The sequence below is a fragment of the Dama dama genome, chromosome 13 (assembly GCF_033118175.1).
Source record: "Dama dama isolate Ldn47 chromosome 13, ASM3311817v1, whole genome shotgun sequence".
NCBI lineage: Eukaryota > Metazoa > Chordata > Mammalia > Artiodactyla > Cervidae > Dama > Dama dama.
This window is the reverse complement of record NC_083693.1, coordinates 42,968,974-43,039,486: the sequence shown is the minus strand read 5'-3', so window position 1 is coordinate 43,039,486 and position 70,513 is coordinate 42,968,974. Positions and strand designations below refer to the sequence as shown.

The 70,513-nt window shown below is 47.5% G+C and overlaps 3 protein-coding genes, 1 long non-coding RNA gene and 2 pseudogenes across 4 annotated transcripts; 5 read left to right on the top strand and 1 right to left on the bottom strand.

Moving 5' to 3' along the window:
- The first annotated feature begins 19,113 nt into the window (after window positions 1-19,113).
- On the top strand, window positions 19,114-20,165 carry LOC133068419 (mast cell protease 2-like). The gene is given in 3 exon segments (XM_061159652.1): window positions 19,114-19,125; window positions 19,404-19,658; window positions 20,022-20,165. Coding segments are annotated over 3 exon segments (411 nt in total).
- An 8,798-nt stretch (window positions 20,166-28,963) lies between these two features.
- On the top strand, window positions 28,964-31,088 carry LOC133067949 (mast cell protease 3-like). The gene is made up of 5 exons (XM_061159033.1): window positions 28,964-29,066; window positions 29,261-29,408; window positions 29,899-30,034; window positions 30,225-30,482; window positions 30,817-31,088. The coding sequence occupies exons 1-5, from the start codon at window positions 29,012-29,014 to the stop codon at window positions 30,976-30,978; spliced, it is 759 nt and encodes a 252-aa protein (XP_061015016.1). The 5' UTR covers window positions 28,964-29,011; the 3' UTR covers window positions 30,979-31,088.
- A 2,248-nt stretch (window positions 31,089-33,336) lies between these two features.
- Window positions 33,337-37,803, top strand: LOC133068024 (adenylyltransferase and sulfurtransferase MOCS3-like; annotated as a pseudogene).
- Window positions 37,804-42,769: 4,966 nt separating this feature from the next.
- On the top strand, window positions 42,770-45,086 carry LOC133068416 (uncharacterized). Its single transcript, XR_009695509.1, has 3 exons — window positions 42,770-42,956; window positions 43,171-43,845; window positions 44,067-45,086. It is a non-coding gene; the product is annotated as an uncharacterized LOC133068416 (long non-coding RNA).
- A 9,485-nt stretch (window positions 45,087-54,571) lies between these two features.
- Window positions 54,572-57,145, top strand: LOC133068415 (cathepsin G-like). Its single transcript, XM_061159649.1, has 5 exons — window positions 54,572-54,631; window positions 55,354-55,496; window positions 55,945-56,080; window positions 56,657-56,670; window positions 56,997-57,145. The coding sequence occupies exons 1-5, from the start codon at window positions 54,572-54,574 to the stop codon at window positions 57,142-57,144; spliced, it is 501 nt and encodes a 166-aa protein (XP_061015632.1). The 3' UTR covers window position 57,145.
- An 8,121-nt stretch (window positions 57,146-65,266) lies between these two features.
- LOC133068023 (cathepsin G-like) lies at window positions 65,267-67,784 on the bottom strand (annotated as a pseudogene).
- Between the last annotated feature and the right edge of the window lie 2,729 nt (window positions 67,785-70,513).

The following is a 70,513-nucleotide window of genomic DNA, read 5'->3' as shown; positions in this document are numbered from 1 at the left end:
GGTGTAGGGCCAGATTCCCCTTCACCCTGGGCCATGCAGCTGGGGTCTCACCTCTGCTGGAGGAGGCGAAGAGGTCTGAGTGTTGACTGCGGAAACGAGACTGTTCCAACAGACAAACACGGCCGGGGAGCAGGGCGGTGCAGCCAAGATGCCATTCAGAGCGCTGCCACCCAGTGGACATGGGCTTTCAGCAGGACACAGCTGGCTGTGTGTCGGGGGTTGGTTATTAGAAGACCATTTCATGTTTATACTCCAACAGATTGAGACTCTGCAATGAATGTGCTACACATGAAAAACCCTTTCTTAAAAGCAAAAGGGGGATAAAACAGCTTTGGAACATTTTTGGAGTAGGGAATGTAGAAGTAGGGCATGGGAGCTTCTGTGAGTGCAGATGAAGAGGGAGGGCCATCAGCAGGGGACCGAGGGCGTCAAGGAGCAGGTCTTTGTCCTTTTGCTTTCAGGGGACAGAAGTCCAACTCATGCTCACTTCTGCAGAAGTGGGGTTTTATAGGGGGGGATCCTGGAGCATCTCATGGAGTCCAATAGTTGAGCTGGGGGAGGGGAGGTGACACAGGTGGGCATGAGTGATGGCAAAAATCAGCCCCCTCCCAGTCCTCATGTTTTGCTTGCTGCTGTAGGTCAGCCCCAATCTTTCCTCTCACTGTACACAGGTTTGGTCCAAAAGGCAGAAAATATGGGCACTCACAGCTTCTAAACATTGTAACATGGAGATTCTATCCCGAGAATTGACTCTCAATGGCCCCAAGTCTAAAATCCAGAGGATGACCTCACCAGCCAGGTCAGGACAGTGGACAGTCAGGCTGGCTGGGAGGGCAGCTCCACAGAGGAGCAGGGAAGGCCCCTCCCAGGGAAAGAGGATCGGTGCCGTCAGGCAGTCACAACTGGTGTTCCTGGTGGAAATCAGACTGATACCATGACCTCTGTAAGGAGGGGGTTCTGACGACCCCACCATCCCACCACGAGCTCGGGTGCCTTGCAAGCTGCAGAGGTTCTGATGGTGCTGTGGCCTTCAGCTCTCATGAAACCCATGGCAAGGGAAGCAACCTCAGAAATCATAATAGCTGGCATTTATGGCTTCCCTGGTGGCTCAGAGGTTAAAGCGTCTGCCTCCAAAGCGGGAAACTCGGGTTTGATCCCTGGGCCGGAAATATCCCCTGGAGAAGGAAATGGCAACCAACTCCAGTATTCTTGCCTGGAGAATCCTATGGACGGAGGAGCTTGGTAGGCTACAGTCCATGGGGTTGCAAAGAGTATAGGACACGACTGAGCGACTTCACTTCACTTACTATGTGCCAGGCCCTGGGCTGTGCTTTGTATGGATTTTCATTGAATCCTCAGGGCAGCTGTATTATTTCCATCCATATCAAGGTCGAGGAGGCAGAGGTTAAGTTGGAAAGATTAGGAACCCAAGGCCCTGTGGCTAGTGGAAGCCAGGCCTGGCCCTCCGCCCAGGTCTGTCTGGCTTCCAAGTCCACAAGTTTTTACCATTCAGCTCTCCTGCCTCTGAGACGAAAGGTCTGGGACGTAGCATTTCCAGAGAAAGTAGAAAAATCTTCCAGGCCTGGGATATAGTTCTGTCTGTAGACCTTCAGGCGGCACAAGCAGAGCGTGAGAAGCTTCCTGGGGACTGGCTGTGTCCCCACGAGGTCTCCAGGAGGTCGTGACGAGCATCGGAAGAGGTGACGGCTGTGAGTAGCATCTGTGACAGATAAAGGGGCTACAGAACCGGATCCTCCAGCCTGATGGTTTGGAGGACAGAACGGGTCCAGGCTCCCCTCCTCCCTTCTTATTTTGTCCCTCATCTCCTTTCTCTTCCCTTCCATTTTTCCCTGTTCCTACACTAGAGGGAGGGGAGTTTCCCCAGGCACCCAGGGCTTATTAGTCAGGCTCTAGTCACTGACTCACTGGAAAATACCCTCTTGCTGGGAAAGATTGAAGGCGGGAGTGAAGGGGGTGACAGAGGATGAGACGGTTGGATGGCATCACCTACTCGATGGACATGAATTTGAGTAAGCTCCCGGAATTGGTGATGGACAGGGAAGCCTGGCGTGCTGCAGTCCATGGGGTCGCAGAGTCTGAAATGACTGAGTGACTGACCTGAACTGAGGTAGACGTAGGCTGCAGGCATCGCTGATGTCAGCAGAGGGCGCCAAAGCCTCTTCCCACACCCAAGGCCCAGGCCTGGCCCAGGAGGGGAGAGCAGAGAGGCAGGTTGGCAGGGGGTGGTTATGGCATGCTCCCCACCTGTTCCTCTTGCCTCAGTCAGCCTGTCCTCTGTATGCCTCTACGCAGAGCTGATGAATGTGCACACACCTTCCTCTGTGTGTGTGTGTGTGTGTGTGTGTGTATGTGTGTGTGCGCGTGCACACCTGGTCTCCCTGTGTCCAAGAGGAAGTCCAAGGTCACGGCATGGGACAGATACTCTGTGCATAGCAAGCCACTGATTTTACAGACTTCAGTAACATCATTTTCTGGGCAGTCGTTATAATTCCTGTTTCTGTCCTATCATGGGACAGGCCAAGAATGACTGCATGCAGGGAGGGGAAAGAACAGTTATCCAGCTCTCCGTCTGTACCAGGTCTTGGCGAGAAGCTTTGCACCTATTATCCTGGTTGGCCAGTCCCAACAGTCATGTAAGCCAGGTAACATTAGTCTCATGAGACAGATGAGGATGTGGCGGCTCGGGGAGGTTAAGTAACTTGCCTGAGGTCACACAGCTAGGAAGTGGAGAAGGTAAGATTTGAACCCTTGTCTCTCTGATTCCAAAGTCCATGTCAGTTTCACACCTAAAGCTGCTCTCTCAAACCTGTGGTTTCTTTACATGCAGACAACCCCCTGGCCTCCACATCCCCCTTTTCCCAGCAAAAAAAATGCTCTTGAGAGCAGTCAGTGCAATTCCAGGAGCAGCAGCCGGCTTGCGGCTGGAATGACTGAGAAATGAATGTTGATAGATAGAGTGGTGGCTTCTGGGATTCAAGGAATAAGGGGCTATATTTAGCTGTTAACTGTGGGCTAGTTAGCTGTTGGGGAGTTTGAAACAAGTCGACTTGGAGGAGAGAGAGAAAGAGAGAAAGAATGAATGGGAATGAGGTGCCAGCTCCCTGGCCTGGCTCCTCACCCTCAGAGTTGGGTCTCTCTGGCCAGCTTTGTATGGAACCATAGCTGGCTGGGATCTCTTCATGAAGGGAAGTCCCAACTTTATCAGGGCTGGTGGGGCAGAGAATAGGGCTTGCCGAGGAGGATCTGCCAGGCCTTTCAGATTGTCTTCTCCACGTATGTGATATTGGTCCATGAGCCTTTCTGGCTAGGGGGTGTGGGGGCCCACAGACTAACATCGGCGCAGCTCAGCTCCAAAGCACTGCAACAACGCCCTGGATGGGCTGGGGTTCGGTCTGTCCCTTAGAGTCGTGTGACCTCAGGTGCCCCTCACGGGCCAGGACATCCCTCTCCTTTCTCACGAGGGGACATCAAGGCACTTGCTCTGGTGTGCCTTGGGTTTGGGTTCCCCAAACACTCTGCTTCCCAGAGGAACAGAGAGAGAAGTTCCTGCCTTCTCCTCACATGTCTGTGGTTCTGTCCCCCTCTGCCCTCCTCCTCAACCCACTTTGTCCCCTCCTGGTGTAACTGGTGGGGCTGGGCCCCACGCGTCTCCTCAAAGCGCTCCGTCCCCGACTCCGCCCTCAGATTTCACTCAAAGAGCAAGGCCGAGTGTACTAATGATTTGAGTGGTAGACCTTGAAGAGGGTCTCATACCCCCACTTGAGATGCACTTCTTTCCACCCTTCTCCCCACTTAGGTCCCCGTTTGCCTACCCAGATCCTTCAAGGTGGGCAGCACAGAGGGCCACCAGGCACTGGGGCGCAGCTTCCCGAGAAGGCCATGCAGAGTTATAAATAACAATGACGCTGTTCTATGTAGAAGAAGCACCAGGGCTGGGGAGGGGAAGGCGGGACAAATGGGGAAAGTAGGTTTGACGTAGATGCATGACCCCCTGTGAATCAGGGAGCAGGGGGAGCTGCTGAGCGCAGGGAGCCCGGATCTGTGATGACAGGGGCGGGGGGGAGGCTTAAGAGGGAGAGGACTTGCATGTGCTCACAGCTGATTCCCAGGTGGCGCTCGTGGTAAGGAACTCACCTGCCAATGCAGGAGACATAAGAGACGGGATTCGATCCCTTGGCCAGGATGATCCCCTGGAGGAGGAAACGGCCAGTGTTCTTGCCTAGATAATCCCATGAACAGAGAAGCCTGGCAGGCTACGGTCCATAGGGTCACAGAGAGTTGGACATGACGGAAGCAACTTAGCACGCATGCCTGCATAGCTGACTCACGCTGTTGTAAAACTGAAACTATCACAACACTGTAAAGCAATTATACTCCAATTAAAAACAAATAAAAAGAAGTAGGGCCACAAACCTTCTGGGACTCTGAGTCTGAGCAGCTGAACAAGAGAGGCCCCAAAGCCAGAACGCAGGACAGCTGCCTGAGCCTGACCCCCACCCTGGCCACATTGCAGGTGACCCATGGCCAGTTACTTCCCTCGTGGGCCTGGATTCCCTTGCCTGAGTTCTCTTCCCTGCAGACCACGCTGCCTTGAGGAGAGGCCCAGGGACCCCCGGGCCAGGCCCCAGCAAGTCCACACAGACCCCGTGCTGCCCGCTTGACCGCCCCCATGGATTCTACTCTGGGTTTCCCCTGGGGCGCTCATAGCCAGGACCTGGAGCACGTGCTATAAATCCAACGAGTGCTCCGATTTCAGCTCACCAGGGAGCCGTAGTTCGCTGGGGGCAGAGCCAGTAAGTGAAGGCACTGGTGGCTTTCTGAGAAAGAAAAGAAGCTCTGGTCTGTAGCACTTGCCAACTTCCATGTAATAAATACTGCCCCCACCCCCCATGACCAATGTCAGGCTCCCGACATGAAGTGCAGAGTGCAGAATTGGGAAGAGATGTGGAAATATGCGTTTTCGAGCCAGCACCAGCCCATTTCCGTACTCCATCCGGCCAGGGGAAGGGCATGAATTCAGGGACCCTAACCTCAAGGATGTGCTGGCTTCCACCAGGGAGGAGCCAGCGAATAGACCCCTAAATCATTGAGTTCCCCCCCACAGGTGATTTAACAAGGGAGAATAAAAGCTCAAGAGTGCGTTTGAGAGTGAATCTCTTTCCAAAACAATCGGACCACTAGGCAATTTAATCGCCTAAATATTTTTTACCTAATTTAACAATTGCTCATCCTAGAAGTAATTGGACCACATGTTATTGAATTAGAGGGATTTAGTCCCTAAATTGGGGGCTTTCCTGGTGGCTCAGTGGTAATGAACCTGCCTGCAATGCAGGAGAACTGGGTTCCATCCCTGGGTCATGAAGATCCCCTGCAGAAGGGCACAGTAACCCACTCTAGTATTCTTGCCGAATTCTCAGACACGACTGAGTGCATGACTAAGCAGCAGCAGCAATGCCTGAACTGAAGAAGCAATGAAACATTTGCATCTTTGAATTGAGTCTCTGATTCACACTTGGCTGGGGTAGGGGCAGGGGGACCTGGTTCTCTACTGAGCTGCCTTCACTCCCCTGGAGCCCAATGCCTGGAGCAGGTTTCATGGTCAGCTAGGGCTGAGCCTGCGATTTCCGCAGCCCTCTGGTGCTGCTGTCTGTGCTCATCATTCCCCAGTTTTCACCTCTGTCCCTAGATTCTCCCATTTCTGCCCCTGACTTTCTCCATTCTGGGCTGTCCTCTCCTCATATCTGCCTCTGTCTCCACTCACCTTACCCCCCTCTGTCTTCCTCACTTCTTTTTGCTTTCTATTTGTGTTTGCTTTATACATCAATGTCTCTTCCCTTCTGGTCTCTGCTGTCTGTTTTCCTTGGCCTCTCTCTCTTACACACACACACACGCATACACACACACACACACACACACAGACACACACACACACACACCTGGCCCTGTCTTCGAGCCCCAGTTCCTCCTCCTTTTGGTTCTCCAGCTGCATACTGGTCCTCTCCACATCCACCCTGGCACTCTGAGGCCTGATTGACCTCCCTCCTCCTGGCTGATCTGCCTGCCTCTTGAGGGAAGATCAGAGCCAGAACCTGTGCTACAAACCCCTCCACACACTCAAGATTTCATTACACCTGGGAGCCGCAGATGGCTGGGGTGGGGATGGGGCACATGCAGTGGAGGCTCTCTGAAGAAGATGAAATCCTTGCCTGGTAGCATTTCCGATTTCCTTGGTGTAAATACTCTCATCGTGGCTGGTTCCAAGCTACCGATGCAATGATGATGCATTGGAAGAGATGCACACGTTGGTTCCTCTGAGCCAGTGTGAGCTGATTTCAGCATACCAGCAGGCGATGGGGTGGAAGGAGATTCGACAGGACCTGGCGGGGGGCTGCTCACAGGGCTGACCGCAGAGCAGCCCCCCGCAACCTTCCCAGGGCGAGGGCTCACGGGGCCTGACGGGCTCTGCTCTGGGCTGACAGCCGACTCCACCCAGGCCACTCCTTCCTTGAAGCTGGCTTCACAGTCTGCTCACCTTAGGATGGGGCAGGGCGCCCGAGGACTGACCTTCACAGTCACCAAGGAAAGCTTCCAGGTGAAATGCCTGCACTGAGCTTCAGGCAGAGGGACAAGGGCGTACGGAATGGCATTACAGCCAGAGGGCGTGAGCCAGACTGTGTGTGTGTGTGTGTCTGTGTGTGTCTGTGTGTGTTTATGTGTGTGTGTGTGTTTATGTATGTGTGTCTGTGTGTGTGTCTGTGTGTGTGTCTGTGTGTGTGTGTCTGTGTGTGTGTCTGTGTATGTTTATGTGTGTGTGCGTATGTGTGTGTGTCTGTGTGTGTGTGTGTTTATGTGTGTGTGTAGGTGTGTGTGTGTCTGTGTGTGTATGTTTATGTGTGTGTGTGCGGGTGGGTGTATGTGTATGTGTGTATGTCTGTGTGTGTATGTGTGTGTGTTCTGTCTGTCTGTCTCTGTGCGTCTGTGTGTGTGTGTGTGTATGTTAGTGTATGTATGTGTTCTGTCTGTCTGTGTGTGTGTGTCTGTGTGTGTGTCTGTCTGTGTGTGTATGTTAGTGTATGTGTGTGTAGGGGGCAGGGACATGGCTGCTCTGGGTGGTATTGGTGATCACGAGCAGTTCAGTGTGGCCAGAGCATGAAGTTTGAGGCTGGAGGGGAGAAGTGGTGCAGGAGAGGCAGACGTGGGTGAGGGTCCTGAGGACTCTGAAGACTGAGGGAAAGAACCGGGCTTTCCCGGAAGGCAGTGAGGAGAGTCAGGTGATCTGTTGTCTTAGTTTGGTTTCCAGACCTTTACACAAGGATTTGGGTGAAGTCATTTGTTTTTCAGGTGATCCCAGGAAGCAGGTGAGGGGTAGGGAAGTAGACAGGATGGAGATAAGTGGAGAAAGCGTGCGTTAATGAGCAGGATACTGCTGTGAGCAATCGGGACCCCAGCCGAGTGGGGTCCCTGTGAACATGCCCAGAATTGTCTAATGGAGTGTGAAAAGCAGGGGTATTAATCTGCTGTGACTCGTCCCTTGTTGGTGGAAGATTTCTCTTGGGGTGTCAACGCCCCAGCCTTCCAGTCTGACCCACGTGGGGGCCGAGTTCACCCCAGGGCCAGACAATGCCCTTATGAAGAGACAAGATGCTGCGGGTCTGGGTCCCAGGCCAGGAGCAGCAGAGAAGCCTGTTCTGGCCAGAGCCTTTGGACGGCTGCCTCTGCGTCGGGAGGCAGCATGGTTGTTAGTGACCCTGGGGAGGGTATTTCAGAGGGATAAAGGGGCAGCAGCCAGAGAGGGCTGACATACGGGGAGAATGAGAGTTGGTACAGAGGACACAGGCTACTCCAAAAAGCACAGATAATGGGGGAACTGTTCCAAGGCCTGTGGGGCTGGGGCAAAGGTGAGCTGCACGTGGACAATGGAGCTGCTCAGAGCCCGGGGGGAGCAAGCAAGTGGCCTGGCCACTCTACCTGCTGCCAGACCTGGGCTGATGGAAGTCTGCATGGGGCCTCCACCGAGTCCTGCAGACTCAGATTGAGTCCTCCAGACTTGGCCCGGGAACTAGCTGGCAACTTTCACTTCCATATTTCTCCCTGGGTGTCACGGATTGGCTCAGCATGACTGGTTCTGCGAGCATTTATTAGATTGATGGGAAGCAGACAGGCCTGTCCTCTCCAGGGGGAGCAGACCCCACATTAGGCATCAAGGGGGAGAGGAAAGGAGAAGGACCTTCCTGTCCGCTAGTCTGGGAAAGTCACATCTGTGCAATGACAGATATAAGCAGTGGACTGGGGCAGGTACTAACGGAGGTGTCAGGGAGCATGTAAGTCAGAGAGGAGACGGCTGCTCTGCCTGGGCTGGGGCAGCCACGCCTTGAGTGATGAGGGATAATTAGAGGTAGAGAAAAGAGGGGTCAGGCATTCCTGGACCTCAAAGACTTCTAGCCTGTTTCCCCTTCCTGGTAACTGAGTATCACATACCTTCAGATTAGGGACCCACTGCCTACAGAGGCCATCCTTTCGTAGCCAGACCCCAGTCACCATCGTTCAATGGATCAGACTGCCTTTGCTGGGGATTGACACAGGATGTTGGGAGAAGTTAAAGCGTGTCGCACTGGGCCCCCAGCTTAAAGGAAGAGGCTGCTTTCTTAGGTTCAGTTTCCTGGTGTGTAGGCTGAATAGCAGCTCCCACCCGAAGATGGGTGTGCTGTGTGCTCACTCGCTTCAGTTATATCCTACTCTTTGCAACTGACTTCCCTGATGGCGCAGATGGTAAAGCATCTGCCCACAATGCAGGAGACCCGGGTTCAATCCCTGGGTTGGGAAGATCTCTTGGAAAAGGAAATGGCAACCCCCTCCAATAGTCTTGCCTGGAAAATCCCATGGACGGAGGAGCCTGGTAGGTTATAGTCAGTCCGTGGGGTTGCAAAGAGTCAGACACGAGTGAGCGAGCCCACCAGACTCCTCTATTCATGGATTCTCCAGGCAAGAATTATGTTGTGGGTTGCCATGCCTTCTCCAGGGGATCTTTCCAACCCAGGGATTGAACATGCATCTCCTGCATTGCAGGCAGATTCATTACCCTCTGAGCCACTTGGGAAGCCCCCACCTAAAGATATCAACATCCCAATCCCCATAACCGGGATGTTGCCTTACATGGCAAAAGGGACTTTGCAGATGTGATTAAATTAGGGTTCTTGAGAGGGAGAGATTATGCTGGATTATCAAATGGACTTCAATTGTCATCCCAAGGGTCTTTATGAAAGGGAGGTAAGAAAGTCCAAGGAGGAAGTAGGAAGCAGAGATTGGAGTGATGAGAGAAAGGGGCCACCAGCCAAGGAATTCTGGCGGCCTCCAGGAGCAAGAGAAGACAGGAATCAAACTGTCCCCTGGAGCCTCCAGGAGAGACCAGCCTGCCTGCACCTTCACTGTAGCTCAGAGAGGCTGAATCTGGACTTCTGGCCTCCCAAGCTGTAAGAGAATAAATGGGTGTTTGAAGCCAGTCTGTGGTGATCTGTTTCAGCAGCTAGAGGAAATGAATATGCCTGGGAAGCAGACGTGGCAATAAAGTTTTGCATGTAGGGGTTTGAGTGAGGATTGCCCCTCACCTGTAGGGTGAAGGAAGCAGAGATGGGCAGAGCAGGCTGCCGAAATGCTGTGGAGTCACAGTCACTGGCTTCAGAGCATCCTTAAAATTCTCCCACAGGTGGTCCTCCCAACACAGCCTGTGGACAACACTGAGGATGCCCACCTTCCCCATCTTCTTTACTGGGTATCCTGGTACTGTGTCCTGCGGTTCCTCTGCTCTATGGGGACTGTGCTGCTCATAGGAATAACAGGGATAAGATCACATGCTGAGCATTTAAGCAGTTTCAGAAAGTACTTTTGTTTCTCTGCATTTTTCACTTTTTGGGTCAGTTGCAAAGCTATAGAAATCATTGTAAAGAGAACAGGTAAATCTTTTGTTTAATTACAATTCTAACAATTATCTCCATTTCAGAAGAATTCTGTCTAGTTTCCTCCCCAAATGGATAGTTCTCCACACTATTTGCAATCACAGTGAATGTTCATTTTTTAATATCCTGCTTTCTTCAAGTCACATTGTGTTGTGTTTTTGACTGGATTTGAAGTTAGGACTCTGAAGCTCTGAAGCAGAAGGAGCAGGATTGTTGGCAGTCCCTCTGTGACTGCGGAGTCAGGAGAGTTCCTTCAGCTGGGGAGCCAGGCAGGAAGGCCTGTCTTCCTCGTCTCCTATAGAGTCTGTTTGATGAACTGTGGCCCGCTGTTCACCTGTGGCACTTGCCAGGGTTCCTGGTCCTCGTTGCAGTGGAAGGCGGTGATGAACATCAAGTATGTGGCGAAGAACTTCAACAAAAGCATTTGTTGGGAGGCCTGGCTTAATTTCAAAAATTCTGGCTAGCATTCTATAGAAACCTGGGGTCACTGATCTTAGTGAGGTTGGGTTTCAGGTGCACTCAGAGGTGGCTCTAGGGCCAGGTTTGGCTGAGGCCCACGGGTGCCTTTCCTGGGCTGGAGAGGCGCTGTCCTATACTGGCCTCTCAGTCAGGGCCTGAGACCTTTCATTTAGCGCGGATGACTTAATTAGACCTGAGGCTCCAGAGAGCTGCAGGCTCCACTTTGTCCTAAGACATTGGGCATAGGAGACATCAGTAATTTTTTTAGTCACACACATGATTTTGTTGTCGGTCAGAAGCTGGAAGGGACAGAGGCTGCCAGAAGCCATGGGACTGGGAATCACCTTTAGGGACACCTCTGATGAACTGATACTGGTTTATCTGTGATATGGCCTCCTTTGAATAGGTGTGGGAATGGTGGAAGGGGTAGAAATAAAGAGGAAGGTGGATGAAAAGTTAGAATAGGAGGAGAAAAGGAGAGTGCACTCTCTGTCCCTCCTCTGTCCCCGTGCATGACCAGATCTCCAGGTTCCTATTTCTACCATCTCCACATCCCATGTTGCTCAGAGATCAGCCAGGTTACAAGGCCAGAAGGTGAAGGGAACACAGCCCTTTCAGCACAGTGTCACACATTCTGTACAGAGAAGACCACCCCATGGGCCCCCTGCTCTGGGCTTCCCCCAGTCAACGTGGACTCCTTGTTATTGGGAGCGACCCTGGGCTGCAGAGAGTGGGTGTGCACTGCCCAAGTGGAGACTTCACTCTGGGGTGTTGGGGAGAAATCCTGGGGTTCTGTTTCAGGGTCAGCAATCTTCCAAGTAAATCTTGTTTTAGGGGTTGATCCTGCAGTTCACAGAAGGAGTGGCCGGGGACTCACCAGCCTGGGCTCTGCACCAGAGGAGGAGGAGGGGCAGCGGGAGGGAGGACGGTGCATCTTCCCAGAGAGGCTGCCCAAGGCACGTGCTGCTTCTCTTTCCAGTCTTGGGTTTTTAATTCCCAACCAGCGAGGGCACGGCCAGGCTGGTCACCACAGGGACAGACTGGTCACCTTCTCTTCCTTTATACTGTGCCTGCCGTCTTTCTAATCAGAAGGTCCCCTAGAGATGCCCTCTGTTTTGTGTGAGGTGAAGCTGAGGCCTGAACTTCCAAGTCTTGGCCTCAGGGATGAGCTCTCCACTGTGGTTCCTCATTGGTGTGGAGGCGGAGGGCTCATGTCACAGGCAGGGCAGCTGGTTAAGGCCCATCAGAGACATGGGTTGGGAGAGACTTTACACTGAGATCTCAGAAGCATATGCACTTTGAAGGCCATGATGCACAGTAGGAATACATTTTGCAAAAAGCCCCTGTGCATTCACTACATGTATGTGAGTACTGAGCACAAACTTTTACCCATGCAGATGAATCAGAAGCTTCAGGAAATAGGGTTTATCCTTACCATGTGCAATGCTCTCCATCAGTTTCTACTTCTTGTCATTCCCTTTTATTCCAATCTGCAGTGTAATGTAAGCGGCATGCCACTTAAAGATGATTACCTGACACTTGAAAAACATGATATGGCTCTCTCTCTTCCTCGAATCTGATAGTTCACTGGCTTAGAAGAAGGATCCAGAAGATCAAGCTGGAGTCAGTGTTTGTCAGCCCCTTGCGGTCCGATTCACTCTGTGGGCTCTGCCCAGCTCCCCACAGTGTCCCCTGACCCCACCACTTCCTGAGGGCCAGGCTGGCAGGGTAGGCTGACCGCTCTCCCCCCGTCTCCAGTGTCCAGATCCTTGCAAAGCCAGTCTGCCCTGTGCATGTGTGATGTACTATCCTTGGGGTCTGGGGGTCAACAGTGGATGTGGCCTGAGCTACAACTCAGTCTCCCAAGCAAAACATCACACATAGAGCCTCTGCTCCTTGTATTTCATGTTTTAAAACTCTAATTATACAAATATAAAAGGAGAGTTAGAGCAAAAATCATAAAAATGGTTTATTATCATTCCATATAACTTCTTTTATTTTTGAGAACCAGCCACATTTCTTCTTTTTCTAAAGAAAAATTGGAAAGTGCTTCTCTGGTGGCTCAGTGGTAAAGAATCCGCCTGCGGAAGACATGGGTTCGATCCCCGATTGAAGAAGATCTCCTGCTGCAGAGCAACTGAACCCATGCGCCATAACTACTGAGCCAGTGAGCCAGCCCAGGAGCCTCAGCAACTGAGCCCACGTGCCCCAACTCCTGGAGCCCGTGTTCTGCAAGGAGAGGAGCGTCACAGTGAGAAGCCTGTGCATCGTGACGACACGACACGACACGACACGACACGACAAAGGGGCCCCCTTTGTTGCAACTGGAGAAAACCCCTGCAGCCACAGAGACCCAGTACAGCAAAAACAAACGAGTAGGTGGTGTGCATGTCTCTGCTCTTCATATAGAGTTAGTTTATAATCAGATATGTTCATCAGGACTGATCTTATGTCTACATTGATCAGTGGCAGAACTGGAAGCCCAGACTGAGGGCTGACAGGCAATGGGAAAATGAGGTTTCTTGGTCCCTGGTCTGGGGCAGCAGTAGCGGCTCTTTCTTGCGTGGAGCCAGATCTGTCTTCTAGGCCTCTTAGGGAACGTGGTGAAACCTGTATGAGGGCCCTTTAATGGCAGGCTCCTGAGACCTAGCTAGAGTTCACTTTCCATTTCCCTTGTTCAGAAGTGTATGGCTGTGAGTCCAGGCATCCAACTCAGATGCTGGTGGGTATGGGATTCAGACCACTGAGGGTCACTTGCAGGAGGAAGTTCTGGAGAACTTGACCTAACTCAGATTTCTCTTTTGGAAGACCTGGAGACACAGTGTCATTTCTGAAGGAAGATGACAACTGAATTGGGTGACTGATGTAGTTCAGGGGCCAGACTCACCCTGACATTCTAGGGGAACTTTCTTTTGGACTCGCATGGCCCTGCTTCATTGTGACAGTTGTGGTTGACAAAGCCATCCTGAGGACTTCCAGGGCTCAGAGCTCCCCGGCATCCTGAGTTCTCCTACTTGGGAAATTTTCCTCCTTCTCTCTTGGCAGATACTTCTCTGGTCCCAGGCCCATTATTGAGGGGGATGGGGCAGAAGTGGGTGTAAGCATGCAAGGTATCAACAGCCCAAGCCTGGGACCATCTCCAGAAAGAGTCATGGGGAGGTTGCTATGGTGCATCTATGCCCTGAATTGTAGTGGCTGAGGCACAAGGTCTGTGGGAAGAGAAGTGAGAGGAGGAGGAGGAGGGAGGAGCAGGAGAAGGAGAAGGAGGAAGAGGTAGGCTGAATAACGGCACCCAGAAAAATCCAGGGCCTAGTCCTTTGAACCTATGAATGTTACCTTATATGGTAACAGGAACTTTGCAGATGTGGTTAAGGTAAAAACCTTGAGATGGGGAGATTACCCATGTCATCCTGGTGGGACCTAAATGTAACTACATGCATCCTTACAAGACACAGGCAGAGGGAAATCCTACTATGAGAGAAGGCCATGTGACAACCTCAGCAGAGAGAGAGAGAAAGAGAGAGAGAGATGCAAAGTCACTCCTCTGTGGGCTTTGAAGATAGAGGAAAGGACCATGAGCCAAGGAATGGGAGCTATGCCACTATAGGAGCTGGAATAGTTATCAGCCTCTGGAGGGAGTGCAGCCTTGCCAACACCTCGGTTTGGGGCTAGTGAAAGTGATTTCAGACTTCTGACCTCCAGAAATGTAAGAGAAAAAATGAGTACTGTTTTAACCCACTGTGCATGCGTGCTAAGTCGCTTCAGTCGTGTTCAACTCTTTGTGACCCCTGGAGCCTGGTAGGCTCCTCTGTCCTTGGGATTCTCCAGGCAAGAATACTGGAGTGGGTTGCCATGCCCTTCTCCAGGAGATCTTTCCAACCCAGGGATTGAACCCACATCTCTTATGTCTCCTGTATCGGCAGGTGAGTTCTTTACCATTAGCGCCACGTGGGAAGCCTCTTTAACCCACTGAGTTGGTAGTATTTTGATAAAGTGACTATATTAAAATAATACAGTGATCAAAGGATTTCATGGGTCTGACATGACACAGTCTGAACAACACTATAAACATTTGGAAGAAGTCGGTGCCATACTTGACACCCACCTATAACTGGTGGGAGCCATCACATCTTCCAGAAGCAGAGAGAATTCCTTTTCCCTTTATTTCAGAAATGCAGCACTAATTTCCATTCTTAGAGGAATAAACCATAAGTTAAAAAAAATAAAAGTAGAAACAGAAAAGGCAGAGAAGAGTTAGAGACAGGCTAGAAACAAAAAACAAAGGCAACAAATAGAAAATGGTAACAAGTATGGTAGACAAAATACCAATACTCATTTTGAATACTACGGGTCTCAGTTCAGTTCAGTTCAGCCGCTCAGTCGTGTCCGACTCTTTGCGACCCCATGAACCACAGCACGCCAGGCCTCCCTGTCCATCACCAACTCCCCGAGTCCACCCAAACCCATGTCCATTGAATTGGTGATGCCATCCAACCATCTCATCCTCCGTCTTCCCTTTCTCCTCCTGCCCTCGATCTTTCCCAGCATCAGGGTCTTTTCAAATGAGTCAGCTCTTCGCATCAGGTGGCCAAATTTTTGGAGTTTCAGCTTCAACATCACTCCTTCCAATGAGCGCCCAGGACTGATCTCCTTTACGATGGACTGGTTGGATCTCCTTGCAGTCCAAGGGACTCTCAAGAGTCTTCTCCAACAGCACAGTTCAAACGAATCAATTCTTCAGCGCTCAGCTTTCTTTATAGTCCAACTCTCACATCCATACTTGACCCCTGTTAAAACCATAGCCTTGACTAAATGGACTTTTGTTGGCAAAGTAATGTCTCTGCTTTTTAACATACTGTCTAGGTTGGTCATAACTTTCTTTCCAAAGAGTAAGCGTCTTTTAATTTCATGCCTGCAATCACCATCCGCAGTGATTTTGGAACCCAGAAAATTAAGTCAGCCACTGTTTCCACTGTTTCCCCATCTATTTGCCATGAAGTGATGGGACCGGATGCCATGATCTAGTTTTCTGAATGTTGAGTTTTAAGCCAAATTTTTCACTCTCCTCTTTCAGTTTCATTAAGAGGCTCTTTATTTCTTCTTCGCTTTCTGCCATAAGGCTGGTGTCATCTGCATATCTGAGGTTATTGATATTTCTCCCGGCAATCTTGCTTCCACCTTCTGCTTCTTCCAGCCCAGCGTTTCTCATGATGTACTCTGCATAGAAGTTAAATAAGCAGGGTGACAATATACAGCCTTGACATACTCCTTTTCCTATTTGAAACTAGTGTTGTTCCATGTCCAGTTCTAACTGTTGCTTCCTGACCTGCATACAGGTTTCTCAAGAGGCAGGTCAGGTGGTCTTGTATTCCTATCTCTTTCAGAATTTTCCACAGTTTATTGTGATCCACACAGTCAAAGGCTTTGGCATAGTCAATAAAGCAGAAATAGATGTTTTTCTGGAACTCTCTTGCTTTTTCGATGATGCAGTGGATGTTGGCAATTTGATCTCTGTTTCCTCTGCCTTTTCTAAAACCAGCTTGAACATCTGGAAGTTCACGGTTCACTTATTGCTGAAGCCTGGCTTGGAGAAGTTTAAGCATCACTTTACTAGTGTGTGAGATGAGTGCAATTCTGTTGTAGTTTGAGCCTTTTTTGTTATTGCCTTTCTTTGGGATTGGAATGAAAACTGACCTTTTCTAGTCCTGTGGCCACTGCTGAGTTTTCCAAATTTGCTGGCATTTTGAGTGCATTATGCTCACAGCATCATCTTTTAGGATTTGAAATACTGGTCTAAATGCACCAATTAAAATGCAGAGGTGCACAAACTGCTGGGTGGGGTTCTTAATCTTGGGGGCTAATGATGCTAATACAGTAATAAGTATCTGTAATACTTACTATAGCTGATGCCTTAACCCCTCATCTCTTATTTAATCCTCATCATTCTTATGCCCATTTTACAGATGAATGGGAACGGGGAGCCTAAGAAAGATGAAGAAATTTGCCCAAAATACAAAGCTGGTCAGGTATCCCACCAGGATTCCAATGCAGTCTGATTCCAAGATCTTAATGTAACCCATCTTGTTCCCAAGATGCTATAAATAAGGGTTCTGTAAGAAAAAGGTAATTCTTTGCCAAGCCTTGACAATGTGATTTTGCATTTAACTCTGATATACTTGTCTTGGGCTTCGCCAGTGGCTCAGATGGTAAAGAATCCACCTGCAATGCAGGAGACTTGGGTCGATTGCTGGGTTGGGAAGATCCCCTGGAGGAGAGCGTGCAACCCACTCTAGTATTCTTGCCTGGAGAATTGCATGGGCAGAGGAGCCTAGTGGGCTACAGTCCATGGGGTTGCAAAGAGTTGGACATGACTGAGTGACTAAGCACACATACTTGTCTTAGGAGATTCACTCCTCTCATCCTTTTATAACATTCTTATAAGCACTGAAAAAATCAACCCTTCCCAAGAGATCTTGGCGCTTACACCCCTCCATCATGGCAGTATCAACAGACCAGCCAAACGTTCAAAATTACATCAGACATATATGGCATGTAGGAGAAAGAGAAGGTTCTCTCTGCTTGGTTGTGTTAAGAGATAAGGAAATGCAGGAATACGGAGCAACTAGAGAGAAGAATCATTATTTGATAAAACGTTGATTCACATCCTGGAGGGCTAAGGGAAGAGTCCTGAGTAGCATCCCCTCAATTAATTGAAGCAACACATTGGAGAGCATAAAAGAAACCCTTGAAGTCAGGCCCTCAGACTCTGGCCATGCTGACTCAGAGCAACGTCCTGATTCCATTCTGGCAGCAACCGTTATCCACCAAGCTTCATGGGAGCATGTGGGGGGGCGGTGGGGAAACAGTTGATGCCATGCAGCCTTCCTCCGACAGGTAAGAGAAGATCCCCATGGACAGATCTGATTCTAAGGTACACAGGACTCTTTTGTTGCCCTGGCTGATGCTGGTTGCTGATAGACTGACAGCATTGCAAGGATTACTAGAGAAGCATGCCAGACTTAAAGGACTTTACCCAAACCCACAGGAAAGGGATGGTTTGAGACAGCTTCACATGACTACTGGATAAACAGAGAGGCTGGTGAGAGGAGATGAGACAGGGCAGGGACTGACACCAAGCCAAGTGTTTCCAGGTGTGCAGGGAGCCTACAAGTGAAGTGAGACAGTGAAACAAGAAACTCTCTGCCATCTTTCATCCCAGAGGGAGTTCTCCCATGGAGACACTGGGTTCCACCTCCTCTCTACCTTTTGCTTTGCTAGTTACTTAGTTCACCCATGCCTTCAAGCACCAACACAGTAATACATACATAAATACATACATGTGTACATAACTATAGAAAGAAAGGTGAGAAAGAAAGAAAGCAAACATCCTTAGGCATAAGGGAGAGAGCCTAGGAGTCCTATAACTAAGGACTATAACACAGTGGGGCTTCCCAGCTGGCGCTAGTGGAAAAGAACTTGCCTGCCAATGCAGGTTAGATGTAAGAGACGTGGGTTCAATCCCTGGGTCAGGAAGATCATGGCCACACACTGGAGGAGAGCATGGCAACCCGCTCCAGTATTCTTGCCTGGAGAATCCCATGGACAGAGGATCCTGGCAAGCTGCAGCCCATAAAGTTGCAAAGAAAAGGTCACGACTGGAGTACTTAGCATGCATGCGTAACACAATAAATGTCAGAAGCAAAGGGAAACTTTCAAGTGAATTAAACATTAGAAAACCACAGATGGGTTCCAGCTGAAGTATGGAAGGAACAAATAATCTATTCCTTATTCTCTTTTCACTCATTGGACTTGAAACAGGCATAGGTGTCTGGTATTCCTCTAAGTGGCAAAATGAATTATATAGACAAGACCAGTGATTTCAGGAAATGAAGTGTTCATTGCATCCTGTGACTGCTAAGAAAGATTTACCATCATGGAAAACTCCAACATGAATGGAGCCTTCAAGATCAAGCCTCATTGACCTTCTCCATATTTCTATGCATTAGTCACCACTGAAGAACCTGGAGTTCACTCAGACTCTTCTTAAACATGATCACTGTTGACTAATTTATTCTTCTCTCAAGCAACCTATCAACAACCTGCTGAGTAACTCCCTCAGGGAATCCATCACAGATCCTTCAGGCAAGAAAAGACTAACCTCTGAGACAGGAGGGGATGGACTGCTGTTACTGCAAAGGAGCATTGGGAGGATTTTCAAGTCAAGATTCCTGACTCATCAGATTCTGCCCAGATACACTCCTCTCCCGATTTTCAGAATCCAAAATATGCCTTACTTTATGTAAGAGACCTACCAGGCTGGGAATTCAAATGTATTGCAAGCCATCACAGAAGTAGACATAAGTTTGGTTTTTAGAACTCTGAAGTCTGGGGACCATAGCAAATGTGCTTGAAAACTCAGTTACCATAGTTATCAGTTCTGTTATTTGAATCATGTTAATATGTTTGAGTTTACATTCTACATTAGTAAAGCAATGGTAATGGTAATTCCCAAGGTTGTGATGGTAAAACAGAGGTAAACCTCAGATCCTGACATCTGTGTATATTCTATTTCAATCCAACAAGCTTGATTCCTAATGTGAGATTAGGAACCCCAGCGCCCTTTGAACAAACCATTTTATATCTACAATCCCATTAGCAGGACTCGACTTCTCTGTTCATCATGTTACTGAAGGTGCACATTCTTCTTCCCCTACGCATGCCCTGTTCTCCAGGGCTTCCTTCCCCGCTCCCTGCTCCCTGTTCTCCAGGCTTCCACCCCCACTCCCTGTTCTCCAGGGCTTCTCCCTCAGGTCCCGTTACCCTCACACTTTCCCCACCTGCCCCTCACCAGCAGCCCTCAGCTCAGCCTCTGCAAGTGGCTCTCATGGAGCAGCTGCCCTGTCCCTCCCTGGTTGCCCCCACCCGGCCCCAAGCCCGTTTCCCTCACGACAGCCCCCATTTCCTACACAGCTGAAGGAGAAGGCCAGCCTGACCCTGGCCATGGGGACACTCTGCCTCCCAACCCAGTTCACCTTCATCCGTCCCTGGAGAATGTGCTGGGTGGCTGGCTGGGGAAAAACAGATGTGAAGGAACCAGCCTCCAGCACTCTGCAAGAGGTGGAGCTGAGAATCATGGAGCCCCAGGCCTGCAGCCTCTTCCCTGCTTTTGACCACAGTCTCCAGCTGTGTGTGGGCCATCCTCAGAGCACAAAATCTGCATTTAAGGTGATTCTCAGACTACGGTCTTCCCCACGAATCACTGTCCAGGGTGCAGACACCTTTGGAAGGAAATGAGTTTGGAGTGTCAGCCAGTGACCAAGTGTGAGACCTCAGGTCTGAGGAGCTGGGACTGTCCCTCTGCAGATCCTCCTCCCTCGGCCCCATGGGGTCTCTGACCAGGGTCTGCTCATGGTCAGGGGGTGCCAGGAAGGAAAGGAAACAGCATCAGAGACATATCACCTCATGAGGAGCCAGTGTTCCTGAGCCTGATGGCAGGTCTGACAAACTCAGAGTTGGGACCACCGGGAGGAGGGGGTGGTTTCCCTGGCTCAACTTCTCTCTCTCTCCCTTTACTTCCCTGTCCCCCAGGGAGACTCGGGGGGCCCTCTTTTGTGTGCCGGTGTGGCCCAGGGCATTGTCTCCTAGCAACAGTCCAATGCAAAGCCCCCCGCTGTCTTCACCCAGATCTCCCATTACCGGCCCTGGATCGATGAGGTCCTGAACGAGAATTAAGCTGGGACCTGGGCCAGCCTCAGGGGAAACCAGAGCAGGACTCAGGCAGGTCTTCTGTGCCACTCACCCTGCATCTGCCTCTGGTTTTCCTCTTAAAGCTCCGTCATGCCCCCAATCCTCAGGAAGGCCCCTCCAGGTCACAGAATTCCCAATAAATCTCAGTGAACACCTGGCTTCCAGACCTGAGCGTGTGTCTCCTCTCTCTTCTCCCAGCATCAGGCATTCCAGCAGCCTTGAAAGGGGTGAGTGTGTGGTGTATGTGTGAGAGACAGAGAGGATATAGTGAAGAACAGTAGGGAGAGAAAGAAGAGAAAGGGGTCCCCTGGAGTGGCAGGACTCCTATGTCCACTTCACAGAATAAAGTATAGCAGATCCTTCCCTGCCTTCATCATCAACACTGAGTTATATTTAGGGCTCTTCAGAATCACTACAAACATGCTGAATCGCAGGGTGTTTAGAGCATCCCTGACCTCTCCCCATTAGGTGCCAGTATCAACATCCCCCTCTCCTCTAAGTTCTGAACCAAAGGTGTCTCCAGGCTTTGCTAAATGTCCCCCAGGGGAGATGTCATGTTGGCGGGGATGTGGTGGGTGTGGGGGTGGTAGGCAGGGCATTGTGAAGGAGCTGGGCGTGAATCAGCTTCAGTTGAGAACCTCAGGTTTAGATGCATTTGGTTCACACTGGGCCCCCCTCACATTCCACATCGATAAGAGAAGATCTACCATCTGTGCAGCTTTGATGTGAGATGCAGAGAAGATCTTGTGTCACTCACTTCTGCAAAAGGAATACATGGAGCTGATAAGAGGAGGGACAACATCACAAGTCCTGCACAAACCGCAGCCACAAACGGTTGCTCCCAACCACACTAGCCTGTGTGACCTCCACATCATCCACTGTGGGCAACACGGAGGGAGAGGGTCAGTCCTGTGAGGACAGGGGGACACTAAATCTATCTCCTCGGCCCAGGAGTAGAACCGCCTTGATGTGTAGGATGGAGGCTGCACCCTGGGTTCTGTGTAATTACCTGCTGCCGTGAGAGCACACCTGAATTGGGTAATAGGCTCGTCCTTCACGCTGAGTGTCAGCCTGAGCCCTGCTTCTGTGTCCTTAGAGACCAGCCCGGAGTCAACAGTCCCCCAGTGTCTTCATGTGGAGCAGATCAGGGATCTGGGGAGGAGATGGAGCTGCCTCCCGGGTGCAGTGAAGCACTGACAATGTCCAGGCTCCCGGCTTGAGAGCTGAGCAGCCCCCAGGGGCCTGCCCTGGGCTCTGATGGAGGCCCTGTAAGGCCACCATCGCCTAGAGGGTCTTAAGATGGGGGGGCAGGACCAGGAGGAGAGCTGGCTCAGTCCTTCCTCTTTCGTGTCCTCAAGGGGACTCTGGGGTGTGACAGTGTAGCCCCCGGGCATTGTCCCCTGTGGACAAAATAATGTGTCACCTCCAGGGTCCTGCACCAAAGTCTCAAGATTCCTGCCCTGGGTAAAGAAAACCATGAAAGTCCTCTGACTGCGGGAACCAGACTATCTTCCCTGAGGCTGATCCAGAATCACACTGCGGGATTGGGGGTGCCCGCAGGTCAGTAACTCAGCTGGGCTCGAAGGGCTGGTTGCTTATTTATTCACTGACTCCTATTCACAAATACTCACTGTGTGTTTAGAAAGGCAATGACAGGATTCTGCTGTTTTCTGCTTCCTCCTCTCCCCCCTCCCACCATCTCTTCCCCTAAACCCCATGCAAAGCTGTCACCCAGGTCTCCTTACACACACCTGTCTTCCAGGGCTGGCCCTCCTGCAAGGGCTGAAGCTGAGCACAGTCAGGGGAAAACATGAACCTCTCTGGTCCTGGGGCTCAGGGTGAACTCCTTACTCCTTGCTCTGGGTACATGGCAGAAGGGAGTGGGTCACACCGTGGGGCCCCGACACCAAGAGCACAGCCTGGGCTGCAAGTCCAGGACAGAGGCCTGCCTACTGGGGACGGGGGCTACCTGAGCTGACCTTTAATCCCCACATCCAGGGGAGCTGGCCCAGAGCAGGGCTGGGCCTCCTGAGAAGCCCCTCGTTCTCATCCAGAGAAGAGTGTTATTACATGTAACTCTAGAACATCAGTCATTTTGTTTCTAGACATGAAGATAGTGCTCTGCTCACTGGAGCATCCTCGCCCCCGGGGGAGGGGGCAGCAGGGAGGGAAGAGAAGGAACAGGGCAGCCTTATTGTTTACTCTGAATGTGCTGTGCTCTGCTTGGTCGCTCAGTCGCTCAGTCATGTCCGACTCTTTGCAAACCCATAAACTGTAGCTTGCCAGGCTCCTCTGTCCATGGAATTCTCCAGGCCAGAATACTGGAGTGGGTAGCCTTTCACTTTTCCGGGGGAATCTTCCCAACCCAGGGATCAAAGTCAAGTCTCACCACATCGCAGGTGGATTGTTTACCAGCTGAGGAACCAGGGAAGCCCACTCTTAAGATAGCAGGTAGAAATGTCATTGCACATGCTCAAACGGTAGGAACACCCATTTGAAAGGCAATTAGAATCTGATTCTAAACACTCATCCATGGGATGGACCAGAAACAGGCTCCGTGTCATGGCTGCAAGCTCCTGCCTGTGGAAACCAAACTGCAGTCAGCGAGGCCCACGTGGTCTGGACAAACGGAGAAACGCCGTCACATTACTTCTGCTCCATAGGGTCCAAGACGACCTAGACTTTCCATCCTTGGGAAGGTCTTGGTTTGGAGAGTATGTGATTTTGCTGGGCAAGGATCTCCCTGTGCTGGTCTCCCCTCACCAGACACTTCCATCCGCCAGCCCTCCAGGGTCTTCACGGCTGTGCTGAGCTGCCTGGGAGCTGAACCTGAGTTCCAGGTCTTGGCTGGTGCCGCCCTACCCCTAACACACAGCACTGTGCTTCTCTGAGGCGTGTGTCATTATTCTGGGATACAGTTACCCTAAAGGCCGGCCCTTTCCCAGTATTCCTGGGGAGAGAACCGCCAGCGCCAGGCCAGCTCTGGGGATGATGGACCTGAAAGGTCAAGCCCCTGCTAGTTTGTTAGGGAATGTGCTTGGAACAGGAATGGCTCTGCCTTCCCTGCCCATGACCACGCTGCTGTCGGTACCACTCACTGTGGTCTTGCAGGGCTTATTTCCTGTCTCTGTATCCCAAAAGTCGCCAACGCGACTTTTGGCCAACAAACGTATTACTGTGAAAGAACGTTGAAGCCATGAGTTCATGTCCCATATCCCCCAGAAACAGCTGGCCTGAGAATTGTGTAAGACTTAGTAATGCAGATAGTGGAAAGATAACCCCCTTCAAGGTTGGCATGCTGTCTTTCAGGATGTGGTATATGCTTTAAGCCAGCAGTGAGTATATGGTGTTGTTTCTCTCATAGCTAGAATACATGGTTCTAGAGACAAAGAAGTGATCACGGGAGTGACTCTCATTCCTACTATTAAACCTATTAACTCAGTCTCAGAAGTTTTACTTCTGTCTCTATGACCTTGGACTCCTGATTTTTAGAGGCCTTAATTTGTAGGAAAGCAATAGACAGACAGATAAACTTACTATGCAAGTTAGGTGGGTGATCCTAACTGCCAAGGGAAGATGAGACTCCCTGTGTTACATCTTGGTAACTTGGTATTTCCATTCCTATTAGTGATGGTCAGTGAAAGGCTACTAGCCCAATAAACATAAGACCACTAAGATCCTTTAAGAGTAACGTGTTGAGTCACCACACCAGATAAAGAATCCCGCTAGCTGAGATACTTGAGATTAGATTCCTCTGTATGCTTCTCAGATGATAAAATTCCTGCCCTTGTAATGACCTTCCAGTCTCCTTGGTCACGGACCCTTTCAAACTTCCTGGAGAAAGAGATATATGTGTGTCTGTGTATATATATATCATATATATATATATCATATATATATATATATATATATATACATATGATAAATATATATCCAGCTAGTCTAATATGTTATTTAAGGCCTTTGTTTTCTTATTTATTTTTTATCTGAATGATCTGTCCATTGAAGTAACTGGGGTGTTACTTCATATTTTTACTGCATATTTTTACTGCATGACCATCAATTTCTCCCTTTATGCTTGTTAATATTTATGTTTTTAGGTGCTCCTATGTTGGTTGTGTATATATCTAAAATTGATATATCTTCTACTTGAATTCATCCCTTGATCATTATGTAATGTCATTATTTGTCTCTTGTCACAGTCTTTGTTTTAAAACTATTTTGTCAGATACAAGTATTGCCAGCCTGGCTTTAATTTTGTCTCCATTTGCTTGGAATACTTTTTCTATCCCCTTATTTTCAGTCTGTGTGTATCTTTAGATCTGAAGTGAGTCTCCTGCAGGCAGCATACGTATGAGTCTTGTTTCTGTATCCATTTAGGTATTCCATGCCTTTTAATTGGCTCATTTAGTCCATTTATATTTAAAGTAGTTATTGATCAGTAGGTAATTTTTCCCATTTTATTCATTGTTTTCTAGTTGTTTCCATGCTTCTTTTTCGTTTCTTCTTTTGCTCTCTTCCCTTGTGATTTGATGACTATCCTCAGTGTTACATTTGGATTCTTTTCTCTTTTTTCTGTGTGTGTATCTAGTATAGATTTTTGGTGTGTGATTACATTCAGGCTCATATATATATCAATATATATACATCAGTATTCTGTAACTATAATTATTTTCAATTGCTGGCCTCTTAAGTTTAACATATCCTTACAACTCTGCATTTTTATCCCTCTCATTGTTCATTTTTCTGACATTGTTTTTCATGGCTTTTTATTTCAAATATTCATTTACTGCCTATTGTGGATATAGATGAGCTTACTACTTTCATTGTTGACTTTCCTACTGGCTTTATAAGTGGTTGACAGCTACCCTGAAGGTTGCTCTTCAGTTGCTCCGTCATGTCCAGCTCTGCAACCTCATGGACTGCAGCATGCCAGGCTTCCCTGTCCTTCACTCTCTCCCAGACACATATACCTTCATTTTTCCTTACCAATGAGACTTTTTCTTTGATAATTTTCATATTTCTAGTTGTGGTCTTTTCTCTTTCATTTAGGGAAGACCATATAACATTTCTTATAAGGCTGTCTTTGTGTTGCTGAACTCCTAACTTTTGCTTGTTGTAAAACTTTAGCTTTCTCCTTCAAATATAGCCTGCCCAGTGGAGTACTCTTGGTTACTTTCCTCACTAGAAATATATCATGCCACTCCCTTCTGGCTTGCAAATTTTCTGTTGAAAAGTCTGCTGGTAGCTGGTCGTTCCCCTAAACATAACTTTTCTCTTTTCCTTTACTGATTTTAATGTTATATTAACATAAAATTAATATTTAATTTTTGCCATTTCAATTACAGTGTCTTACTGTGGTCATCTTTGTGTTTATCCTGTTTGGGACTGTCTGTGTTTCCTGGACCTGGACATTTCTTTCTTTTCCTGTGTTAGGGAAGTTTTCAGCTATTATGTCTTCAAATATGGTCTCTAACCCTTTTCTTCTCTCTTCTCCTGGTATCAGTATCCTTGATATTATCTCAGAGTTCTCTTAAATTGTCCTCATTAGAAACATTCTCTCTCTCTCTCTCTTTTTTTTTTTTTTTTTCTGTTCAGGTTGAGTCATTTCTGCTGCTCTCTCTTCTATTTTGCTGATCCACTCCATTGTATCATCTAATCTACTATTGATTCCTTCTACTACTGCTGCTAAGTCACTTCAGTTGTGTCCGACTCTGTGCAACCCCATAGACAGCAGCCCACCAGGCTCCCCCGTCCCTGCGATTCTCCAGGCAAGAATACTGGAGTGGGTTGCAATTTCCTTCTCCAATGCATAAAAGTGAAAAATGAAAGTGACGTCGCTCAGTCGCGTCGACTCTTAGTGACCCCCATGGACTGCAGCCTACCAGGCTCCTCCATCCATGGGATTTTCCAGGCAAGAGTACTGGAGTGGGGTGCCATTGCCTTCTCCGAATGATTCATTCTAGTGTATTTTAAATTTCAGTTATTGTATTCTTCAGTACTGCTTGGTTCTTCTTTAGATTTTCTAACTCTTTGTTTTTATATAGATCAACTCTTCAATTGTGATATATGTTCCAATAATTTTCTTCCAAGTTATTGTCTGTATTTTGGTTTTGCTTATGCTTGATTTTTGAGATATAAACTTTAAAAAACTATATTTTACATATCACAATTTATTTGTCAATCTCTTCTTTTAATGTTTCTGTATTTAGAGTCATTGCTAGACCTCTAATTTTATGAAGGGATTTATCCACATTTATTTATTACTATGGCTTTATTTCATACATTTGTCTCTCATATTTTGCACTTACTCAGGTGGTTTATGTGATGTATGACTAACTTATTGCTCCAGTATCATTTATTAAAAAGTACCACTTTTACCCAGTGATTTTTTTTTAAATGTCACCTTAGCGTAAACTACATTGTCATATGTGCTTGGGAATGTTTCTGTATTTTCTATTCTTTTTCTTTGGTCTGTCTGTCTGATCATGAGTGGGCAACACACTGTTTTCAGAAAATACATCTTACAGGATGTTTTTTAATATCTGACTAGTTGTTCCTTCAAGGTATTTTCCAAAAAATTTTAGACATTAGCTAGAACGTCCTAACACTAGGAGAAAAAAAAATTTTTTTTTAAATTGGAATCACATTATTATATTAACTTCAGGAGAAACAGTGCCTTTTTGGTGTGGTTGTACCCTATCATAGAACTAAGACTGTCTTTCTATTTGTAAAGTCTGTTTATATATTTTTCAGGAATCCTTTAACATTTTGCTCAAATAGTGTTTCACAATTCTGGTTATGTTTTTCCCAAGCTCTTTTATGTTTTTTGTTGCTGCTGTGACAGATCATCTTTGCAAATGTATCTTCAAACTGGTTGTTGTTCATATATGTGAAGGCTATGGCTTTCCTTTTACTTTTGAAGTCATCTCAGGCTTACAGAAAAGTAGCAATTATGATACAAAAGCTTTTATTTTCCTGAACCATTTGAGAGTAAAGTTACTGACATGGTGTTCCATCAGTTCTCAAAAACTTTAGAGTGCAATTTCTACAAACAAGGGACTGCTTATGTGACCACAATTCAACCATCAAAGCCAGGAAATTAACATTGATGCCACCAATACCATTTAATCTTCAGACAGTAAGAATCTGGGTCCCTTGCCTTAATATGTTTAATTATTTGATTAGTCCCCACAGAGATTTATAAAACACTTCTCTTACTCATCTTCTCCAAGTGCATCCCCTGCTCTCCCCACCCAGGCCCTGGTGATCCATGTCAGGCAGCCACTTCAAAGCGAAGCCCACCTCGCCCTATTTGTCCTGCTCTGACACATCCCACCAGATGCCCTTTTCTGTTGGAGTCCCTGAATCCTCCTTGGGCTCCTTTACCGCCTACTGGTCAACCCTTGTGTAAACACCCTCCTCACAGCCCTTGGATGTTCACTCCCTACGTAGTAGTAGTACTAACAGTCGCTCAGTTGTGTCTGAGTCTCTGTGACCCCATGCACTGTAGCCCGCCAGGCTCCCCTGTCCATGGGATTCTCCAGGCAGGAATACTGGAGTGGGCTGCCATGCCCTTCTGCATTCCCTATGGAAGGCAACATGCCTCACCTCACTTGTATTCTGATATCTCATCCAGGTTGTCCAGTGCGGGGTGTCCAAGCCCATGTGGAATGAGGACACCCCTTGGTTCACTGTGACTCTCTTGCCAGAATCACTATTGACCATGGGCTTTGTTTCTTTAACTAAGGTGTTGTTGTTTTTTAAGAGGCTTGGGATCAAGATGTTTAGAAACAACAGTTTTTTTGATTCCATGACTTCCCCCATTTTCATGATGGGGACACGACTGCCTTTGCCTGTCTCCATCCCACAGGCTCTTCTTACGCGACTGCAACAAAGGAGGTCTAGGGCCTCCTTCTCTAACCTGGGTGAGGGGAGCTCTTGATTGCTTTAAGCAGTGGGATATGGTGGAATAGGTGTTATATGACATCAAAATCTAGGTAATGAAAAAGCACAGCTTCTAGATGGCTCAGTTTTTAGGAGACGCTCACCCTGGGGAAACCAACTGCTGTGTTATGAGGGAGCCATAGAATCCCATGAGGTGAGACTGCTTGAGGGGCTCTTGTGGAGAAAAACCAGCGTGCCGAGTGGATAACCAGCACGAACCACTGGGCATGTGTGAGCAATCCTGCAAGTGATTCAGCCTCCAGGCTTCAAGCAATCCTGATGCCAAGATGAGTAGAGGAATGCCATCCACACTATACCTGGATGAAAATACAGATGGGTAAAGCAATGTTGCTGTTATTTTAAACCACTGAGTCCTAGTAAGTGGAATAAGCCCTCTTCACCATCACTTTCACACCATTATGTCTATTCCACACCATGGATCTTGCCTTTATAGTCTGATCATGATGGTTTATCTCCTCTGCATGAAGCAAGGAATCTCATTTCCAATATTTCTCACATTCTTGCTGAAGAAGGGGTCTCAATGCACAATCACCTTGGTGATCTCAAATGAACCATGCAAAGACTTTCTTTGATCTCTCATCATGAGGCCCAGGTTTCTGGGGCTCAGGCACCTGAGGGCTTAAGGATTGGCTGATGGAACCACCCTCCCCCCACCCCGACCCCTGCCCCACCCAATGGATGAAAACTCAGCAGACGCTTTAATTAAATTCAAATTCACAGTCCACTCTGACTCCAAAAAAGTGGTTTGAGGCTTTCAGAGAAGGCTCACATGATAAAGGCCAGAGTATGGGAGGGGACAACTCAGGGTTAAAAGACCAGAAGGAAGCAGCAGCTGCTCACAGCTGGGCAGTCTTCCTGGAGAGATGGTCCTGTTCTTGCTCCTGGTGGCCCTTCTTCTGTCCCCTACTGGGGAGGCAGGTGAGTGATGGTCCCACCCTCAGAGGCCCAGTCCCACCCCACATGGATGGACCTGCTCAGACAATAAACTCATGCACAGCCTGGGTCTGGTCCATCTGAGAAAATTTCTCAACTCAGGGAAACCGTGATCCCATCTCCCCTCTTCAAACTTTGGCTCCATGGGCACAGCGGGCAGGCTGGAATCTTTCTTTCAGGGAAGATCATCGGGGGCCATGAGGCCAAGCCACACTCCCGTCCCTACATGGCATTTCTTCGGTTCAAGATTTCAGGGGAACCTCACATATGTGGGGGTTTCCTTGTGCGTGAGGACTTCGTGCTGACAGCAGCTCACTGCCTAGGAAGGTGAGGAGCAGGGCCTGGGCCTCCATGCCTCTGTTGAGCCTCCCAGGGAACCCTCTTAGAGCTGTAGACCTGTGCACCCAGGTAACAGAGGAAGCTATTCAGAGGACAGGTGAGCACTGGGGAGAGAGGGACAGGTCAATGCCAGTCGCGCATGGAGGGAAGGGACTGATCAAACCTGGAACATAAGGAAACCAAGGTTGTGGCCTGGAGCCCACAGTGCAAATGTGAGAAATTCCTGTTTTCCTTCGAGACAGTCAAGCTTGTGCGGGACTTAACACCCTCCGTGGACTCCAGGAACTGCCACCCTGCCCAGGCTGCCAGGGAGCAGACTGTTTAGAGACACTCAGCCCCAGGGCCCATCACCTAGAATTTCGCCACACCCTCCCCCTGCCCCGCCCCAAGTTTTGCCCTGTCTCCAGCTGAGCTCTTTCCACCTGGCTCCTGGGTCGTTTCTCCTGTGACACCCGCCCTCTCTCTGCTCTCTGTGCAGCTCAATTGATGTCACCCTGGGGGCCCACAACATCATGGAACGAGAGCGGACCCAGCAGGTCATCCCCGTGAGGAGAGCCTTCCCGCACCCACACTATAATAGTATGACTGGGGTCAACGACATCATGTTACTGCAGGTGGGACCCGTGGCTGCACTGACTCCGGGACCCTTCCATCCAGGGCCCTGCATCCCCCATGACCTCATTGCTGACCCTCCTCCTGTATGACCCCTTCTGTGGTCCCAGGGCTATGAGGAGGCAACCCCATGACTATTCTGCAGTCTCTGTGGGCCATCAGTAGGTGAGAATGCTTGTCCTCTACCTTCAGCTGGCTTGGAAGGCTGACATGACAGATGCAGTGAGCCCCATCAGTCTGCCCAGGTGCTGGCAGAAGGTGAATCCAGGGATGATGTGCAGTGTGGCCGGCTGGGGGCAACTGGAGGTAGATATGCCCTCTGCAGACAAACTACAGGAGGTAGACCTTGAAGTCCAAAGTGAGGAGAAATGTATCGCTCGCTTCAGATACTACATCCCCATCACGCAGATGTGTGCTGGAGATCCAAACAAGAGGAAGAGTTCTTACTCGGTGAGATCCCCAGTGTTATCCCGTAAAACCCTGGGCCCAGCTGAGCTGTGAGGACGGGGGGCTGTGGGAATGAACCCCGTCCCTGTGTCCGCAGCCTGTCCTCCTATCTGGTCTCAGTCCTGTGTCCCTGGGGGGTGAGCACTGCTTCACAGTCACAAATGGGCAGGGGCTTCCTGCAGGTGGAGCAGCAGGATTGTCAACGCTAGGATGAAACCTCGGGACCAACAGGACCCTGATGTCAGCCAGGACCCCTAACAAAGACCACCCGCCCCAGGGTGGGAGGGAGACTAGGCCTGAAGAAGCAGGGCTCAGCCCTTGCTCTCTCTGCCCGCAGGGTGACTCCGGGGGCCCGCTCGTGTGTGACGGTGTGGCCCAGGGCATTGTGTCCTATGGAGAAGTGTATGGTACGCCTCCAAATGTCTACACCAGAATCTCCAGCTTTCTGACCTGGATCCAAAAAACAATGAGACAGTACAAACAGCAGGGATCAGCCTGAGGTGCCCCCGGGATGGACCCGTCCATCTTCTCTGGGAATGGAGGCGTTGGTCAAAGTGTGTGGAGGAAGGCTGTATGGAACTTAATAAACTTTCATCTCTTGAACAGAAATCACTGATTCCTCCTTTATTCACATATTCATTAGGTACCTACTATGTCAGGGAACCATCTCTTCCCATTTCTGATCTGTCACCAGCTGCCCCCCACCCCAGCCCATACACCGCGCCTCCCAGCCCCACCTTCCATCTCTGGAATAAAAACACCTGCTGTACTGACAGACAGCTCCCTCAGTCATGTGTCCCCAGGGCCAGCTCCCCTCCAGGCTGCCCGTGAGCTCCAGCAGAGAAGGGAGACCCCTCTCACGAGTATAGGTCCCTCTTGATTCTGACCCTCGTGTCTCATCTGTACGCCCTCCTCCTCGTCCACACTGACTCGCCTCCCCCACATCCCAGTGCCCAGGGGGCAACAGAAGAGAATCCAGATTTGGAAAGGGGACCACCTGAGAAGCTCTGGGGTTGAGGGGGGCACTTGTCCACCCTAACAGAAGTGGGGGAGGTTTACAAAGGTGTGGCTCACCCCATGAGTGTTCCCTCCCCGCATCAAAGGAGACAGAGATCAGAAGCCTGAGAAAGTTTCAGGAGGGCTTCAGGATGCCGAGGGCCTGCTTCAGTGCCTGTCACAGCGCTGTCTTGGAATCCTGGACCCAGAGCTCTGTGCAGCCTCTGGTGTCCTGAGGGCACATCCTCCTTCAGCCCCAAATGACTTTGAGGGAGCTCTTCCACCATGGGCTGAGCCAGCCTCTCCCATTTCCATCATTCCCACCTGTATGCATGTTTTTATAAAGGAAAGTCATAGTAACAAAATTTTTTAGATTCAAGGTATCCTAAAATTTCAAAGGTGCCCCATACCCAATAGCTTATTGAATAATTTTTTCTCTTCTATTTTTCAATAATCTTTCAATTTTCATGTAAAAATCTATTCAAGAAAGTAATCTCATTTTAAAAACATGCAGCTTAGAGAAGGCTGGGCTAAAGTGAAGTGATTTGCTGGACGTTTGCATGGTGAGTGAACTTCGACCATGGCAAAGTGTATTTTGCGTGTAAAAGCAACACATATAATCATATAGTAAGTAAGTGTTAGTTTGCTCAGTCATGCCCGACTCTTTGTGACCCCATGGACTGCAGCCCACCAGGCTCTTCTGTCCATGAGATTTTCTAGGCAAGGATACTAGAATGGGTTGCCATTTCCTTCTCCAGGGTATCTTCCCAACCCAGGGATCGAACCCGGGTCTCCTGCACTGCAGGCAGATTCTTTACCAACTGAGCTACAAGGGGAAAGATAGCTAAATACAGGACATGTAAGTAAGAAATTTAAAATGGCCTACAATTTCACCACCCTCAGATCATCATCATCAATGGTTAAGCATGTTTCCTTCTGGTCTGTTTATTCATAAGATGCTCTTGCCACAACTCACTGGGACTTGGCTTGTTTAGAACTCCTCATTCCATCCTTTCCATTCCTCTTTCTTCTGTCTCATACTGGTGACAGTGCTGGAATCATCTGCACATGTTCAGCATGGCAAAGCCCAGAGACACCAGAGACGTGGTTCACTCGTCTCTGGACTGAGAAAATTAGCGGAGAATAATTATTAGGGTGATCACCATCACTTATCTCATCACCGCACACCAGTAACCAGCATTTCTGGACAGAGAGGCCCTCCTCCCCCTCACAGGAACCCTGATTTGGAGGGAGAGCACCCAACTCAGCTCAAGGGATGCTGGATACCTCAGCACAAGCCAAGCCAGTCAGGTCACCAAATGCTGAAGGACCCGGTGATGGTGGTTTTTGTCCAATGAGTATCAAGTCCAAGACTTTTGTTCAGCATAGTGGAATAAAAAAATTTCTGTCACAGAACATTTACATTTGAAGAGCTGATTGTAAACACCACAAAAATGTGAGGCTGGAACCCTGGCAAGATAGGAAATGGGGTCTCTGTTTGGTTCCCTTGGTGAGCCCAGGTCTGTCTGCTCCCAAACCAAGCTCAGCCACCTCCTCACCCTTGGCAACAAGCAGACCCTCATCGTGGTCCTCACCACTTGTCCTCTGGCCACCTAGTCTAGGCCCTCCTCTGCCTCCTGTCAGCTTCACAGGGGCAGCAGCTGAATCTCCCAAATCCCTGAACCTCCCCTATTAGTAATTATTCATGATATTATCAGAATCATAAAAGTACCAAGAGTGGAGAAATGGAGATTCAGTTATTGAGGGGCTCCTGGGGATCCAGCTCCTCTTGGTGTGATAGGGAAGAACTTTGCTTCATTAGTCACTAATGGTATATTCCCTACAACATTGATTATACCTGATGGCACATCTCTGGGAACGCTGGCTCCCAGGTAATGAACGTTAAGCTAAAATACCTTTGTTTAGCTCACAGGAAACAAGCCCACTGATGAAAGACTGCAGGACAGAAGAAATTAACACAACCGTCCTGAGGCTGACGGGAACCAGGAAATGTTTGACTTTACTCGGGTCCCTTTTAGTATAAAAGTAGCCTGAATTCTAACTCAGGCTATGTGTTTCTTTGAAACATGAGTCCACCATCTTCTTGGTCTGCTAGCTTTCTGAATAAAGTTGCTATTACTTGTTTCAGCAACTCATCTCATGATTTATCGGCCTGTTGCTTAGGAACTAGTACAAGCTTGCACTAGGTAACATTGGATGCACCACAGGCGTCACTTTCTTATTCCTTCTGTTCAGTCTTTGTGTGCGAGTGGGGTGATGGTGTCATTCTCTCCTAATCCAGGGCAGAGAAGGTGGTCATCTGTGGCATGCTGACACCTGGCTAGGGGGAAGCACAGCTCTCAAGGTCTGTGGAGGCACTGAGCCTCCCCTGCTTCCTTCCCCTGTGCTTTTGTCTAGAAGGAAGACACCCCAGCAGCTGTGACCTGGACAAACCTTTGGAAAGATGCAGCTACTCCTGTTCCTGATGGCTGTTTTTCTGCCTCCTGGGCAGGGACCAGTGAGTGAATGCCCATTCCTGAGGGTGTAGCCCATCTCACTAAACATCCCGAGTCCTGACCCCTCTGTGCAGCTCTAATTTCTGAACCAGGTCCCATTCCAACGAAGAACACAAGTTTGATGCCACATAGACACTCAGCAAGGACAGGTGGCAGGCAAGCAGGAAGACTATCACTAAGATCTTTCATGGGTCTCAGCCTCTCCCTCACCACCAGAAGAATGGGTTGTGCATTTGGTAGAGGATGTGAAGCTACAAAACACACGTAAGTAAAATCCCTCACACCAGCCAGGAAGAGACAACTCAGACAAACCAACCACAGTACGGGAGTTGTCAGTGGACCCAGCTTATGCACCAGTGCCTTCCACCCCTCACTCCTGTCCAGGAATAGGAGGCATGTGTGCGATTGATTGAAGGTGCTAGATGACAGCACCCAGAGCTCTCCAGGTGTCTTGGCTCTTTCCCAGGCCCCGAGCAGCTCACTTTCTGCCCCACCTCCCCCACCTCTCAGGCCCTTAGCTACACCACTTTCTCCACCCTCCCCGTGACCTGAAATCCCAACAGTACTATCCCCAACAACCTCAGCCAAAAGCTAACGGGAGGCCACTTGTGCGGTCAAAGAACACTTTCTGAGATCCTGGGATTCGTTATACCCTAGGACATGAGGATTTTAGAAAACTCACCTCTATAAGTTCCTCGTGCAAACGCACGTTAATTTCACAATATTCCTGAGAAAGCTCCCAGAAGCCCTGCACTCATGTCATTGAAAAGCACAAGACACAGTGTCACTCCCCCAGGGCTGTCTGTCACCCCAGTGTCCCCTCAGCTGCAGCCCTGCCCTGATATCACCGCCCGTCCCGTCTCCTGGGCCGCATCTCCTGTGACTCCACGCTCCTCACACCCCTGCTCTGCTCTCTGCAGCTCAGTCAGCGGCACCCTGGGGCCACAGCGTCAAGGAGCAGGAGAGGGTGCCGCAGGGCCAAGTGATTTTTTTCCATGGAGAAAGATGTGTCCTTACAGACACCATAGAGACATTTGTTTTCCTAAGCACCACTTATTTAGGAGGAAAAAAAGAGTCTCTCACCACTCTGCCATAAAACCAACATAAACCAAGTTTCTATATTTGTGTAGAATGTCTCACATTGTCATTGTGTAGAATGTCACACAATGTGTGCGGGGTCTCTATCTTGTGATCGCTGTTTTATGGCGCCATCAGTACCACACTATCTTCATTACTATGACTTCATTTGCTAAAGCAAGAGCTCCCATCTTATTCTCATCCTTTCAGCCTGTCTTCTCCAATGCTGGCTACTGGTTTCCCACGTCTATTTAGAACCAATAAAGTTCTGTGAAATACTTCCTGAGTACAATGAATCTGTAGATCACTTTTGGGGAATGAATACCTTAAAAATATTGTCTCTTCCAAACATGAATGTGCAATATCTTCACGATTCATACTTAGTTATTTCACCATTTCCATGATTTTAATGTTTTATTCAAATTTCATTTTCTAACTGTTAGGTAGTTAGAATAGGGAAAGAGAGTCCAAAATGGCCGTGGCTAAAAGACCTGGAAGGGAAAGCCCGCAAAAATAGAACAAAGAATAGAACAAAGAAAGGTCCAAGGTGGAGTGAGAACCTCAGGTAAGATAAACAAAGCTCCTGCCTAAGCCCAATTTACATAAGACAGGCCCAGGGACAGAGAAACATATAAAAAGAGGAGCCAAAGCCCTCTTCTCCCCTTTTTTTTTTTGCTCCCTCCCTCTTCCCCGCACGATGGGGCAATCTTCTCTTCGCATCTTGTGTCTTTGGATCAACGTGCCCTCACGCCTCAAAGATGGATTTTCCTGCTATTATCTAAATAAATAGAGCTGTAACACTGAGCTGTAACACTGATTTATTTAAGAACTATAACACGGTCTGTTTGAGACCTGAGAGCTATAACACGGTCTGTCCTCCGAGAGCTGTGACCCGCCAGGGGGCTTTAATGTCCGTCACTCCAAATTTTTGTTGTGACGAGACAAAGAACCGAGGAGCATACACTCGCGTGACATAACTATTATCATATACAGAGAGATATGATTAATGTTTGAGTTGATTTTGTGCCCAGAAAATTTGACAATTACTAATTGTAATAATTGACCTGCAGGTTCCTGGCTATTCTTGTTGTATATTAGGTCTTGAATATTCAGTTTTATTTCCTCCTTCCCTGTCTTATACCTTTTACTTCTAATGCCTGCTTAACTGTAGCGGCTAAAATCTCGAGTATATTATTGAAGAGAAATGATGATTATGGCTATCTGTGTGACCTAGTATTGTTTGGCTCTCGAATAAAAAACATTGACAATTTCATCATTAATTATATTGATTGGTGTGGGATTTTTGCAGGGATCAGTTATCATTATCATTAAAACCCTCATTTCGGGAAAGAGGCCCGGCTTGGCTGCCGGGGAGGAGGTGCTGGCCCTGCAGGCCGAAGTCGCGCAAGGTGAGGAGGAGCTGAGTTCCCTGAAGCAGAGGCTGGCGGCAGCCCTTTCGCGGGGCAGGAGTCAGCGCGCTCGGTTCCAGTGTCGCCCCTGCCTCCCAGGGCCGCCCTGTCCGGAGAGGAGATCCAGCGCTACAGCCGGCAGCTCATGCTGCCAGAGCTCGGCATGCAGAGGCAGCTGCGCCTGGCTGCCGCGGCCATGCTCATCATGTGCTGCGTCGGGCTCGGCTGCCTGCTGGCGCAATACCTGGCCGCGGCCGGCGTCGGCCGCCTGGGCCTCGTGGGATAAGATGTGATCGAAGCGAGCAACCTGCCCCGCCAGCTGCTGCACGGGGAGGCCCTGGCCGGCCAGGCCAAGGTCTTTTCGGCGGCCGCCGCCCTGTGCCGCCTCAATTTGGCGGTGGAGTGCGTGCCCTACGCCCAGGCGCTGACGCCGGCCACGGCGCTGGACCTCGTCCGCCGTTAGGATGCGGTGGCCGACTGCTGCGACAACGCGCCCACCCGCTACCTGGTGAGCGACGCCTGTGTGCTCGCCAGGCGGCCCCTCGTGTCCACCAGCGCGCTGCGCTTCGAGGGCCAGCTCAGGGTCTACCACTACGGCGGGGGACCTTGCTATCGCTGCGTGTTCCCCCGGCCTCCCCCGGCCACCCCCGGCGGAGACGGTGACCAACTGCGCGGATGGCCGGGTGCTCGGCGCAGTGACCGGGGTCCTGGGCTGCCTGCAGGCGCTGAAGTGCTGAAGACCGCTGCGGGCCTGGGCCCCTCTTACAACGGCCGCCTGTTGCTCTTTGACGCTCTCCGAGGCGATTTCCGCTGTATCCGGCTGCGGAGGCTCAGGCCCGACTGCCGCCTGCGGGGAGCAGCCCACCGTGGCAGACCTGCAGGACTAGGAAAGCTTCTGCGGCTCCTGGGCCACGGAAAAGGGCCGCTCCCTCCGGTTGCTGAGCCCGGAGGAGCGAATTTCCGTCATGGACTATAAGCGACTTCCGGATTCTGGGGCACCCCACCTGTTGCTGGACGTCAGGCCTCAAGTGGAGGTGGACATCTGTCGTCTGCCTCACGCCCTGCACATCCCTTTGAAAACGTTTGGAACGGCGGGATGCGGAGAGCCTGAAAGTCTTGGGAGAAGCCATCCGGGAAGGGAAGCAGGGCGCACAGGAAAGGGCGTCTGTCCCCATTTATGTGATTTGCAAACTGGGCAACGACTCCCAGAAAGCCGTGAAGGTCTTGCAGTCCTGGACAGACTTAGACTCTTTAACAGTCAAGGACGTTGTGGGGGGGCTCATGGCCTGGGCTGCCAAATTCGATGGAACATTCCCGCAGTACTGAGGTGGCCGGTGGAGTCTGACCAGAGAAGGGTGTGGGTTGCCATGTTACCTGAAGGTTTTTGGCCTTTGTTTATTTGCATTTGTTTTTTCCAGTAATGTATGGAAGAGCCTGGGATTCTACAGTACCTGTGATTAGGTGGACTTCTTTTTATAAGGATCTTTTAAATTGTAATTTATCAAATGATGTCATTATTAAGGGGTGATAACATTGTTCCTGTGAACTGTCTTGTGTTTGCAGCACTTGCTGCAAGTGGTGTCTTGAACGGGTGAGATACAATGTAAGTGACAGGGCTTTGTGGTTTGAACTCAGGTCATTTGCCTGTGCTGCTCCCTCCCTGGGCCCCCCACCCCCCCAAATAAAAACCTTCTCAGGATGTGAGGGCGATCTGGTTGTAATACCTGTCGCCCCTTTGATCGCCAGGGTTGGTGCGACGGACCTGGCTAGCTAGGCGGGTGTCTCCTTTCTCCTTCATTGCTCCCATGAGTATTTCTCCCAAAGCTGTGCCCTGAGGGAAACCCGACCGCCATCCCTGGTGGAGGAGGACGGGTCTTCAGTATAGGGCCTGGGAGTAGCTGTGCTTCCCGGATAGAACCTCCCAGTCAGCTCCCAAGTTTATTTGCTCTTTAAATTGTACATTTTAATGCTTGGAAAGGTGTAGTAAGCTTAATTGATTACAGATAAAATAGTTAAGCTCAGTTTATTGTTTACTAAGACATTTTTTGGATGTTATTTCTACTTCAAATGCTAAAACAAGTTCTAGAGCAGTGGTCCCCAACCATTTTGGCACCAGGGACTGCTTTCATGGAAGACATGTTTGGGGGAGGAGGGGCGGATAATTTGATTTCCATCACCCATCTCTCCACTTTGCAGTCCGGTACCTAACAAGCCACCAACCAGGACTGGGGTTCCGGGACCCCTTTTATAGAGAAATCAATATTTAAAATGTAAATTATTTACATGTTAAAATGCAAATTACCTGGGACGTGGTCATTTTATTGTTTCAAATTAATAGCCAAGTAAGATACTTACAGTCTAGCAAGATAGGAACCATCTTTGTAGTTTGTCAGTTTCTTTAATAATTCACTGATTTTTTTTCTAGGCTTAGCTTCAGGTTCCACCTTGTGTTGTGCAAATAGAAATTTCTAAACTGTGTTGTGTGGCTTGCTTTGAAATCTTTGGGTCCAAGTCCCAACTTTCTGCCTTCCCCTGTCCATTTTTCAATGTTCAACTTGTTACTTTAATTTTTTGCTTTACTATGTGGCCAGGATGCCATATACAATATTAAAGTGAAATAATAAACATTTCTTCTCTCCTTTGCAAAAAAATAAATAAAACCCTCATTTCTGTTCCTCTTTTGTAAAGAAATTTTTTAAATGAAGGATAGTGAGTTTTAGTAGATGCATTTTCCCCCTTCAGTTGAATTATCATATGGTGTTTCTTCTTTCACCAGTCAATGTGTTGTGTTATAGCAATTGTGTTTTGAATGAAAGCCACTCATCCTCAGGAAAACCCAAATTAGAAATCATCTAATACTTTGGCTTATGGACTGCTTGGATTACGTCAATACCAGAATATTAACCCATAAAGTTTTCCTCCCATATTGTCATCACTGGGCTTGTCATGTAGGTTTTGCTAGTCTCATAAGGGAAATGGGTAGCATCTACTTGCCAACAGAAATTGTATATCATTCTTTAAGTTGTTTTCAAAGATTTCCAGGGAATTATTGTGAGCTTGCAGCTGTCCTTGATGGACAATTTTTGAAAACGGAATCAATTCATGTAATGTTTTTAGGAAAATTCAAACTTCCTGAGTATGTTTCTTTAAGTTATATTTTCTAGGGATTTGTAATTCCATGTAGATTTTCAAAATTGTTCACTTCCCTGTAACCTAGAAGTTAGCATAGATAAGATTTGTGTATGTAAATATACATACACATATCTCCCAGTTAAAACTCTTTCTTAGTTCACCCACCTTGTGGCTATAATTTTCACTATCTCAATAGTGTCTTTCAGCTCAGTCCAGTTCAGTTCATTCGCTCAGTCGTGTCGGACTCTGTGACCCCATGAATCACAGCACGCCAGGCCTCCCTGTCCATCACCAACTCCTGGAGTTCACCCAAACTCATGTGCATTAAGTTGGTGATGCCATTCAGCCATCTCATCCTCTGTCCTCCCCTTCTCCTCCAGCCCCCAATCCCTACCAGCATTAGAGTCTTTTCCAATGAGTCAACTCTTCATATGAGGTGGCCAAAGTATTGGAGTTTCAGCCTAAGCATCAGTTCTTCCAATGAATACCCAGGACTGATATCCTTTAGGATGGACTGGTTGGATCTCCTTGCAGTCCAAGGGACTCTCAAGAGTCTTCTCCAGCACCACAGTTCAAAAGCATCAATTTTTCAGCACTCAGCTTTCTTCACAGTCCAACTCTCACATCCATACTTGACCACTGGAAAAACCATAGCCTTGACTAGACGGACCTTTGTTGGCAAAGTAATGTCTCTGCTTTTTAATATACTGTCTAGGTTGGTCACAACTTTCCTTCCAAGGAGTAAGCATCTTTTCATTTCATGGCTGCCATCACCATCTGTAGTGATTTTGGAGCCCAGAAAAATAAAGTCTGACACTGTGTCCACTGTTCCCATCTATTTGCCATGAAGTGATGGGACCAGAGGCCATGGTCTTAGTTTTCTGAATGTTGAGCTTTAAGCCAACATTTTCACTCTTCTCTTTCACTTTCATCAAGAAGCTTTTTAGTTCATCTTCACTTTCTGCCCTCAGGGTGGTGTCATCTGCATATCTGAGGTTATTGATATTTCTCCCAGCAATCTTGATTCCAGCTTGTGCTTCTTCCAGTCCAGTGTTTCTCATGATGTACCCTGCATAGAAGTTAAATAAGCAGGGTGACAATATACAGCCTTGACGTACTCCTTTTCCTATTTGGAACCAGTCTGTTGTTCCATGTCCAGTTCTAACTGTTGCTTCCTGACCTGCATACAGGTTTCTCAAGAGGCAGGTAAGGTGGTCTGGTATTCCCATCTCTTTCAGAATTTTCCACAGTTTATTGTGATCCACACAGGCAAAGGCTTTGGCATAGTCAATAAAGCAGAAATAGATGTTTTTCTGGAACTCTCTTGCTTTTTTGATAATCCAGTGGATGTTGGCAATTTGATCTCTGGTTCCTCTGTCTTTCCTAAAGCCAGCCTGAACATCTGGAAGTTCACGCTTCACATATTGCTGAAGCCTGGCTTGGAGAATTTTGAGCATTACTTTACTAGCGTGTGAGATGAGTCCATTGTGCGGTAGTTTGAGCATTCTTTGGTATTGCCTTTCTTAGGAACTGGAATGAAAACTGACCTTTTCCAGTCCTGTGGCCACTGCTGAGTTTTCCAAATTTGCTGGCATATTGACTGCAGCACTTTCACAGCATCATCTTCCAGGATTTGAAATAGCTTAACTGGAATTCCATCAACTCCACTACCTTGGTTCGTAGTGATGCTTTCTAAGGCCCACTTGACTTCACATTCCAGGATATCTGTCTCAAGGTGAGTGATATAGTAATCAGAATTATCTTGATTCTTACATTCCCAACAAATTTTTAATATAGATCAACTTATTCATCATTTCAATAGTCCTTTTTACATCTTGTATTAATTTGCTTTTACAATGTTAAATGTATAAGGAAATTCTCCTATATTCAAAGTTTTCATGTTTTACCTTTCAATGAGTTAGAGAAACAGTGTTAAGTGGTCAAGTTTATGTTTATTCACACATAGCCAACAGATTTTACTATATTTTCATCATTACTTACCATTTTGAATTTCTTTTCTTTTGATTTCCATTATGATTTTGCTTATGATTTACAATGGATCCTTGAACATGCCTCACGTCACATGTAATCTGATATTCAGGCCACGTAGTGCATGGTTTCGAGCACATGTGGTGTGAGGAGACCCCTTGGCTCACTGTGACTCTCCAGCCTGAATCACTATTGACCATGGGCTTTGTTTGTTGTACTCAGATGTTGTTACTTTTCAAGAGGCTTGGGATCAAGATGTTTAAAAACAATTTTTTCAATTCCATGCCTTTCCACATTTGCATGGTAGAGATATGACCACCATTGTGCGTCTCCATCCTACAGGCGCTTCTTCCATGACTGCAATATCTCACCTCCTGCTGGGAGGTGGGGTCTAGGGCCCTTCCTTTTTAATCTGGTGAAAGCTCTTGCTCTTGATTGCCCCAAGCAGTAGACATGGTAGAATGGATGTTGTATGACATCAAAGTCTAGGTAATGAAAAGAACACAGCCTCTAGATGGTTCACTTTTTTAGAAGATGCTCACTCTGGGGGAGCCAGGCACTGTGTTTGGATGGAGCCAAAGAATCTCATGAAGTGAGATGACCTGAAGGGTTCCTTGTGGTAAGAAACCAATGTGCCCAAAGGACAGCCAGCAGCAACCACTGGGCAAGTGTGAGGGAGCCTTCAAGTGATTTAGCTTCTGGGCTTCAAGCTTCCCTGACACCAATGGGAGCAGAGGGGTGCTGTCCACATTGTGCCATGAGCAAATTGCAGATTCATGGGTCAAGCAATGGTGGTGTTACTTTAAACCACTAGTCATTTAGTAACTGGAATAAGCCCTCTTCAGCATCACTTTCACACCATTCTGGCCATCCCACACCCTTAATCTCACTGTTCTTGTCTGATTATGATGGTAAGCTCTCCTCCACCAGAAGCAATAGAGCTTATCTTCAGTGTTTCCCACAGTTTCTCACACAAAGAGGCCCAAGACACAATCACTGTGATGATCTAAAGAGAGCCACAGAAATGAAGACATTCTTTGATCTGTCATCATGAGGCCCAGGTTTCTGGGACTCAGGGACCGGAGATCTGCTGATGCAGTATCCCCACCACCCCACAGATAAGAACTTATCAGAGGCTTTCGTTAACTTCTTACTCCACCGAGACCCCAAGACCTGATCAAACAGTGGAGGGACACTTTCTGAGAAGCTTCCTGTGATAACGGCCACCACAGCAGAGGAGACACTCAGGGTTAAAAGACCAGAAGGAAGCAGCAGCTGTTCAGATCTGATCGGCCTTCCTGGAGAGATGGTCCTGTTCTTACTCCTGGCGGTCCTTCTGTTCCCCACTGGGGAGGCAGGTGAGTGATGGTCCCACCTTCAGAGGCCCAGACCCACCCTACATGGACAGACCTGCTTAGATGCTACACTCATGCACACTCTGGCCCTGGCCCATCTAAGGAAATTTCTGAACTCAGGTTGAATTTTCTCAAAGACCAGCAACATTGGTCCCATCTCCCCTCTTCAGCTTTTGCCTCCATGAGCACAGCAGGCAGTCTGTTATCTTTCTTTCAGGGAAAATCATCGGGGGGCATGAGGCCAAGCCACACTCCCATCCCTACATGGCATTTGTTGAATACCAGGATTCAGAAGACATTTTCAGCTGTGTGGGTTTCCTCGTGCATAAGGACTTTGTGCTGACAACAGCTCACTGCTTGGGAAGATGAGGAGCAGTGCCTGGGCCCCACCTTCTGTTGACCCCTTAGGAGACGTAGGAAGCTCTTCAAAGTCCAGGTGAGCGTTGGGGAGAGAGGGCCAAGTGCATGCCAGTGGCACATGAGGAGAAGCAACTGATCAGACCTGGAATGGAAGGAAGCCAAGGTTGTGCCCTGGACCCTAGAGTACACGTGTGAGAAATTCACATTTCCCTCTGTGACTGTCAAGCTTCTGCATGACTGAACACACTCATGGACTCCAGGAGGTCCTCCCTGCCTGGGCTGCCAGAGACAGACTGCTCAGAGATGCTCAGCACCAGGCCCATCGCCTAGAATTCTCTCCCATCCAGTCCCACCCTGTCCCAAGCAGTGATCTTTCCTCCCAGCCTCTGGCCTGTATCTCCTGTGACACCTGCTCCCTCTGCTCTCTGTGCAGCTCAATCAATGTCACCTGGGGGCCCACAACAGCATGGAACAGAGAGGATCCAGCAGGTCATCCCTGTGACAGGAGCCATCCGCCACCCAGACTGTAATGGTAAGACTTGGCCCAATGATATGTTACTTCCGGTGGGACGTACGGCTGCACTGGCTCTGGGACACTTTCCTCCCAGGGCTCTGCATCCCCCTGACCTCATTCCTGCCCTTCCTCCTGTGCGACCCCTTCCACGGTGCGAGCACTGAGAAGAAGGCAACCCCACAACTGTCCTGCAGTCTCTGTGGCCATCAGTAGGTGAGAATGCCTTTCCTCTTCTTCAGCTAATGACGGCTAACTTGACAGATGCAATGAGCCCCATCAATCTGCCCAGAAGCTGGTGAAGGTGAAGCCAGGTATAATGTGCAGTGTGACCAGCTGGGGGCAACCTGGGGTAGATATTCCCTGTGCAGACAAACAACAGGAGGTAGATCTTAAAGTTCAAAGGGAGGAGAAATGTATCACTTGCTATGCTGCAGATCCAAACAAGAGGAAGAATTCTTTCTTGGTGAGATCCCCAGTGTTTTCCATGCAAAACCTTGGGTAAGCTGAGCTGGAGGATGAGGGGCAGTGGGAATGAACCCCATCCCTGTGTCCCCAAACTGTCCTATCTGGTCTCTGTCCTGTGTCCCTGGGGGGTGAACAATGCTCCAAAGTCATATATGGGCAGGGGTTTCTTGTGTGAGGAGCAGCAAGATTGTCAATGCCTTGATGAAACCTCAGGACCAACAAGGCCCTGATGTCAGCCCAGGCCCCTAACAGAGACCAGCCTGGGCATTAGTGGGGAGAATAACTGAAGAAGGTGGGCTCAGCCCTTGCTCTCTCTGCCCACAGGGTGAGTCTGGGGGCCCGCTCGTGTGTAATGGTGTGGCCCAGGGCATTGTGTCCTGTGGAGAAGGGTATTGGAGGACTCCAAATGTCTACACCAGAATCTCCTGCTTTCTGTCCTGGATCCAAACAACAGTGAGACAGTACAAATGGCAGGGATCAGCCTGAGGTGCCCCTGGGATGGACCCTCCATCTTCCCTGGAATGGGTACACTGGGGAAAGTGGGTGAAGGAGGGCTGCCTGGAATTTAATAAACTTTCATCTCTTGAGCAGAAATCACGGATTCCTCTTTTATTTACCTAAACACATTTGTTAGGTATGTATTCTGTCAGGCAACCATCTAGTCACATCTGATCTTCCCCCTCCAGCACATACACCGCACCCCACCCCCACCTTCCAACTCTGAAATAAAAACTCCTGCTGTACCGACAGCCAGCTCCCTCCAGTCACATGTCCCCAGAGCTAGTCCCCCTGCAGGCTGCTCCATCGGAGAAAGGAGACCCCTCCTCAGGAACACATGACCCTCTTGTTAATGATCCTCATGTCTCATCCATATGCCCTCCTCCTCATCCACACTTACTCTCCTATACCCCATCCCAGTGCCTAGGGGGCACAGAAGAGAGTCCAGAATAGGAAGGAGGGCCACCTGAGGCTCTGGGGTTGAGGGGGGCACTTGTCCATACTAACAGAAGTGGGGGAGGTTTACAAAGGTGAAGCTGACCGAATGCAGTCCCTCCCCGCATCAGAAGAGACAGAGGTGAGAAGTCTGAGAACGTTTCAGGAGGGTTTCAGTATTCCCAGACCCAGTTCAAGTGCCTGTCACAGCCCTGTCTTGGGATCCTGGGTCCAGGGCTCTATACAGCCTCTGGTGTCTTGACAGCACATCTTCCTTCAGCCCCAAGTGACCTTGAGGGAGCTCTTCCATCTTGGGCTGAGCCAGCCTCTCCCCACCTCCATTATTCCCATGTGGGTGTGTATATAAATGTATTTATCTCTAAAGGAAACTATTTGTAATAAAATGTTTTGGATTCAGGGGTATCCTAATGTTTGAAAGGTTTCTTATAACCTATAGGATATTGACTCAATTTTTCCTTCTATTTATCAATAATCTCTAAATTTTTTATCTATGAATGTATTTGGTAAAGTTACTAATTTTTAAAACATGCAGCTCAGGGAAGACTAGGCTGAAGGGGAGTGGTTTGCTGAACACTTGCATGGTGAGTGAGTTTTGACTGTGGCAAAATGTGTTTTGGATGGAAGAGCAACAGACATCATAGTTAAATACGGAACATATAAATAAGAAAGTTAAAAGAAGTGCAGAATTCCATCATCCTCAGATCATCCTTAATGCTTAAACATGTTTCCTTTTGCTCTTTTTCTATTTGTTCATAAGATGTTGTTCCTTCAATTCACTTGGAATTGGGTTGTATAGAACTCCTCATGCTGTCCTTTCCATTCCTCTTTCTTCTGTCCTCATATAGTTAGAGTGTGGGGTCATCTGCACATGTTTAGGATGGCCTGGCCCAGGGTTATCTGAAGCATGGGGCTCTGGACACTGGACAGAATACTTTGTGGGGAGTAATTACTAGGATGAGCAGCATCTGTATCTCTTTCATCACTCACCAGTCACCAGCATGTTTGGAGAGGAAGCCCCTTCCCACTCACGAGCACTCTGATTTGGGTGGAAGAGCCCCCATTTCAGCTTGAGGGATGCTCAGTGCCAAAGGTCCCAGGGATGGTTTGTTTTGGTCCAGTGAGTATCAAGTCCAGGACTTTTGTTCAGAACTGTGGGTAAGAAAAGCTCCCTATGTTGTGAAATATTTAAACAGGTGATTCTAAACACTCCAAAAATGTGAGGCCAAAATGGTAACAGGATAGGAAATGGGATTGCTGTTTGGAGCACTTGGGTGTGCCCAGGGTACCTGCTCATAAGGCAAGTCCAGTCTCTGCCTTCTCACGTGGCGCCAAGCAGACCCGCTTGTCTTGGTCCTCACCATCTTTCGCTCTACCCACAGATGCTAAGTCTACCTCTGCCTACTGTCAGCTTCTCAAGGGCAGGAACTGTGTCTCTCAGATCCCTGGGCCTTGCTATTGAGTAATTACTCATGACCTCATCAGAATCATAAAAGAACCAACAGTGGGGAAATGGAGACATCCTTGCTTCAGTCACTGAGGTGCTCCTGGAGTCCAGCCCCTCTACTGCTCCATTATGGAAGAATCCTTGCAGTCTACTAGATTAGTCACTAATAGGGTGTTGGAAACAAGTTTTAGTTATACATGGTGGCCCATCTCTGGAATCCTGCCTCCCAAATAATGAGCATTGAGCTAAAATGCCTTTGTTTACAACACAGGGCACATCCTGGTCAGGCCCCCCAAGGAAAGACTGCAGGACAGAAGAAGCCGACACATCCTCTCTGGAGGCTGACGGGAACCAAGAAGTGTTTGGTGCTACTCCCTCCTCTTATCACAGTGTAAAAGAAGCCTGAATTCTAACTCAGGCAAGACGGTTCCTTGGGACACAAGTCCACCATCTTCTTGGTCTGCTGGCTTTCCAAGTAGAGTCACTATTCCTCGCCCAAACAACTCATCTCTCTGTTTACTGACCTTCTGTACAGCAGGGAGCCTGGACTTGGTAACGCTGACTGCACCCCGGCCTCCGCTTTCGTGTTCTTCCTCTTGCTCTGTGACTCTGCAGTGGGAGTGAAAGTGTGGTGACCGTCGTTCTCACCTATCCCACAGCAGAGAACATGGACACACGTGGCGTGCTCACACCTGGCTGGGGGTGCACAGCTCTGGGAGGTCTGGGGGTCACTGAGCCTCCCCTCCTTCCTTCCTCTATGCTTTGTGTATGGAAGGAAGAAACCCCAGCAGCTGTGACCTGGGGAGACCTTCTGGAAGATGCAGCCACTCCTGCTCCTGATGGCCTTTCTTCTGCCTCCTGAGCTGGGACAGGTGAGTGACTGTCCCCATTCCTGAGGGCAGAACCCATCTCACTGAACCTCCTGCAGTCCTGACCCTCTGCTCAGCTCCAATTTCTGAACCAGCTCCCATCCCAAGACTACAAGTTTGATGCCACATAGACACTTAGCAAGGAGGGATGGCAGGCTGGAAGAAAGATTTTCACTAAGAGCTTTCATGGGTCTCAGACTCTTTCTCACCACCAGGAAAGTGGGTTGTGCATTTGGTGGAGGATGTGAAGCTGCAAAACACGATTAAGTAAAATCCCTCAGTCCAGCCAGGAAAGGACAACTCAGACAAACCATCCACAGTTTGGGAGTGTTTGGTGGACCCAGCTTAAGAACCAGAGAAGACTTCTCAGTGCTCCTCACCCTTCACTCCTGCTAGGAGAGAAGTCCAGGGTGATTGATCAGAAGTGGCTAGGTGACATCACCCAGAGCTCTCTAGGTGCCTTGACTCTTCTCCAGGCCCCCAGATGTCCATTTTCTGCCCCAGCTCCCCTTGCCTCTCAGGCCCTCAGCTGCCCCACTGTCTTTAGCAGTGCCCTCCCCCATCCCTGTGGTCTTGAATCCCACCAGTACTGTCCCTACCAATCTCAGCCAAAATCTAATAGGAAGCCATTCACTCGTGCAGCCAAAAAAAGCATTTACTGCGATGCTGGGATGCATTAGTTTCGAGGACATGAGGATTTTACAAAATCCACCTCTATAAGCTCCTAGTGCAAGCTCACATTAATTTCATAATAATCCTGAGAAAGCCTGCAGAAGCCCTGCACTCATGTCATTGAAAAGCACAAGACACAGTGTCATGCCCCCAGGGCTGTCTGTCACCCCAGTGTCCCCTCAGCTACAGCCCTGCCCTGATGTCGCTGCCCGTCTCGGCTCCTGGGCCGCATCTCCTGTGACTCCACACTCCTCACACCCCTGCTCTGCTCTCTGCAGCTCAGTCAGCGTCACCCTGGGGCCACAGCGTCAAGGAGCAGGAGAGGGCAGAGCAGGGCCAAGTGATTTTTTCCGTGGAGAAAGACGTGTCCTTACAGACACCATAGTGCCATTTATTGTCCTAGCACCACTTATTGAGGAGGGGAAAAGATAGTCTTTTCCTCATTCTCTGCCATAAAACCTCCATCATAAACCATCACTAAACCTTATCTGATTTTTGTGACCTCATGGGCTGTAGCCCACCAGGCTCCTCTCTTCATGGGATTTCCCAGGCAAAAATATTGGAATGGGTTGCCATTTCCTTCTCCATGGGATCTTCCTGACCCAGGGATTGAACTTGGGTCTTCTGCAGTATTTGATGGATTCTTTACTGTTGAGCCACCTGGTAGCTCTTGATATGTGTGTATCATTGTCCCAATATGTGTAGAGTCTCTTTTTCTTGTCCATTAGTCTATATCTCTATGCTCCATCAATGCCACACCATCTTCATTACTATGACTTCATTTGCTAAAGCAAGACCTACCATCTTGTTCTCATTCCTTAAGACTACTTGGCTACTTTTGGTCATGGGTTTTTCCACATCTATTTTCCATGTCTATTTAGAACCAAGTAAGTTCTATGAAATACCTCTTGGGTGCAGTGAATCTATAGATCACTTTTTGGAGAAATGCCATTTTAAAAATATTTTCTCTTCCAAACATGAACATGGAATATATTTCTGCTTAAATCTTCTAAGTGTCTCTTAATAAAGTTTTATAATTTTCACCATATCTTTTCTTTAGGTTTATATTTACTTATCTGACAATTTTCATGCTTTAAAATTTTTTTCAAATTTCATTTTCTGGCAGTATTACCATGTATATAGAATATAACTAATATTTAAATGATTCTGTTCCTAGAAAATTTGTCAAACTCTCTTAGTAATCATAATAATGGATCTGGAAATTCTTGGGCTTTCTTGATGTATAGTGTATCTCATATACTCAGTTTTCTTTCCTCTTTTCCTGTCCTTATGTCTATAAATAGAAGCTTTCCTTCTATTTCCTGCTTAACTGTACTGGCTAAAATCTCTCATATAATGTTGAAGAGAAATGATGATTATGGCTCTCTGTGTGACCTTGTATTGTTTTGCTCTCGAATGGAAAAACATTCAATACTTCATCATTAAATATAATGCTTGGTATGGGATTTTTGCAGAGATCTTTTATCAGAATAAAGAGCCTCTTTATTGTTCCTATTTTACTAAGAATTTTTTAAAATAACTAATGGTGAATTTTAGTACATGCCTTTTCCCCCCTCAGTAGAAATATCATATGGAAGAAAGAAACTCTTTCTTCTTTCATCAATCAACATGTTGTTATAGCAATTGTGTGTATGTGTTTTTAAAGACTTCAGCTACAACTTTATTAATCAGATGCACACCAAAATGATAATCAGGAAACAGCAACAGGTGTGGGAAGGGAAGAAACAAATATACAATAATTGTGTGTTGAATGAAAATCAACTCATCCTCAGAAAAACCCCAAATTAGAAATGATCTAATATTTTTGCTTATTGACCAATTTGACTTACATCAATACTGGAATAACATTAGCCCATAATGTTCCTCTCCTATATTGTCATCACTGGGTTTGGCATCTAGGTTTTGCTAGTCTCACAAAGGAGATGTTTAGCATCTCCTTGCCAGCAGAAATTGTATATCATTCTTGGAACTTTTTTTCACAGATTTCCAGTGAATCCCTGTGAGCCTGGGGTTGTCCTTGATGGACTATTTTTGAAAACTGAATCAAATTATTTAATGTTCATAGGAAAATTCAAACTTCTTGAGTATGTTTCATTAAGTTACATTTTGTAAGGATTTGTCAGTTTCATGTGTTGCTGTTCAGTCGCTCAGCTGGGTCTGACTCATAGTCCTGTGGACTGCCACCAGCCAGGCCCCTCTGTCTATGGAATTTTCCATACAAGAATACTGGAGTGGTTTGCCATTTCCTTCTCCAGGGAGTCTTCTCTACCCAGGGTTTTGAACCCATGTCTCGCTCTCTTTATTTTTTTGAACCTATGTCTCTTGTGTCTCCTGCATTAGAAGGCAGATTCTTTACTGCTAATTTTCAAAATTACTGGCTTCCCAATGACCTAGAAGTTAATATAGATATGATTTATATATTATATATCTCCCAGATAAAAACTCTTTCTTAGTTCTCCCACCATAAGGTTGACTTTTCTCTATCTCAACAGTGTCTTTGGTAATCAGAATTTTATCTTTGTTCATATACACCCAACACATTTTTAGTGTAGATGAACTCATCCATTATTATTGGTGGTTAATGCTTCTTATATCTGTATAATATACAATACTGATATAATATCTGTATAATATACAATATAATCTGTTTTTACAATGATGAGCGTATAAAGAAATTCTCCTATATTCAAAGGTTTAATTTTTTACCTTTCAATTAATTAATTTGAGGCATAGTGTTAAATGGTCAAGTTTCATCTTTATTCTGATATACCCAACAAATTTTACTATAAATTAATCTGATCATTATTGCTAATCTGATCATTAATCATTTTGATATTTTTTGTTTTCATTATGATTTTACTCATGATTTCCAGTTGACCCTTGAACAGCATAGGAGATAAGGGGCACCGACTCTTCTGGTGGAAAATCCAGGTATAACTAACCTATAGTTGGCCCTCATGTTCTGTGGTTTTGCAACCAACCATGGAGAGCTCAGTAGTCTAGTATTTACTATCAAAAAAAAAACAGAGTATAAGTAGACCTGTTCAGTTCAAACCACTGTTGTTCAAGGAACCACTGTATTTAGCAGTCTATTACCTTAGTTTTTAAGATATAAGGATTTCCTGCTCATATTCTTGTTATAAAATTCAGTTTAAACTCATTGTGGCATATTAAATATGATGTATCATTTAAATCCTTTAAACACTTTTGAGACCTAATCTATGGCTTAATCTATGGTCAACATCTGTATGTGCTTGTCAAGTGTGTAATCTGCTTTTGTTGGGTAAGATGTTCATTATGTATTCATTTTTTCACTAGCTATTCAAACTTCTATATCATTGAAGTGAAATGAAAGTGAAAGTCGCTCAGTCGTGTCAGACTCTTTGTGACCCCGTGGACTATACAGTCCATGGAATTCTCCAGGCCAGAATACTGAAGTGGATAGCCTTTCCCTTCTCAAGGGGATCCCAACCCAGAGATCCAACTCAGCTCTCCCCCCATTGCAGGCAGATCTTTTCCAGCTGAACCACGAGGGAAACCCATTACTAATCTATATCATTACTAATTAATTTATAAGATAAGTTTTAAAATCTTCCCAAATGACATGAAGATATTTCCTCCTGGGGAGCATCCACTCCCTGCTGCTGTTGAAAATTCAGCCGTTGACCCCCCCTCATTTGAAAGTATTTAATCTGTTTATCTTAATCTACTTGCCGTTAAATTTTCTGCCATTTCTTTATAATATTGATTTCTAAGTGTCAATTTCATTTTTTGTATTCTGGTTGAGATTTATTTATCTTTTTCTAACCTCTAACTGCATTTTTGTCATCAGCTTAATAAATAATCTCAGCTAGTATGTCATTATAAATTACTATTTTCCTTTTTCTTTCCTAATTTTCTTCTAATCCAACATATGTTCAACCTTCTAATTCTACTATTTTCTATATTTTTGTCTTTATGCCTGTCTGTGCTCCATTCTGGACAATTCTTTCTAAGCTCTTTCAGGTTAGTCATTCTCTTCCCATCTTTGTCTAATCTGTTATTAACTTTATTCACTGTGACTTTGGTTTTGTTTTTTTCATATTTTTTGCTTTTAGAAGTTGTATTTATCTCTTTTTCAGATGTTGTGTCATTTTGTAAGGTTAATGTTCCCTGGAGTGTGTTTAAAGTTAGCTTTTATTTCAGCCAATTGTTTTGTAATCGGTATTTTATTTTACTAATGACATTATATCCCAATAATTAAAGTTTTTTTCTCTATTCTTATTATCTACTGTTTCTTAGTCATGGTATCCTGTATTTGTTTGCTTGTTCATCTTTTTATATTTAACTATATACATACTACATTTGAAAAACAATATTTAGGTATAATTCAAACGCTGAATTTAAGTGAATTTCCTCTACATTTGTATCTGATTTTGCCAGATACTTTGAGAAACAGTCTGTAACCACATTAATAGAAGGAAGTTCAAAGTATGAGAGGCTGTGAAAATCTAGATAATACCATCTTTCATGCTATTACATGCAAGGAATAGCCCATTAACTCTTTTTTGTTACTTTGAGTATGTAGACTTTTAATTCCCAGCTTATCATGGTGGGGGGCCTGATTAGACCTGCTTGTGAGGGTCTTGGTCTTTAATGTCTACACCCCTCACATTATATACTCATTAATACAGAAGTTATAAAAACAAAAACAGAAGTTCAAATTTTGTGGGTTCAGAAAATGTGCACAGAACAATAATAATTATCTAACTGGATGCTTGTTATTCCTTCAGTTGTGGCCTGAGTCACTTCTGCACTGGCAGTTCTTCAAGGCTTTTCAGGTTTTTAGACATTTTAAACAGGGTTGTTTTGGTTGTTTTTGGAGGAAAGATTGGCATAAAATGCTAGTCACTGTGAATGAAATCCCCTATGCACATCTTCATTCAGATGATTATATGTATTTGACTCCCATTTCTTTGCATGCTATTCATTATCTTTCCTTTAAAAAAATTACATTAAAGTTTTTAAAATAAAATGAAGTGCTGAGAAAATGTAAGTAACAATGATTTTCATTTACCCAAATGCTAAGGCACTAATAAACCTGTTATTCTATTTTTTACTTTTTCCTTCCTGTTTTCTGCATATTACTTTTTAGATGCCTAAAGAAATTCACCAAGTTGTAAGCATAAACCATGCATTAGAGAAAGGTTAAGTTCTTTGCAGCTCTGAGAATAAGTGATAACCTGCAGGTATTTACATATGCAGAGAGGATCTTTACCTATCATAAGATTTTCAAGTGGCCTTAAAACAACTCACAAAAGGTTGAGAATTGTATTAGCATTCAATTCTACATTTTTGCAAAACTTTAACCTTGCTGTAGGGCTTTCTGAGGCTACACAGAACCCTCCAAGTATTTTACGTGTGTCTGCCAGCCCCTTGTGTTACTCTACAGAACTCTCCCATCCTTTCCTCTCAATGGTGAGTGTCCCCTTCTTCATGTCTCACAGGGAGCACAGCAGGGAGGCGCCTCCTTCTTAGGAGCTAGCTCCCGTGGAGCAGAGATGGGTTTAGGCTGACGGGTCTATCCCGGATGAATAGGATCTGAGATGCTTTTCCACAGGGTCTGAGGGCTGTCAACAAAATCAAGTCACTGGGCTTTTTCTGCAGGCAGGGAAGCTTCTGGGACACAAAAACATTCACCTCAGGAGGAGGCGGGAGAATAGAAGCCGTCCCCAGTGTCGTGATTCACTGAGAGCTTGCTCGCGACTCAAGTGACCTGAGAGAGAAATGGTCAGTGGCAGAGCCTCACTCTTCCTTTTCTTTCTCTGGCCGTGCCCTCCACCCGCAAGGAGCAGAGCTCCTCATTGCCCTTGAGAGCTTCTAGAAAGAAGTGGGAGCAGCAAGGGCCTGGGTGGGGCTCAGGACCAGGGGTGAAGACACGCAGGTTCCATTCCCCGAGGGAGGAGGAGGAAGCAGACAGGCCCCAGCCTTGGTGCCTGTGAGGACATCGTTGAATGTGGTGGGTTTGGGGTTCTGGGGCACAGTGCCCAGCCCCGCCTCGGTGCCCTGGGCTCCCATTTCTGTGGCCGGCCCTGACTCAGCAGCTGTGCGGGCTATTGCACTGAAGGCTTCGGTTACTGCCTTCCCCCAGGTCCCTGGCAGTTGGTGGGCAAGCCTCTTGGGCAGCTCTGGGTGATGAAACTTATCCCAGCAGCAGGAGATGGGACTGTGAATTCTCGAGCCCCCGCCCCCCACCCTCCCCTTTCCTTCCTCTCCCGGGGCTCAAAGTCGGGCAGGAGGAAGTAGGGGCAGCAACTGACTGGGCAGCCTCACCGGGAAGATGCGGCCACTCCTGCTCCTGGTGGCCTTCTCCTGTTCCCCAGGGCTCGGGCAGGTGAGTGCCCATTCCCACCCTCAGGGAATGGGCCCAACTCCACCCCATACACTCTGAAGCCAGAACGCCCAGACACTTGCTAGCCCTGTATCACTGGGCAGCTTGCATGAGTCCACAGTTTCTCAGCTTCAGATTCTGAGGGCAGAAATTATATCAAGCTGACCTGGAGAGTCGCTATGAGAGTTAAGAGACGGAGTGTACATAAAGCTCTCAGAACCACCCTGGTACATACTACCTGCTTATAAATGTGCTCTCTGAACTGAGTTTGCAGCCCCTGTGTCAGAGCCTAGGGGATCAACATACAGCGATAGCGGGCCCATCAGCCCATCTCTAGATCCTTAAATTTATGAGCTGGACTCACAGGCATCTGGAAAGTTCCCTGAGGAAGAAAGTGCCACAGAACTTCAGGGACAGGCCCCTCCAGAGGGCTCTGAGTTTGCCATCCCCACAGCAGAGAAACCCTCCTGTGAGGGAGGCCACACCTGGCCCTGCCTTCCAGGCAGGTGGGAGGGCGCCGAGGCTGGATGGAGAGCCAGCAGCACTTCCTGCAGGGTCCTGGAGCCGCCCCCAATTCTGCACCCTGCAGACCCCTTTCTCGGCAACCACCAGCTCACCCTGCCCCTGCAGCATCTCTCCTGCTCCCCACTTCCAGTCTTTCTGGAGTCACCAAGCTGGTGTCCGCACACCTGCCAGTGCGGAGATAATCCTAGTGCTTCCTTCCAGGGCAGATCATCAGAGGGCGAGAGGCCAGGCCCCATTCCCGCCCCTACATGGCATTTATTCTGATCCGAACTCCAATAGGTCTGAAAGTTTGTGGGGTGTTCCTGGTGCGTGAAGACTTTGTGATGACAGCAGCTCACTGCCTGGGAAGGTGAGGACTTAAGGGACTTCTGGGCACCAGCAAGGCAGGTCAGAAGAGCTCATGAGAGGAGTCACTGAAAGCAGGGTTCTAGCCATGAGTGGGTGAAAAAAAAAGACCATGTAGAGCTTGGAGGACAAGAAGCAGGCCAGTGTGAATGGGGGAGGACCTGATCAAAAAGAACAGGAAGGGGAGTTGAAACCTATGCACTAGGGCTGAAATTATGACTTCAAGTTATTTTTGCAATCTCTTGTTGGGGAGGCAAAATTCAAAATCATTATGTCCTCCACCACCTCCAGCTTAAGGCTGGGGAGACCCAGGGCACAAAGTTCGGCCCCAGAGCCCTCCTGTCTCTGTTCCCTCGGCTGAGGTCTGGCAACCCTGGGTATTCACCTGACGTGTATTGCGGACCACAGTTCCGTGGTTCAGACCCTACCTCTAGGCTCTCTTTCCTTTGCAGCCAAATGAATGTCATCCTGGGGGCCCACAACGTCAGGACACTGGAAGGCACGCAGCAGCGCATCCCTGTGCTCAGACCCATCCCCCACCCCGGGTACAGTCCGCAGAGCCACAGGAATGACATCTTGTTACTGCAGGTACCGACCCTCTGGTTCTTCAGCTGGGGGGCTCGTTCCCAGCCTGGGGGCTTCCAGTGTCCTGGGATCAGGGATGGCAGAGCCGGGCAGACCCCCAGGGCAGTGGGGGCCTTCCTGTGTCCTGGGATCAGGGAGGGGGGAAGCTGGGCAGACCCCCAGGGCGGTGGCAGGCACGGGATGAGCATAGAATAGACAGTCCCTCAGTGCCTGGGCGCTTCTTATCAGCTGGTGAACAGAGTCCAGGTAATCAATTCATGAGGCCGGTGCCTCTGCCTCAGACTCAGAACAGACTCAGGCCTGGGACCCGGTGCACCGTGGCCGGCTGGGGCCTGACTGGTCCGAACACGAGAACAGACACACTCCAGTGTGTGCAGCTGAGGGTGCAGAGGGATAGGGTGTGCAGAAGACGCTTCATGTCATAGAACGGCGGAACACAGATCTGTGTGGGGGACCCGAGACAGAAGTCTGCCTTTGTGGTAAGACCACGGCATCTGCCAACACTGACAGGGGACCCTGGGCAGAATGGGCAGTGGGACAGACCACATTCCCATGGCTGCAGTCTGGGGCCTAGATCAGGGGGATGTGGGGGGGGCTTTCCCCCATCCATCCAGTCTCTGGGGTAATAGGAGAAGGACCAGACACACAGGATGTTCATGTGCAGTGTTTTCCTGAGGCCGGTGAAGGTGCCTTGACCTGGGTAGGGCTAGAGAAACAACAACAGTCAGGGCTGAAGCCCAGTGATGGGAAAATTCAGAAGCTTTTCTTCTGCACCCCACCACCCTCCCATCTCACACACAGCCAGCACTGGAAGGAGCTCTCCTCAACCCCCGTCTTCTCTGAGGGTTCAGAGAGGGCAACAGGAGTGGGGAGTCCTGGAAAACGGAGTGTCCCTTCCCTCCTCTGCCTTTACGGGGACTCCGGGGGTGTGTAACAATGTGGCCCAGGGCATTGTCTCCTATGGAGACAGGATGGGGACCCCTCCAGCAGTCTTCACCAGAATTTCCAGCTTCCTGCCCTGGATAAGGAGAACAATGAGATGCTTCAAAGAGTGGAGACCAGAATGACATCCCACGAGACTGACTGTCCTCTGGGGCAGAGCCCAGCTCCAGGGTAGTTCCCAGAGCCTGAATAAACGCCCTAGTCTGGAGTGGAAATGACTGATTTCTAATGTATTCATTAACATGATTCGTGTATAACAAGTGTGCCAGGACTGAGGGTAAGCTTCATCAGGAAGATGGGGTCTCTTTCCCAGGACAAGTGAATCCCGATTCCTACTGTCCTGGGGTCAGCAGGAGCTTCTTCTCTCCTCCAAGCCATCCATTCCCCTGTGTTCCATTCCACCCACAGCCTGGGGATGGATGGAGGGACCTACGTCTTCCCAAAGTAAGGTTCCTTGCTCTCCAGTCTACCAGAGACGCCCCCTTAGGTACCTGAGAACCACATGCCATTGGCCTGGGTAGGACATAAAAAACAAAGGAACAGTTGAAATTCCATATGAGGCTCAATTTAAGAATAAATGTGGCAGTGCAAATCACTGGAAAACAATGCATTTTTAATAGATTGCAATGAAACAAATAGTCATTTGGGGAAAAAAGATAAAATCGGGTCCACATCTCATCATAAACCTAAATAATACCCAAATGGGATCAAAGATCTAAATGAAAATATCAACCATAGGAGAAATAGAAGAAAGAAAAAAAATCTACTTTCTTTAAAATATCTAACAAACACCCATATCAAAGCTGTGCTATTCACAATGGCCAAGAGATGGGAGCAACCCAAATGTCTGTGGACAGAGTCTCTAAACCCTTTTCCACAACAACCCACTGTGCTGGAGACCAATGTTCTCATTTCCATGTGATGAGGGTCTCCTTCTGGGTTTATTACTTGACAATTATACAAAACTCCACATAATATGTTGGCTAAAATAACATGACTTTTACTGTAAAGATGAGCCTGTGACTAATATACCAATATTATATTCAAATAATAGATTTCTGAAGTCACATAGTTTAAAACCACGCTTTAACACTTTAGGTAACTATAAAGAATCAACTGGAGGTTCTTCTATATTCATCAAAATGTTAACTGGGTTTCCCTGATGGTCTGGTGCCAGTACAGGGAACAATGGTTCGATCCCTGGTCTGGGAAGATCCCACATGGCCGGGAGTAACTAAGTCTGTGCACCTCAGCTACTGAAGCCCACATACTTAAATCCATGCTCTGCAACGAGAGGTCAACACAGTGAGAAGCCTGTGCATTGCAACAAAGAGTAGCCCCTACTCGCCACAACTAGAGAAAGCCGCGCGTGACAACAAAGAGCCAGTGCAACCAAAAATAAACAAACAAATCTTTAAAAAATGTTAATTACTCCCTGCGTGACATTTCCCGCCTGAATTTTCGCAGTCTCCGTAATCCTGAGTAATCACTGAACACACATCAAATCCGACTGATATATACAAAAATGCTTTGGTAAATTTGATCATATTTTTATAGATATATCTTGCCAGAAGGACATTTGCCTAATATTCAGTGTGAGTCATTTACCAACAAAATTTTAATCAGTGATACATCTTTGAAAGTAATCAGTCATTTTTTCCCTTTATTTGCTACCACCCACCCATAGGAATTATGTCTTGCTTGTATGTTCTAGGGGAAAATAATCTCATTATTATATGTTTGCATTGCCAGGTGGAAAGAATACTTGGCAGTGGAAGGGGGAGGAGAGAGCAGTGGAAGAGCCCCCATACAGTCCCTCCTCAGCTCTGTGACGTTTATTTTGAGCCCCAGAGCACCACCCAAGTCAAGACTCAGTCCTCAGAAACTCCCAGTGCAGACCTATCTCCCCACCTAAGGATCTTCCAGCTATTGAGCCCCTTCAAGGCAGCTGCCTGCCTTTAGCAGCCCTGCTGGAAAGGTTCCTACAGACCTCACCAGGCTCACCTCCAGAGGACATTCTCTTCTTGGCCATCCCAAAAGTCAGGTCCACCACCTCTCACAGCTTAGCACCCTCCCCTATTAAGTAAATCTCAGCAGCAGAAGTTTGGCATGGGTCCGAAGCTTACCTAAGGAAAATATTCCTGGTTGTGTTCTCCACAGCCACTGGACTCTGATCTCTCAAGTACTAGCCAGCCCTCTCTCAATCAGCAGGTATTGTTCTGTTTTCTCCCGGTCCCACTGGCCACAGGACCATTCAGCCTGCTGCTCTCAGATCTATCTGGATCCCGTGGCTTGGTCTAGGCTATCCCATCTTTTTCTCTGAAATGAAGTCTGTCTCCCTGGGGCTTTCTAGTCATCCATACACCTCAGTGAATTATAGTGTTTGACTAACTTCAGTTTCTTCTGGAATCTCTGTGTTACTGTGACTTACCAAGTTATTTAAACTCTGTGAGTTCCTTTTTCATCCTTGGTATAAAGAATCCCCACAGAATTCTGAGTATAAAATGACACAGTACATTTAAAAATTTCTTCCAAAGTACCTGGTGTGTAAAAAGATTTCAATAAATATTAATCATCACTTCTCTTTCTTTTACTTCTTCTGTCCCAGCTCTGGAACCACAGGAAGAAATTCACCTCAGGCAGTCTGACAGTCCTTAACTTGGGAGAGCTATCATGTCTAGTGTCCTGTCAGTGTAACTCTCTTCTTCTGAAAAAAATAACACCTCCAGCTCTTCACCTGTTCTCCCAAAGATATTCAGGAGTCCATTCACTCCCCAGGATCCTCTCTTGTGGAAATTCTACTCCAAGTCAAAGACTGGGGCCTCCCAGACCAAGCCATAAATTGAGTTTTCTCAAACCTCAGGATCAGGACTAGGGCTGTGGTTTCTGGAAGTAATTCCACAAATATTTCCACTGCGTCCTCCATTCTTCTCAATATGTGAGGTTTGTAGAAAGGCTAGAGAAGGAATGCCCAAGTGGGGGCAGTCACTTTGAACTGGGGCTATTCTTCTCTTGAAAACAAGAACAGATGCCCTCATCAGGCTTCGGATATCTCTCAGTTGTCCCAAATGAGCGAGGATATTACTTCTTACCTCTTTCTCTAGCTCACAAGATGCCCAAAGTTTGGAGAGCGAGGCCTCTCTAGCCTACCTGTACACATACAGGAGAAGGTAGGAGGAACCTTGGCTCCACCCGGTTGTCGGGGGCTGGATGAAGTCAGGCAGGCTGGTTTGTGATGACTTGTTCCCTCCGCAGCTCCCTCTCCATCCCTGTTCTCTGACAGTCTGTTTGCACAGGTTTCGCCTGCTACCTATTAAGGTGTAAGTGATAAATGAGGTTCAAGACTGACAATGTGATCATGCTCAAGGCTCTTGCATTTATTTATATAAGAATCTCTTGCAAATTCATGGGATACAAAGTAGAATGGTGATTCCCAGGGGCTGGGGGGAAGGGGTAATGGGGGATTACTACTTAACAGGTTAAGAGTTTCAATTTGGGAAGGGGAACCTTTTTTTTAAGATGGATAATAAGACGGTTGCACAGTGATGCTCATGTACTTAATGCCACTGAACTGCACACTTAAAACTGGTTAATAGGTAAATTTTCCATTATGTATATTTTACTACAATTTAAAAAGTAAGTTAAAGAAAGAATTTCTTACAACTCTTCTTAAAAGGTTCTAATAATAGAAGACATTATTTGGAGAAAGTGGGCCGCTACCTCTTCTGCACACAGACAGCATTGTTGGAGTTACTTTCCCTTTAAGAGCACTCTGGTTTCTAAATCAAGGAGAAGAGGCCCCGTGTCTGAATGAAGTCATAGACCCCAGAAGTAGCTCCACCCCAGCATTTCTCATGTGTGAACATAACACAGAAGGAGAAGCTATAGGAGAGAATGAGCCAGAGGTGTTGTCTGAAGAGAGGCCTGGGCTGGAAATAAAATGATGAGATCTAGGATAGAAAGTAAGGAGGAGTGGGGGAAATCACGCCCATTCTTCTATGATATTGAAACTCTATCCTATTTCGAGTTCACTGAGTTTCTTGGTTTTGAACATTAATGCTTCACAGTTTTTCATCAATATTGTGAAATTTTCAACCATTATTTATTCAAAATTTTTAGCTTTTTATTTTCTAGTGGAGTATGCATGCATGGGCATGCTTAGTTGTGTCTGACTCTTTTGCGACCCCATGGACCCAGCTTGCCAGGCTCCTCTGCCAGTTTTTAAGGCAAGAATACTGGAATGGGTTGCCATTTCCTCCTCCAGGGGATCTTCCTAACCCAGAGATCAAACCTGCATCTCCTTCATTGGCAGGCAAGGCTTCTTTACCACGGAGCCATCAGGGAAGCCCTGTGTTGGAGGAAAGCCGATTAATAATGTGATTTTTTAGGTGCACAGCAGAGTGACTCAGCCATACCTATACACGGATCCCTTCTCTCTCAGACTCCCTCTTTCCTTTTTTTTCCTGCTCCTTGCTCTGTCTCCTCTCCTTCTGGGACTCCCTACTTGTAAGTTGCATGTAGTGTCCCAAACATCTGATACTCTATTTGTTTTTATTCTTTTTTTGTTCAGTTCACTGGAAAGTCCTAAAGCAATTCCAGATCTGTTAGTGATGACTTCACAGGGGCAGTCAGCTATTCTCCTGGAATAATAGCTAAGCTCAGACACAAGTACCCTCTGCCCTTGGTCCAAGCAGCAGAGCTAGATGTGAGTCAGGTGAGACAGGAGGAGGCAGGGAGAAGGAGAACAGAGAGAAATTGCTGATCAACATTATGTGGATCCACGGGGAGCCCTGGAGAAGGGAGGCCTGAGCCATGTGTGGGGTGCAAGTGTAGTCCAAGGTGGAGTCCAAATAGCTCAGGGGAAAGCTGTCTGTCAGAAAACTGTGATGGCACTGCCAAATGCACAGGAAACCAGCTACAGAAATTGTGAAAACTCTCATGGTTCTGTGTGACAAGATGCATTAAAATCATAAACACCTGCTTTGGGCTAAAATTAGTTTATCCTCTTTGATTTTCTATACTTCCCCAAACATTGTAAATAATATTTTATAGGTACATTAAAGCCCAATGTGTCAACACACTGGTTTAATAAATTACTACAACATTGCTGAGCATACTTGAGGTTTGCAAATTGGTGGCGGGGAAGAGAGGTAAACCATCAAAGGTAAGAAGCCATGTATCCCTTTAAGTGTCATGTCTGGGGCAGAGAGTGAAAATGAGAAGATACATGTTCCTCCTTATGGGTAAGACAGAGCCAATACATGCAAAGTATCTTAAACATTATGTCGAGTTTGAGATGAGATTCTGAAGTCTTCTCATATCTATATTAAATTATAAAAGAACAAATAAAAGTAATTTAAACTGTTTATCTGATTGCATGTATTCTAAGTAGAATCATAGCTTGGAACTTGCCCTTAAGGCTGACAATGCTTACACACCCATGTGCAGAGAACTGCATGAGCAAATATTCCTGGTTCCTGACCAGGAACAAGGAGCCTTGGTGGGCAGAACCTTTGCCCACGTCATGGTCTTTCCTGGAACCCACATTACCTGGGCTAGGAGAGACAGGAGTGACCTGAAAACTTAGAATGAACGACAAAGCTTTGTTTATCCTCTTGCTGTTACTACCTGCTTCCCAACTACTTTAATATTGGGGTCTTTTAAAGCTTTGAAATATCAACAAGTTGAGAACAATACTGGCTTTATAAGGGCTACCTGGGACTGGACCATAAGATAAATTCAGGTGCATTTGTCTGTCAAACCCACCTTCTCAAACTCTTCTATTCTGTCACTACCTTATCTTCCAGGTGCTCTCACTGACACCCCACCTCCACTTCATCCGCAGTCTCTGGTCCTCACCTCCATCCCCAACAGTTCGCAGTTACCTGAAACTACCAAGAAGCTAATGGATGGCTAGGCTCTTGCCTAATGTGTTCCAGGAAAGACTTTTGCTTGGTAATTTTGCCTTTATAAAGATAACAACAACAAACCTCTTCAGTTATCCCAAAAAAGTGAAGTTCAACAGAATATAATTGGATATTTGTATGCTTTTTGATACCTAATGACAAATTCAAGGCATGGTGGGGTCAGATTTATGGTCTTGGAGGATCAAAATTAGAGGAAGCGGACACCATTTCTGATTAATGCCACAAGCCGCACCCCCTGCCCCAACTCCTTTCTCTGTTCAGAAAGTCCACCCAGGACTTTCTCTAGATGAATTTGGTCCTGCTATCAAGGGCCTAAGAATGCAGCTCTGTAACACCCTCACCACACAGACTTTTCTGATGAATGCTCATGTCTTGAGAATCAATAGAACCAGGAGCAAATTGGTGGTGCCCGAGCCTGCCCTTTTAAACTCAGGATTGAAAAAACCTGAAAGGAGAACTCGCACGCCGCTTCAGACCTGCTCAGCTTTTCAGAGAAGACACTGTTGCTCCTGTTCTTACTGGCCGATCTCCTAACCCCTGGGGCTGAAGGAGGTAAGTGACTGTCCCTGTCTTCAGTGAAAGTCGTGTAGTCATGTCTGACTCTTTGCAACCCCATGAACTACACAGTCCATGGAATTCTCCAGGCCAGAATACTGGAGTGGGTAGCCTTTCCCTTCTAAAGGGGATCTTCCAAACCCAGGGATGAACCCAGGTCTCCCGCACTGCAGGCAGATTCTTTACCAGCTGAGCCACAAGGCAAGCCCCTCTGTCCCCAGAGGCCTGGCTTATTCCAGCAGCACCACTTCCTCAGTGCACCGAGACACTATCACTATGATGTTTTGTGGGAAGTGACGTACACTGAACTTTAGGCAAATGACTTTTTGACAGGAACTACCCATAAACATAATGGACAAATTTACCAAAGCATATCTGTGTAGAGCCAGTTGGATTTGATACGTGTGTATGGATCATTCCATTTCAGATTATGGAAACTGCAAGAATTCAGGTAGGAAATGAAACACTGCAAGGAGCAGTTAACATTTTGATGGATGTAGAAACTCCTAGCTGATTCTCTACAGTTACCTTAAGGTGTTAAAAGCTTGGGTTTAAATTATGTTACCTCAGAAATCCTTTATTTCAATATAATATTGATGCATTAGTCATGGGTTAATCTTCAGGGTAAAAGGCATTTTATTTTAGCCAACATATTGTGTGGAGGTTTGTTTAATTTTAGAGTAACAAACCCAGAAGGAGATTCTCATCACAATGAAAATGAGAACAACGGTCTACAGCACAATGAGGATTTGTATGGGAAAGGATTTAGGAGTAAGACTCTGGCTGTCCATAGACACTTGGGTTGCTCCCATCTCTTGGCCATTGTGAAAAGTGCAACTTTGATATGGGTGTTTGTTAGATATTTTTAAGACAGTAAATCTTCTTTTTTCTTTCTCCCAGTACTTGCATGGTTGGATTTTTAACATTTAGATCTTTGATCCCATTTGAGTGTTATCTTGGATTATGGTAAGAAGTATGGACCCAACTGTATCTTTTTTCCCCAATGGTTCTGTTTTGTTTCAATGACACTTATTAAAAGTTTATTGTTTCCTAGTGGTTTAAGAATTATTCACCATATGTTAAATTGGGCCTCACTTAGAACTTTTGTTTATTGGTTTGCCAGTGTGTTCATTTTTTTCCATTATTTTTATTAGTTGGAGGCTAATCGCTTTACAATATTGTAGTGGTTTTGTCCATACATTGGCATGTATCAGCCATAGATTTACATGTGTTCCCCATCCCGATACCCCCTCTCACCTTCCTCCCCATCCGATCCCTCTGGGTAAAACTGGAGCTTGCTTAGAATTTCAGTTGTCCCTTTGGTTTGCCTGTCTGTCCAACTCATCCTTCTCACACCAATGGTATGTGGTTTGGGGGTACACTTTAATACCTAGTGTGCAGTCTCTTTAATACTCTAGTGGGTAGAGAATAAAAAGCCTTACTCTGGGGAGAGGTAGGTCCCTCCATTCCTCCCCAGGCTGTGGGTAGAAGGAACATGGAGGAATGGGTGGCTGGGAGCAGGGAAGAAGCTCATGCTGACCCCAGGACAGTAGGAATCGGGATTCACTTGTCCTGGGAAAGAGACCCCATCTTCCTGATGAAGCTCACCCTCAGTCCTGGCACACTTTGTTGTGCACAAATAATGTTTAGTGAACACATTAGAAATCAGTTATTTCCACTCCAGACGAGGACGTTTATTAAGGCTCTGGGATATGCTCTGGAGCTGGGCTCTGCCCCAGAGAAGGAGACTCAGTCTCATGGGATGTCACTCTGGTCTCCACTCTTTGAAGCGTCTCATTGTTCTCCTTATCCAGGGCAGGAAGCTGGAAATTCTGGTGAAGACTGCTGGAGGGGTCCCCATCCTGTCTCCATAGGAGACAATGCCCTGGGCCCCATTGTTACACATGAGGGGGCCACCAGAGTCCCCCTATAGGCAGAGGAGGGAAGGGACACTCCGTTTTCCAGGACTCCCCACTCCTGTTGCCCTCTCCCAACCCTCAGAGAAGACGAGGGTTGAGGAGAGCTCCTTCCAGTGTTGGCTGTGTGTGAGATGGGAGGGTGGTGGGGTGCAGAAGAAAAGCTTCTGAATGTTCCCATCACCGGGCTTCAGCCTTGACTGTGGTTGCTTCCCCAGCCCCATCCAGGTGAAGGTACCTTCACTGGCCCAAAGAAAACACTGCACATGAACATCCTGTGTGTCTGGTCCTTCTCCTATTCCCCCAGAGACCAGATGGATGGGGAAAAGCCCCCCTCCCCACCCCATGTCACTTTGGTGTGGACCCCAGGCTGTAGCCATGGAGATGGAATCTGTCCCCCTGCCCATTCTGCCCAGGGCCCCCTGTCTCGGGCACTGTCAGCAGACCCTACATTGTCTTACCAGGAAGGTGGACTTCCCCTCTCTTGGGTCCCCCACACAGATCTGCTTTTGGCCAGTGTAGAAATCGAAGCAACTGTGACACTCTCCATCCCTCTGAATTGTCAGCTGCACCTCCTGGAGTGTGACTGCTCTCCTGTTCAGGCCGGTGAGGCCCCAGCCGGCCACAGTGCACTGGGTCCCAGGGTCCAGCATTTCCTCTGTCTGAGGCAGAGCTACCAGCTTCACGGCTTCATTCTGTCCGACTCTGTACGCCAGCTGGTAGGAAGTGTGCAGGCACTCAGGGACTGTATGCTCACCCCATGCCCACCACCACCCTGGGAGTCAGCCCTGATTCCCCCTCCATGGTCCCAGGACACATGAAGGCCCCCAGGGTGGGAGAAAGTCACCCAGCTGAAGAACCAGAGGGTCTTTACCTGCAGTAACATGATGTCATTCCGGTTGTTCCGCTGATTGTATCTGGGGTGGGGGATGGGCCTAAGAACAGGGATGAGCAGCTGCGTCCATTCAGAAGCGGTGACACTGTGGATCCCCAAGATGACATTTATTTGGCTGCAAAGGAAAGGGAGCCTAGAGGTAGGTTTGAGCTGCAGGAACCGTGGTCCCCAATATAGGTCAAGTGACTGCCCAGGGTAGCGAGACCTCAGCTAAGGGAACCAAGAGACAGGAGGGCTCTGGGGCTGAACTCTGTGCCTTAGGTCTCCCCAGCCTTGAGATGGGGGTGGTAGGAAATTCAGTGACCTTAAATTTGCCTCCCCTACAAGAAATTGAGAAAGAGCTTGAATTCACAATTTGAACCCCATGGTATACCTACTATCTCCCCCTCTTATTCTTTCTGATCAGATCCTCCCTTCTCTCCATTCACACAGGCCTTCTCCTGGTCTTTTTTCATCCATTCATTGCTAGAAAGCTGCTTTCAGTGGCTCCTCTCATGAACTCTTCTGGACCAGCTTTGCAGGTGCCTAGAAGCTCTTTAATGTCTCACCTTCCCAAGCAGCGAGCTGCCGTCATCACAGTCTTCTGGCACCAGGAACCCCCCACAAATGGTCAGACCCGCTGGTGTCAGGGTCTGAATAAATGCCATGTAGGGGTGGGAATGGGGCCTGGCCTCTCGGCCTCCGATGATCTGCCCTGGAAAGAAGCACTAGGATTATCTCTGCACTGGCAGGGGTGTGGACATCAGCGTGGTGACTCCAGAAAGACGGGAAGTTGGGGAGCAGGAGAGATGCTGCAGGGGCAGGGTGAGCTGGTGGTTGGTGAGAATGGGGTCTGCACGGTGCAGAATTGGGGGCGGCTCCAGGACCCTGCAGGAAGTGCTGCTGGCTCTCCATCCAGCCTCAGCGCCCTCCCACCTGCCCGGAAGGAAGGGCCAGCGGTAGGCTCCCTCACAGGAGGGTTTCTCTGCTGTGGGGATGGCAAACCCAGAGCTTTCTGGAGGGGCCCAAAACCTGAAGTTCTGTGGCACTTTCTTCCTCAGGGAACTTTCCAGATGCCTGTGTGTCCAGCTCATGAATTTAAGGATCTAGAGATGGGCTGATGGGCCCACTATCGTTGTATCTTGATCCCCTAGACTCTGACACAGGGGCTGCAACTCAGTTCAAAGAGCATGTTTACATAGCAGGTAGTACATACAAGGGTGGTTCTGAGAGCTATATGTACACTCTGTTACTTAACTCTCATATTGACTCTCCAGGTAGGCTTGATATGATTTCTGCCGTCCGAATCTGAAGCGGAGAAACTGTGGACTCATGCAAGCTGCCCAGTGATACAGGTCTAGCAAGTGCCTGGGGGTCTGACTTCAGAGTCTATGGGGTGGAGTTGGGCCCATTCCCTGAGGGTGGGAATGGGCACTCACCTGCCTGAGCCCTGGGGAACAGGAGAAGGCCACCAGGAGCAGGAGTGGCCGCATCTTCCCGGCGAGGCTGCCCAGTCAGTTGCTGCCCCTACTTCCTCCTGCCAGACTTTGATCCCCGGGAAGAGGAAGGAAAGGGGAGGGTGGGGGGCGGGGGCTCGAGAATTCACAGTCCCATCTCCTGCTGCTGGGATAAGTTTCATCACCCAGAGCTGCCCAAGAGGCTTGCCCACCAACTGCCAGGGACCTGGGGGAAGGCAGTAACCGAAGTCTTCAGTGTACTAACCCACACAGCTGCTGAGTCAGGGCCGGCCACAGAAATGGGAGCCCAGGGCACCAGAGCAGGGCTGGGCACTGTGCCCCAGAACCCCATACCCACCACATTCAATGATGTCCTCACAGGCACCAAGGCTGGGACCTGTCTGCTTCCTCCTCCTCCCTCGGGGAATGGAACCTGCGTGTCTTCACCCCCTGGTCCTGAGCCCCACCCAGACCCTTGCTGCTCCCACTTCTTTCTAGAAGGTGTGAAACACATTGAATAACTCTGCTCTTGGGTGGGTGGAGAGCACTGCCAGAGAAAGAAAAGGAAGAGTGAGGCTCTGCCACTGACCATTTCTCTCTCAGGTCACTTGAGCCCCCAACAAACTCTCAGTGCATCATGACACTGGAGATGACTTCTATTTTTCTGCTTCCTCCTGAGGTGAATGTTTTTGTGTCCCAGAAGTTTCCCTGCCTGCAGAAAAAGCCCAGTGACTTGATTTTGTTGACAGCCCTCAGACCCTGTGGAAAAACATCTCAGGTCCTATTCATCCATGATAGACCCGTCAACCTAAACCCATCTCTGCTCCACGGGCGCTAGCTCCTAAGAAGGAGGAACCTCACTGCTGTGCTGCTTCATGTCATGTGAGACATGAAGAAGGGGACACTCACCGTTGAGAGGAAAGGATGGGAGAGTTCTGTAGAGTAACACAGGGGGTTGGCAGACACACGTAAAATACTTGGAAGACTCTGTGTTGGCTCAGAAAGCCCTACAATACAGTAAATGTTTGCAAAAATGTCAGAATTGAACACCAATACAGTTCTCAACCTTTTATGGATTGTGATAAGGCCACTTGAAAAATCACATGAAAGCTAAGGCTCCTCTCCCCATATACAAATATACACAGCTTGGCGCTTTTTCTAAAGCTGCAAAGAACTTAATTCCTTTTCTATCCCATTGTAAATGATTGCAACCTCATGAAACTTCCTTATGCATTTCAAAAAGATATAGGCAGAAAATAGGAAAACAAGCAAAAATGGTATAACTATTTTACTTAGTGCCTTTGGATAATTTTAATTTATTGTTATGTAAGTTTTTTTTTTACTTTTTTTTCCATTTATTTTTATTAGTTGGAGGCTAATTACTTTACAATATTGTAGTGGTTTTTGCCAGAAATTGACATGAATCAGCCATGGATTTACATGTATTCCCCATCCTGATCCCCCCTCCCACCCCCCTCTCCACCTGATCCCTCTGAGTCTTCCCAGTGCACCAGGCCCGAGCACTTGTCTCATGCATCCAACCTGGGCTGGTGATCTGTTTCACCCTTGATAATATACATGTTTTGATTTTGTTCTCTTGAAACATCCCACCCTCGCCTTCTTCCACAGAGTCCAAAAGTCTGTTCTGTACATCTCTGTCTCTTTTTCTGCTTTGCATATAGGGTTATCGTTACCATCTTTCTAAATTCCATATATATGTGTTAGTATACTGTATTGGTCTTTATCATTCTGGCTTACTTCACTCTGTATAATGGGGTCCAGTTTCATCCATCTCATTAGAACTGATTCAAATGAATTCCTTTTAATGGCTGAGTAATATTCCATAGTGTATATATACCACAGCTTTCTTTTCCATTCATCTGCTGATGGACATCTAGGTTGCTTCCATGTCCTGGCTATTATAAACAGTGCTGCGATGAACATTGGGGTGCATGTGTCTCTTTCAGATCTGGTTTCCTCGGTGTGTTGCCCAGGAGTGGGATCGCTGGGTCATATGGCAGTTCTATTTCCAGTTTTTTAAGAAATCTCCACACTCTTCTCCATAGCGGCTGTACTACTTTGCATTCTCACCAACGGTGTAAGAGGATTCCCTTTTCTCCACACCCTCTCCAGCATTTATTGCTTGTAGACTTTTGGATAGCAGCCATTCTGACTGGCGCAAAATGGTACCTCATTGTGGTTTTGATTTGCATTTCTCTGATAATGAGTGATGTTGAGCATCTTTTCATGTGTTTGTTAGCCATCTGTATGTCTTCTTTGGAGAAATGTCTGTTTAGTTCTTTGGCCCATTTTTTGATTGGGTCGTTTATTTTTCTGGAATTGAGCTGCATGAGGTGCTTGTATATTTTTGAGATTAATCCTTTGTCTGTTTCTTCATTTGCTATTATTTTCTCCCAATCTGAGGGCTGTCTTTCCACCTTGCTTATAGTTTCCTTTGTTGTGCAAAAGCCTTTAAGATTACTTAGTCCCCATTTGTCTATTTTTGCTTTTGTTTCCAATATTCTGGGAGGTGGGTCATAGAGGATCCTGCTGTGGTTTATGTTGGAGAGTGTTTTGCCTATGTTCTCCTCTAGGAGTTTTATAGTTTCTGGTCTTACATTTAGATCTTTAATCCATTTTGAGTTTATTTTTGTGTATGGTGTTAGAAAGTGTTCTAGTTTCATTCTTTTACAAGTGGTTGACCAGTTTTCCCACCACCACTTGTTAAAGAGGTTGTCTTTTTTCCATTGTATCTTCTTGCCTCC

Coding starts and splice junctions, on each gene's coding strand:
- LOC133067949 (XM_061159033.1), top strand. CDS start 29,012: ATGGTCCTGTTCTTGCTCCTGGTGGCCCTTCTTCTGTCCCCTACTGGG. Junction 29,409..29,898: donor GCAGCTCACTGCCTAGGAAG/GTGAGGAGCAGG, acceptor CTCTCTGTGCAG/CTCAATTGATGTCACCCTGG. Junction 30,483..30,816: donor AGAGGAAGAGTTCTTACTCG/GTGAGATCCCCA, acceptor CTCTGCCCGCAG/GGTGACTCCGGGGGCCCGCT.
- LOC133068415 (XM_061159649.1), top strand. CDS start 54,572: ATGCGGCCACTCCTGCTCCTGGTGGCCTTCTCCTGTTCCCCAGGGCTC. Junction 54,632..55,353: donor CAGGGCTCGGGCAGGTGAGT/GCCCATTCCCAC, acceptor CTTCCAGGGCAG/ATCATCAGAGGGCGAGAGGC. Junction 55,497..55,944: donor GCAGCTCACTGCCTGGGAAG/GTGAGGACTTAA, acceptor TTTCCTTTGCAG/CCAAATGAATGTCATCCTGG.